Here is a 72,089-nt window from a genome sequence, read left to right as displayed (position 1 = left end):
CGGCTAGGGGCCTGTCTGCTCCTCACTGTTCTCATAGGGGAGTTCACAACTAGATTTGATTTATGCTCTGGCGGCCTCGTACGGTGTTGTCCGTAGCCTCGACCCCGCCACCGGCCTCGATGAGGCTCATCATGGGTATGGGCTACTATTCCCCCCCTTTGTCTCTGGACCCCCCCACCAGCGGGTGGTGTTGGTGTCCGAGGCGCAAACATAAAAGGTCGGACCCTATGTACGAGTTGTCAGCAGCCACATTATGAGAATGGCTGTAACCTTTCAACCAAATCTCCTGGTGTTTGTGCTTCAAAACGCTCAGTGGCTGTCGAGGCATGTCAGTCACCACCGTGTCCGCGTGTGGCAATCTCTTCAATACCTGCGAACTGAGACGAGGATATCGGTCTGTGATATCGCAGTGTTTCACCAGTGGGAGTCATCGGGTCAGTTGCTGGACTGACGCCATTAGTGTCATTGTAAGGGTTGACAGTCCCCCACAAAGCGGAAGGTGTATCGTCGGAAGCAGAGTATACTCTGCGCATCAATGTTTTTCTTGCCGAGACAGCCGCAGCGCCTGCGAAAGTGTCCGAAGGGCAAGAGGAGTTCATCTCAACTACCGTATTGCACGACTGCAAGGAGGAGGGAAGTTGCTCATTCACAGAGACAGCTGGCTCGAAATCATGACAAGAATGGTCAATCAAGTTGGCTGATGGAATGTGACGAAATATCGTAATAACTCCTTGGATCGGATTCTGCCCCAAGAGGTTTCTAAACGTCTTTTTCCCAAGGGGTGCTTTTGACAGATACCCCTCGTGAATGACTGCATTGCAGCTAGCGTTAGGGGGAGACCATGTGGTCAGTGGAGAAGGCACGGTGGCCTGTGACCATACCTGGTTGGTTTTCCAATCCATCAGTGGGAGAAACCGATCCATCAAGTCTGCTCCAAGTAGCAGAGTTGCAGTTTCGAGGCTGGTAACATACACAGGGTGAACGAGCGATAGGTCCTTGAAGTGTAGTTTCAGCATGACTCTCAATGTGAGAGGCGAGGTAGTCTGAGTGACCCCTCGAAGTGTAGTGTCGCATCGTTCCACTTTTAACCAACATTTAGTTGGCTTCAAAGCCATTTTGAGATCATCAAACAATGTTTGAGAGATGAGTGATATTGTCGCACCCGAATCAATTAGCACATGACAAGTTAAGCAGTCCTCCAGGACTGTTTCCAGGTATGGCCGTTTAGATTCGTGGTTAGTAGACATATTCCCCACAAAGTGGAGTGGTCGTTCGCAACGACGTGATGTGCCATTTCTGTTCAAGGTGGAAACAGATTGACTTTTCCAATTTTGAGTGGGCTTGGCTTTAACAAAGCATTTGACCTTTTTCCTTCGCAACCTTTGTATCAGAGTCTATAGACAAATCCCGGGGGCTTTGGATAGGGTCTTGAATGAGAGCGAGAGAAATTAGAACTTTAACGTCCTTGCTATGGGTGTTAATTCCTGCGGACCTGATGTCCGGTAATTCCTCTTCTAGTCCTTGTGACTTATCTTTTACCCTTTTATCAAATTGTTTTCGCTTTAGTTCTTCCTGTAGTGGAACTTCTGGAGAACATTGGTCTACGTTTTGATCGTCCTTCAACCCTTTGTTACCCTTGTGCTCTTACACTTTGTGGGTTGGGTGCAGGAACGTAGCGAACAGGTCGATTGTAGCCGTAGTCATGTTGATGGCGACCTCGGAGGTTATTGGAATCATGGTTTCGTGGTAGAAATTGTTGTTGTGCGTCATCTCTCAATGCTCCAATATCTGATAATGCACCCTCTAACTGGAGTGAGTGCTCCTGGTCAAACTTCAAAGCGAGTGGTCAGGGCTCTTAGCGTTGTGAACTTTTGATGCCTCAAAAGCTGTGCTTGCAAGCTCTGAGTTGTAAGATAGGCACGCCAACGTGGACGGCAGGGCCCAATTAGGTAATGACGGTTGGATACACGTTCGACAGGAACATTTGTTTAAAAGGTAACAGGTCTCCCATGCCTGTTTCAGTGAGTAGGCCATAGTAAGCTGAACGACGCCTACAATAGTAAGCTTGTGGGTGTTCATTCCGAGCTTGTTTGACGGTGTTAGCCAGTGAGCAATTGTGTTTGCGAGTCGCAGAACCACTGAATTCTACTTTAAAAGCTGTGGCAAGTTTAGCATAGACATTTAGCACGTGTTGCTGTTGTAGACGAATGAACCTTGTCACGTGTCTATTCGATGTTCGCTTCAACAGGAAAACCCTGTCAGAACCCGTAGCGTTCGGGTAGCCATCCAACGCGTCCTCTATGTCAGCTACGAACGTCTCAGTATCGTTTGGCTGACCTGGAACGGGGTCAAAGGTGGGGAAATTCTTGATGAGTTTGTCAAGGGGGCGGAGAGGGTTGGCTTCATCCTGTGGAGAGATTGGGGCCGAAAGGCCAAGAGGAGAAGCCAAGCCTGGTTGTTGTTGGCCAATAGGTGCCATATTACTCAGTGCCGAATGGCCAAGAGGAGAAGACTGAAGGACACATGAGGGAGGCAAGGTCTGAAACCTATCGTCTTTACTCCTGTGAGTACAGGGCTCTGGTTGCTTGGATTGGTAGTTACGCTGTAGAGCGTGACCATTATGGACTTCCTCCAGATGGTATTCTGCTGCATTGCAGAGTCCACTTGAGCGCTTAGAGTACTGATTTTGGACACGTGAGTGTCACACTTGCTCCAAACGTATCTGTCATGATTTGCAGATAGAGGTCTTGAGTACGGAGCAAGAGATTCAATGATGAGATTTCCTCCGCTTGCTTAGAAAGCAATATTTCACTTGAGTTCTCTCATCATTCATTTGGTCAGCAACTTCAATGAGTTCTGCTGATTTGTCATCCAACTTTGTCATTGTGTTCATTAACTGATAGTCTTTGGTCTGCAGCGTTTTGAGTAGAATCGTGTTACTTTGAGTAACTTTCTACAAAACTGCATGTATGTTATCGAGTTGAGCACTCCTATTTGTAGATAACTCTTCAGATATATCTAGTTTGACGTGGACATCATAGTATTTCGTTTTGGCTAAATCTAGTTGTTCCTGTAGCATATGATTTTGTTCCTGTAGAAGACGATTTTGTTGAAGAGCTTGTGCTTGTTCATCGTCATACGTTTTTGAAATTACATTTAATTGTTCAGCTTTCAAGCGCAGTTCCATAGCTAGCAGAATTTTTCCCTTTTCTGCATTTGTCATTGCTTTCCCGGTTCTCTCCCTCTGTCCCTTTATGTCTCCCATTACCTGCTCGTGCTTCAGCTGTGCAATGCGGTATTGGACAGATGCCAATCTTGGGTGGCAAGACATCAGGGCTAGACTGGAGAGAACCTTTACGAGACCTGTGCCCGATGGTTGATTTTGGAAAGCGGTGTTGTCTGCTTTTCCACTAATGACATAATTAGGGTTGGTATCGCTGCAGAGGTCAGAGATCAATCCATTTGCAGGTGGAGGTTCACTAATTAGCGGGCGAGTGGGGACTACCCCCTCTGATAGCTTGCACATTATTAGGACATTTGAAAGGAAATAAAATGTTTTTCCTAATTTTCCAAAGTTTGGTTTTGGAATATATTGGGAGCTGCAAAGACGATTTTAATCTATTTATAGACGTTAATGAACCATCAGTACTGGACAACACTGTGGAAGTTGGACGTGAATGAATTTGCAAAATCAAATGAATCAATTATAATGATTAATCATTAGGCTGGGAATTAAACTTTAAATTAACCTGGGAAGTTTGTTCATCTAGGTTACTATTGCAAAGCTTAAGGTGTCTCATTTAACTGGAAGAACCTAGAAAGGTATGTTTGACAATTTAAATAAATAAATTGAATGAGACGATAATACCCAAGCAATTGAGATTGCTGGATTATTTTAACGTGATCCACGTTTGGATTTCCAACACTTCTTTTTAGAGATGAACTTGCGATTCTTCACCTCCAGTGATGCAGAATGCGGAAATCAAACGGATGTGTGTCTGTGGCAGGCTTACAATGATGGCAACAAAAAAACATTTGAGAGTGCGCTGACCCTGGTGCTAAAGGGGTTACGCAACTGGAGATTGAATGTTTGAAGGAGAAGGGGACTATACAATGTTTGGGAACCACTGCTCTAGCACAAAAACATACAGGCAGACTGTCTCCAGGTTGCTTTGAAAAACCTATTTGATAGTACAATTACTTTTCATACATTTGCATACATCTGACCCCATGGTGACCTTGTGGGGATGTCTGATTGTCTGTCTCTTGGGGTTGGTAGTAGTTTTTAGAATCCTTTTCACACTATTGTACCAACCTGCACTGTACTGTGTTGGCCCTGGTATATCTTGACACATTGACATTTAACACAATTCCAGCAACTATGCTAAATGCCAATAGGAGAAACCTTTTTGATTGAGGGTACAAGCCTTTGGGGTTCAATGGAGAACCTTTTCCACAGATGGTTCTACCTGGAACCAAAAAGGATTCTCCTATGGCGACAGTCAAATAACCCTTTTTTCTAAAGGTGTAGGGACTACATAATGAGATCACATACAACAGTACCTTTGTTTACAATTACAGAGATCATACGTTTCCTGTAGTTCTTGACCAGGTTTGCACACACTGCAGTAGGGATTTTGGCCCACTCCTCCATACAGACCTTCTCCAGATCCTTCAGGTTTCAGGGCTGTCGCTGGGCAATACGGACATCCAGCTCCCTCCAAAGATGTTCTATTGGGTTCAGGTCTGGAGACTGGCTAGGCCACTCCAGGACCTTGAGATGCTTCTTACGGAGCCACTCCTTAGTTGCCCTGGCTGTGTGTTTCGGGTCGTTGTCGTGCTGAACCATTTCCCTTCTTGACCGCTAGGGAATTATGACACCTCCATTGTGGGGCTCTATGGTGTAGAGAATCATTGTACCACCTAAAGCTCTGAAATATATCTTGAAGCTGGTGTACAAAACTGAAAGTAAAAGTAAAAGATAAAGATGTAAAATATGTCAAAACTAAATGTAAGAATGGGAAGCATAAAAATAGCACACATAAAAACAGATCTACCGCTTCTTAGACTTGCTGTCAATGAGAATGACAGATCTATAACTCACATTTCTATGTGAATTTGGTTGGGTTGCCCAAACAGTTACATATAGCAGCTTTAAAGATATTGACATCTACACACTGGTGGTTCAGTCACTTTGTTCACTTGTCCTACCAGAATCAGTCAGGTGCTATTTCAAGGTTAAAAGGAATACCACCGTACCTTACATCCACAGACACAATCATTGATTTCTTGGTGCCGTTGCATTTCCCCAGCGTCTCTGTTGAGATGTTAAAAGCAGAGAAATCAGGAGGAGGGGGAATATTGTAGTGCATGGCGATCTGAAAAGAAAACAGACAATACCATTGAGATGCATGAATTCAACATCCACATTTCAATGTACAGTACACAGGCATTTCCATTAATGCTAACACTCTAGGGTTGAAACGTTAGTTTTTGTTCAACAGTGTGCCCTACTGAACACAAATCAGACACTCAGGACTGCATGTAAAGGCAGCAAAGGGCAAATGACTGGAGCCTGACCTGCACAATGATGAGTATGAGTACTAAATAATGTTAGCAATACAAATAAATTAAGTGTATGCATGCACAGTACCAGTCAAATCTTTTTACACCTACTCATTCAAAGGTTTTTCCTTTATTTTTTACTATTTTCTTCATATATTTGACATTCTTTAAAGTAGCCACCCTTCGTCTTGAAGACAGCTTTGCACAATATTAGCATTTTCTCAACCAGCTTCACCTGGAACTACTTGAAGGAGTTCCTACATATGCTGAGCACTTGTTGGCTGCCTTTCCTTCACTCTGCGGTCCAACTCATCCAAAAACATCTCAATTGGGTTGAGGTCATGTGATTCTGGAGGCCAGGTCATCTGATGCAGCACTCCGTCTCACTCCTTCTTGATCAAATAGCAGTTTCACAGCCTGGAGGTGTGTTGGGTCATTGTCCTGTTGAAAAACAAATGATCGTCCCACTAAGCGCAAACCAGATGGGATGGCGTATCACTGCAGAATGCTGTGGTAGCCATGCTGGTTAAGTGTGCCTTGAATTCTAAATAAATCACTGACAGTGTCACCAGCAGAGGATCCCCACACCTCCTCCTACATGCTTCACGGTGGGAACTACACATGCTGAGATCATCCGTTCACCTACTCCACATCTCACAAAGACACAGCGGTTGGAACCAAGAATTTCACATTTGGAATCAGACCAAAAGGACAGATTTCCACCAGTCATATGTCCATTGCTCATGTTTCTTGGCCCAAGCAAGTCTCTTCTTCTTAATGTTGTCCTTTAGTTGTGGTTTCACTGCAACAATTCCACCAATTCCACCAAAAAGTTGATATTGAGATGAGTCTGTTAAACTCTGAAGCCCTTATTTGTGCTGCAATTTCTGAGGCTGGTAACTAATGAACACAACTCTGGTTCTGCCTTTCCTGTGGTGGTCCTCATGAGCCAGTTTCATCATAGCGCTTGATGGTTTTTGCAACTGCACTTGAAGAAACTTACAAAGTTCTTGAATATTGGTTGAGAGAGTGCAAAGAGTGTGCAAAGCAGTCAAGGCAAAGGGTGGGCACTTTGAAGAATCTCAAATATATTACATCAAATCAAATTATTTGTCACATGCGCCGAATTACAACAGTGAAATGATTACTAACCAACAGTGCAAAAAAAAAAAAGGTATTATCGTACGTACATTTATTTTGTCCCCCTACACTAAACGTGATCCCGACACGCAGGTTAAAATATCAAAACAGCCTCTGAACCAATGACATTCATTTGGCGACAGGTTGAAAAGCATTAAACATGGCAATTTAGCTTGCACTTGCTAGCTAATTTGTCCTATTTAGCTAGCTTGCTGTTGCTAGCTAATTTGTCCTGGGATATAAACATTGAGTTGTTATTTTACCTGAAATGCACAAGGTCCAACAATTAATCCACACGTAAAACGGCCAACCGAATCGTCTTCTCTCCTCCTTCCAGGCTTTTTCATCTTTGAATTTATGTGGTGATTGTCGTGGTAATACTATGAAAGTGTAGATGCCAACAGGCAAAACATTTAGTCTTTCAATCACCCACGTGGGTATAACCAATGAGGAGATGGCAAGTGGGTACCTGCTTCTATAAACCAATGAGGAGATGGGAGAGGTAGAACTTGCAGCGCGATCTGCGTCAGAAATAGGAATGACTTCAATTTTAGCCCTTGGCAGCGCAGAAGCTCGCTGGTGTAATAATTAAATAACATGGATTTCTAAAATTATTTTGAAACGCTCGCGGACGTGACGTGTTCGGTCTGGTCAGCATGTTAGGTGAACAATAGGTAAGTAAAGATGTATTATTATTATTTTTAGAGACAGTAGCGAGGCTCTATACAGGCACCGGTTAGTCGGTCGGATTGAGGTAGTATATACAGGGAGATATGGTTAAGGTAGAGATATGGTTAAGTCTATGCATATATGATAAACAGAGAGTAGCAGTAATGTAAAAGAGGAGATGGCAGGTGGTGGGACACAATGCCGATAGCCCGGGTAGCCGATGTGCTGGGGCACCGGTTGGTCGGGCTAATTGAGGTAGTATGTACATGAATGTATGTATATTTAAAGTGGCTATGCATATATTATAAACAGAGTAGCAGCAGCGTAAAATATGTAGAGGGGGGGGGGCACACAATGCAATTAGTCCAGGTAGCTATTAGATTACCTGTTCAGGAGTCTTGAATTTACCACAGGTGCACTCCAATCAAGTTGTAGAAACAGCTCATGGATGATCAATGGAAACGGGATGACCTGAACTCAATTTCGAGTCTCATAGCAAAGGGTCTGAATACTTATGTAAATACGTTATTTCTGTTTCTATTTTTAATAAATTAGCAAACATTTCTAGAAACCAGCTTCAGCTTTGTCGTCATTTTGGGGTATTGTGTGTAGATTGATGACAACATTTAATTTAATCCATTTAAGAATAAGGCTGAGACGCAGGGCTGTCCAACCCTCTTTCTGGAGTTCTACGGTCCTGTGGGTTCAGTCCAACCCTAATTTAGCATATCTGATTCAGCTAGTTAAGGTCTTATTGAGCAGCTAATTAGTAGAATCAGGTGTGTTAAATTAGGGTTGGACTGAACCTCCAGGAAGAGGGTTGGGCAGCCCTGCTGTAACGTAACAAAATGTGGATTAGGTCAAGGGGTCTAATACTTTCCGAATGCACTGATGGATATGTATTTCTATCTATGAAATAGTGGGACGGCTAAGCAGAAATATCCCCTAGGGCTGTACATTTTTGATAAAAGCACCAAATGTGGTCTTGTCTTTTTATATCATATTGATAAACATGGATATGGAAAGAGAGAAAGGTCATAACTCACAGTAGTGTTGCCATCCAGCTCCAGCAGTGCAGCGGTAGTGTAGGCAGTGAGTGACACTTGATCCCCGACCCCTCCCTATAACACCAAAGGATGACAGTAAACGTCATCCAATATCATACAGTACTCTCAGGTGCTACAGAGTTTCAAAGTCACACTGATATCAGGAAAAAATCCTTGCAGTGTTTAAAACATTCGCATGGTATGGTGCACCAAGATAAAGAACAGGGTGGGAAAACCTGTTAAGCCCTTCAGATACAAGTCTACTGTTCTGGAGATACACAAAAGATGTCAGGACTAGTCAGACTCTGGTAACTTTGGGGAGGTGGTGTGTTCTCAGGGCAAGCTAAAACATGCTTGGGATTCTTGTTGTGCTCAGCATGTGCTTTTTTTGGGGCACACGTGGGGTCCTAAGGTCCTCCTGAACAGTACATTAACCCAGGTGTCAGTGCAGGATGAATAATGTAAAGTACATGTATTTGATTGTACGATATGTATTGTTATCAAGTATTTTGTGTTTAGTTATCTAGGATTTTATACAGACTCCACCATTGCACTAAATAGAATGGGACACTTTTGCACCAGAACCTCATGCTGAATCTCTGCCCTTTAACGTCACCTTTTCACATTAGGTGGCAGCAGTAAGATACTCCTCCTCTTACTTCCAGCTAAACCCTTTACCTTCATGCCGTTATGGAAGAGTTTCCCTACTGATGTGATGCAGCCATCATTCTGCTGGTGACTGGCCAACCAGGCCTTGGCCTGGGCAATGTGGGCGGGGTCCACAAAGACATAGGGCTTGGCCCCGCCAAAGGACTTCAGCACAAAGGAGGTGAGCCTGAGAGGACACAGGGAAGATGTTACTGGAGTTACTAAGACTAAACTAATTCGTAGAAATTGAAATAACTTCACAGATCTTCATTGTAAAGGGTTTAAACAACGTTTCCCATGCTTTTTCAATTAACCATAAACAATTCATGAACATGTACCTGTGGAACGGTCGTTAAGACTAACAGCTTACAGACGATAGGCAATTAAGGTCTCATCTGCGTGAACGTGGCCTAGGCATTCTGCAAGGAGGACTGCTAATGTGGCCAGGGCAATACATTTTAATGTCAGTACTGTGAGATGCCTAAGACAGTGCAACAGGGAGACAGGAAGGACAGCTGATCGTCTTCGCAGTGGCAGACCACGTAGAACACCCGCACAGGATCGGTACATCCAAACATCACACCTGTGGGACAGGTACAGGATGTCAAAAATAACTGCCTGAGTTATACCAGGAAAGCACAATCCCTCCATCAGTGCTCAGACTGTCCGCAATAGGCTGAGAGAGGCTGGACTGAGGGCTTGTACGCATATTGCAAGGCAGGTCCTTCCTGCAGGCTTATCCTGACATGACCCTCCAGCATGACAATTCCACCAGCCATACTGCTTGTTCTGTGCGTGATTTCCTGCAAGACAGGAATGTCAGTGTTCTGCCATGGCCAGAGAAGAGCCCGGATCTCAATCCAATTCAGCACATCTGGGACCTGTTGGATCAGAGGGTGAGAGCAAGGGCCATTCCCCCCAGAAATGTCCAGGAACGTGCAGGTGCCTTGGTGGAAGAGTGGGGTAACTTCTCACAGCAAGAACGGGCAAATCAGATGCAGTCCATGAGGAGATGCACTGCAGTACTTAACGCAGCTGGTGGCCACACCAGATACTGACTTAATTTTGATTTTCACCCCCCTTTGTTCAGGGACACATTATTCCATTTCTGTTAGTCACATGTCTGTCCAACTTGTTCAGTGTAGGTCTCAGTTGTTGAATCTTGTTATGTTCATACAAATATTTACACATGTTAAGTTTGCTGAAAATAAATGCAGTTGACATTGAGGACGTTTATTTTTTTGCTGAATTTAGATGGTGAGCCTTACCTAAACTATGGATCATAGAATCTAGATAACAGTGGCTAGTAGCCATACTGTATGTCCTGAAAGCCAACCCTAACTTTGCCACAATAACAATTGGCTTCATCACATCCTAATATGGATTTGAGACAATCACATTCTACCTTTATTACATATTGTTAACACCCTTAAATCAAATGTCATTTTCTAGAGGGACTTAAAAAAACATCTAAATTGTAGAATAATCTAAGAGACGGTATTATGACGGTGTGGACTTGCAATAAACTGACCAGGTGTTTCCAGACTCATCACTCTTCCCAAAGGCACTGTAGGAGCCATCATCATGCTTGTAGTTGAGCTCTCTCTGGTAGCCTGCAACACAAATGGCCAAATGAACAAACAGACTCTCCTTCTAGGGACAGGTACTGTATGTGGAAGGTGCAGTTAACTGGTTTTGTGCCAAATATAGGCAACATGTTGTTGCTAGTCAGAGGGGAGATGCACATAGAAATGATCAGACTACAAACTGTTAGAGACCGTGGTCATCTTTTCAGAGTCCTGTTCAATCAAGTCTTTTTTTAAAGCACAAGGCTTATTGCAAATTATTTTGTCATATCACATTATATTTATTAAATTAAGCATTTGTCTTCAGAATAGATAACAGCCTATTTACCAGGGTTGTGTCCAGTAGGGAGATTTTTTTTTTTTAAATGCTTTTGAGGAAAATAGGGAGTGTATGCTGTAACTGAACATGTCTGATAATAAATGCTTGCTTTTCGTTGCAACATATTTTAAAACAGTTTTGTTATGTTGTGCCAGACCCAGCTTCCTCACCACTCTCTAAGAAGCCTGTGGCCCTGGTCTGGATCTCCTTGGTGAGCTTCCTGGTGCTCTGCAGGTAGTTGAGGATGTAGATGTTGGGAGCAAACAGCACCATGTTCTGCTCTCCACAGCCATAGGGCATCTGCAACAGGCTGTCCAGGTTCTTCATGGCCCGGCCCATCAGGTCGCCTGGTGAAAGAGACCAACCATTGAGGCAAGCAATCAAACATTGGTCTCTAATTAATGGCAGTTATTTGACCTGCAGATCCCTTTCCTTACCCTAACATTAATCAATGCTTATCCCTGTCCTCACCCATAACCTTAAGGGAATCATAGATCTGCAGGTTGAATAGTTGAATATCCACTTGCCCCATCATGAATACATGGATGAAAAATCCTTGCCTACACTTCATCTGCACCAAAAGGAAAACATATCCTGAACATTTTATAAACCTTAGAATTAGATGTGAAACCTCAACAAAACAGGCGGAGTATTCTCACCTAGTACTGAGAGAGAAACCTTGGCAGAGCCCTCCACAAACACCTCAGGCAACTTCAGAGAGATGTCCTTCTCCACTGGGCCCTCTGGAGACAGATAAATGAGACAGACAGTGACTTGAAAACTGGTATAACCAATTAAAAAGTATTTCATCTAAACCAAAACAAATGCATGTCAACTTAATCATCAGGTTAATTATGAGAAAGTAAAATGACAGAGGTCAGGAGATCACCTGCAGGGCGTTGTGGCTAACCGTCTCCTGGGTTCCCTCGGCCTAATAGAGGGAAACTGACCATTTTCAGGAAAAACAGCACCAAAATAAAAGTCTAATGATGACAAATCGAGTTCATTTGATCCTAGAATTTATATGCTAATCACTTAAAGGTTAATTAAATGTTAGTTTTTCCCCCAAATTTCGTAGTATCCAATTGTTAGAAGTTACAGTCTTGTCTCATCGCTACAACTCCCGTACGGACTCGGGAGAGGCGAAGGTCAAGAGCCATGCGTCCTCCGAAACACAACCCAACCAAGCCACACTGCTTCTTAAGACAACACTCATCTAACCCAGAAGCACCAATGTGTCAGCGGAAACACAGTACTGTGCCTGGCCCGCTACAGGAGCCACTAGTGCGCGATGAGACAAGGGTATCCCTGCCGGCCAAACCCTCCCCTAACGACACTTAACCAATTGTGCGCCGCCCCATGGGCCTCCCGGTCGTGGCCGACTGCGACAGAGCCTGGGCTCAAACCCAGAGTCTCTGTTGGCACAGCTAGCACTGCGATGCAGTGCCTTAGACCACTGTGCCACCCGGGAGTCTACGCCCCAGGCCGTCTGTTGTGTCAGTCCAGCTATATGAAAATATATGCATTAATTAATTGACAGATTACATTTTTCTTCAAACTTGTAAAAAATATTTCCTTTTTTATTTATTATGCATGGGCTGGTGTCTAACTGTATTTAAGCTTAAAACACCAAACCATGTTGGTCTCCTTATCAAAATACCAAACATACAATAGCAGGGGATATAAAGTCTAATGTATTTACCCTCACCCTAGTGTTACTGAAAACATGTTATCACAGTGGGAGAAACAGTGGACTTGCTATACAGGACAGACACTCCTCTACCAGCAGTGTTTGCACAATGGTATCAATGCGTCCTTTCTCTGGCACCGTGGCCACTTCGTTGCCGCAGTGCTCCTCAGTCTTCAATGCCTCGGCGCTCACTTTCACCTCCCCTATAGTTCAGGACAGGGAGACATTAACATTCCAGTCTAGACCAGTCACCCATCAGCTTGCTTCCGGTCACCCTCTCATCCTAAAGTTAAATCTAGACTTGGTTTCTTCTATCGTAATCGCTCCTCTTTCACCCCAGCTGACAAACTAACCCTAATTCAGAAGACCTCCATAATCTAGCATGGGTAGGATATGTAATTTATAGATTGGCAGGTAAGGGTGCTCTCGAGCGGCTAGATGTTATTTTTCATTCAGCTATCAGACTTGCCACCAATGCTCCTTATAGGACACATCACTGCACTCTATACTCTTCTGTAAACTGGTGAGCTCTGTATAAACGTCGCAAGACCACTGGTTGTTGCTTATTTATTAAACCCTCTTAGGCCTCACTCCCCCCTATCTGAGATATCTACTGCAGCCGTCATCCTCCACAAACACCCGTTCTGCCAGTCACAATCTGTTAAAGGTCCCCAAAGCACACACATCCCTGGGTCACTCGTCTTTCCAGTTCGCTGCAGCTAGCGACTGGAACGAGATGCAACAAACACTCAAACTGGACATCTTTATTTCAATCTCAATCATGGAAACTCTTACTGACCGTTGTGGCTGCTTTGCGTGATGCATTGTTGTCTCTACCTTCTTGTCCTTTATGCTGTAGTCTGTGCCCAACAATGTTTGTACCCTATTTTGTGTTGCTACCATGTTGTGCTCCTGCCATGTGTTGCTGCTGTGTTGTCATTTTAGGTCTCTCTTTATGTAGTGTTGTCGTGATGTGTGTTGTGTCCTATATTTCTTTTATATAATTTATTTTTAATCCCAGCCCCCATCCCCGCAGGGTAGCCTAGTGGTTAGTGTTGGACTAGTAACCGAAAGGTTGCAAGTTCGAATCCCTGAGCTGACAAGGTACAAATCTGTCGTTCTGAACAGGCAGTTAACCCACTGTTCCTAGGCCGTCATTGAAAATAAGAATTTGTTCTTAACTGACTTGCCTAATTAAATAAAAACATTATTTAAAAAAAAAAGATTCCTCTAGCCACTCTTTAGTCACTCATGTACCTTGGCTCAACTGTTCCCTCCCTCTTTCCTTCCTTCCCATCCTCCCTCGTTCCTTCCTTCCCACCCACCCTCGTTCCTTCCTTCCATTTATTTGATACCCCAAGGGAGATCTTTCTGAGCACATCAGATATCCCTCTTGACTTGTTAGTACAAGCGATTGTCAACATTTCTTTACAGGGCTAGGATATATACAAGGAATTTATTTGAGCCATGTCTATTAGATACATAACTGAATATTCTTACATTTCAGTCTGACGAGAGCTGTGCAAAGTGAATAACGCTGTCCTTAGGCACCACAGTGGTACCACAGACGGCAAAATTCACATCCTACCCCCTCTTTGGCCCTAACCTGTCAACATTTACATTAATTAAGGGTCTGGATAGGTATAAGCAGTTTAGTGGAGTTACCACCATATTTATTACACCTCACAGAAGAATTAGTGGGAAGGACCAGGGAGTACATTTGGAGCCTTGTGATAGATTGCCAGAAAGTACTGTATGGCTCACCCAGAGCAGTTGGGGTGAGGATCCACTTGAAGGTGCTGCTCTCTTCAGCACACAGACACAGGGTGTACTGGCAGCCTTCACATGGCCTGGCTGTGAACTGGTCCGACTCAGCTAGAATTACCTTCACCTAGGAGAAAACACATGGGGTCAATCTCAAGTCTTTCCTAGATTCCACACGTCCTCTTCTCTCGTCCTTAGTGTCAGAGCGTCAGGTTGTCTACAGGGACTATCCAAATGAAGTGGGACTGGAGAGGTAAAAGAAATAGACAATACTGGGAGGGCTTACCATGATACACTTGGAGAGGTAGTTGAACACTGTGGCCTTGAGTGTGAACACCTCCCCCCGGATGACAGAGTAGGGCAGCGTCAAGCTCACAAAGGGTTGGAAGGCAGTGAGGCCAGTGTTGGGAGCCAGGCCAAAACCCACTGAGGAAGTACAGAACGCCCCTGCAGCCCACTTGGTGATGGTGTCAGGGACAGTCTTCTCAAAATCCACCTTTCCTGTATCTCTGGTGGTGAAAAGGGTGCAATAAAAACAAAATGTATGTTACCATTTGAACACATGGTTTATGGTCAATTTATGGTCAATTCAATAAAGGTTAAATACCACCACCACCGACCCTCGCCGCCGGCCTAGGAACCCTAACAAAGGGCCCCACTGGACTGAGGGGCAGCTCGGGACTGAGGTAGCTCAGGCCCGAAGGGTAGCTCAGGCCCGAGGGGTAGCTCAGGCCCGAGGGGTAGCTCAGGCCCGAGGGGTAGCTCAGGCCCGAGGGGTAGCTCAGGCCCGAGGGGTAGCTCAGGCCCGAGGGGTAGCTCAGGCCCGAAGGGTAGCTCAGGCCCGAAGGGTAGCTCAGGCCCGAAGGGTAGCTCAGGACCGAAGGGTAGCTCAGGCTGGTTGACGGCTCTGGCAGCTTCAGGCTGGTTGACGGCTCTGGCAGCTTCAGGCTGGTTGACGGCTCTGGCAGCTTCTGGCTGACTGACGGCTCTGGCAGCTCCTGGCTGACTGACGGCTCTGGCAGCTCCTGGCTGACATACGGCTCTGGCAGCTCCTGGCTGACTGGCGGATCCTGGCTGACTGGCGGCTCTGGCGGATCCTGGCTGACTGGCGGCTCTGGAGGATCCTGGCTGACTGGCGCCTCTGGACTGTGGGGCTCTGGCGCCTCTGGACTGTGGGGCTCTGGCGCCTCTGGACTGTGGGGCTCTGGCGCCTCTGGACTGTGGGGCTCTGGCGCCTCTGGACTGTGGGGCTCTGGCGCCTCTGGACTGTGGGGCTCTGGCGCCTCTGGACTGTGGGGCTCTGGCGCCTCTGGACTGTGGGGCTCTGGCGCCTCTGGACTGTGGGGCTCTGGCGCCTCTGGACTGTGGGGCTCTGGCGCCTCTGGACTGTGGGGCTCTGGCGCCTCTGGACTGTGGGGCTCTGGCGCCTCTGGACTGTGGGGCGGAAGCTCTGGCAGCGCTGGACAGGCGGGAGACTCCGGCTGCACTGGACAGGCGGGAGACTCCGGCTGAGCTGGAGAGGAGGAAAGCTCTGGCAGCGCTGGACAGAGGAGCTCTGGCGCCTCTAGACTGAGGGGTGGAAACTCTGGTAGCTCCGGACAGGCGGGAGCACCTGTATTGATGGGACGGAGAGACAGCCTGGTGCGGGGTGCCGGCACTGGTGCTACCTGGGCTGGGGACACGCACCTCAGGGCGAATGCCTTGCATACTACGCCAAATCAACTGCTCCCTCTCTTCACACTCCCCCAATTCTATTAACACCTCCTCGAGTGTCTCCTCATCTCCCATCCGTTCACTCTCCTCCATTCTGTCCAATAACTCCTCGACCCTCTCAGACTCTGCCCTCAGCTTCGCTGATAGCTCCGATAACATCCATGGCGCCTTACGGTAAACAGGGGGAGTTGGCTCAGGTCTGGCTCCTGACTCTGCCACACTCTCCATGTAGGGTTAAACATCTTTAATCAAGACGAATACCGAGAAAACACTACTACTACTATACAAAACAATACATGTGAAAACCGAAACAGTCCTGTGTGGTGAAACAAACACAGACACGGAAATAATCACCCACAAAACCCAACACCAAAACAGGCTAGCTAGATATGGTTCCCAATCAGAGACAATGACTAACACCTGCCTCTGATTGAGAACCATATCAGGCCAAACACAGAAACAGACAAACTAGACACACATCATATAATGCCCACCCAGCTCATGTCCTGACCAACACTAAAACAAGGAAAACACACAAGAACTATGGTCAGAACGTGACACCCTTCATCAGCTCCTCCCCCTGGATGATGTAGCGAGCAAGAACAATACCGTCCTTCTCACAGGAGAACTTCCCTTCGCCCTGCATTATGTTCACAAAGCTCTTGCTCTTGGAATAAAATTTCCTTGCGAAATGGTAAGCGGATGTATATTCTGGTCTACGCACACCGTGCATGTACTGATAATCCTCCCTAACCTTTTGATAACGAGCCTGGTTGAAGAAATACAGAAAATATATGAAAAAGAAACAATTGTAGTAACCTTAGGGAATACACCATGATACATTAATGATCTCATTCTGAACAAACATTTTCATATTTAAATAATATATCATTAAATATTTAGAGGAAAACATGAGTTAGTGACAACTGACCGACAGAGACACAGACTCAGAACTCCACAGAGAAGTGTCTAGAGAGAAAGAAGCAATGCCCTTGCTGTCTGTGGTGAGAGTCCAGTCCTCAGATGTGCCACTGTTTTGTAGGAAGAGGTACACAGGCTCATTGGGAATGGGAGTAGAGTCTGGACCGGTCACTTTGATCTGAAAACACAGGACAGGATGACTGCAGATGTCCAATATACTACATGTAAACTCCCATTAAACACAACACATCAAAATCATGGTTTAGATGCTCCAAATGATGCGTTAACATTTATCATAACATCTTTCATAGATTTTCCTAAGCAATCCGTTTCCCTGCAGTGTTATTAAAAAGGAATGTAATATATTTTGTCCTCACCTTCCCCTCATATGCAATCCCTGGTTTATATGCTTGGGGCACGTCCTCAAAACAAACAGTTACGATGACATCGGTAAAGCTTGCCTTGCCACTACCTTTAAGGATGACCCCTGGAGAGAACACAGGCAAGGGTCAGAGGTTAACAGTTGAGCATGTAAACACCTACGTTAAAGATGAAGTTCTCTCCTACCCGTTCCATATTCCTCCATCTCAGTCTCCACTTCAAAGTCATCAAACCTTGATTCATTTAGAGCGAATCGGGTCACGTCAATAATTTGGGTTGCACAACCAGTTTTGTCGGTCTAAGGAGAATGAGTACAGTTATTGTAGGTCAGCTTAGCTCCACTACGAAAGCATGCTTCCATAAACCTCACCACAGTGAGTTCTATTTGTCATCGAAGGATTTAGCGTAACAAGAATAAAAAAACACTTACTTTCCTAATATACAACTCGCAGATAGTACTAGAACCATATAACCAGTGATGTCGAATGGCATTTCTACAAACGTTCATCGTGACAGACCCCAGCACTGGTTTTCCATAAGTGTATCTAGAAACAAAGTCACCAGATGAATGACAATTCAATAATGGTATATACATACATGTGTTGTAAAAAAAAATAATAATAAACAGCTATGAACATGAGCAAGTATCAAACATGGGACAGTATCTATAAAGTATAGTCTATGCAACACACATATTAAGTCCTAATATACTGCCCATAAAATGTCCTTGTTTAGATGCTTGTTTGTCATTATCATTATCTTGCTGGTCATTATCATCTTATTGTCTGTCACGCGCCATCGTCTTATTCACTTACTTTCCACAAACTCTCAGTGTTGCTTGATTGTCCAGAATAGTTATTGTTTGGGGAAGATGGACTTTCACCTCATATTTGGGCAACACTGTAAAAGATACATGTTGATATTACGTCTTCAATGTCTGTTGAACTACACCAAAAACAAATCACAGACCACAATTTAATCACAATGTAAAAACAATAGAATCAGACAGAAGACATCACCATATTCTTTGATGTCAAAGTTTTGGGAGGTTTGTTCTCCCTTCTCATTCCATGCAGTGATGATGTAACTTCCTTGCGTTGCCTCTGCAGACATGGGGTGGGACAGGTCCAGAATTCCACTCACTGTTAACTGGTTCAACCACTGAGCAATGCGGTTGGAGTTGGGGTCCTGTATATAGTAGGTTTAAGGAAGGTGTTTTTGTTACAGAGGCAGGCATTGTATCAATTTATGCCGCAGTACATATTGGCAGGAAATATTTTCGAAGGGAGACATTATTATTGCTTATCTTATATATGCAGATTTAGTTTAGGTGCAATAGATTTGAATGAGTCTCACCTGAAGTTCCACTGTTTCATACTAGAAAAGAGAAACAAACATTCAGCATTTACATTGGGCCCCCAAAAAATGTTTAAATTGTATTTGTATTTCTTCCCAGAATTGTTTGGTGTCAGAAATGGGTTTAAAACATTAAATACATATCTTTCCAAAACAGTTTCCACAGTAGAGGCATCTACAGAGCGACAGTACAGAGCAGGCCTTTCGATTCTTTCCATTCAATCCTTTCGATGCTCTGATCAAACAGCCGGGCCAAATGAACTCTGACCACATGTTTGCTGATCCACCCACCCGCCCACACTGCCCCATAAAAAAATGGGACTGCAAGAGAATGGAATCATTGCTCCCTTCCTCACTCAACTATGGTAAACATCTCCCAAATGACACAGCACCTCCCTAAAATGTTCCATTTCTGACTAACACTGGGCTGTCCTGTAAAACCCAACTTAAAATTGCTTTCAAAGACTAACTTTATTTTTATTGAATAACACTGAGAGTAACTTACCATCTGATTGAATGACAAGAAACTAGCATCCAGCGAGACGATTCGGAACTTGACTGGGAAAGTGGTAGAAACATGTACAGTATATTCATCATCCATTTCAGTCATGACATTTCCTCAAGCTTATGGCCTCACAAAATGAGTATGTATAATCATTCAACATTATTAACAGTAGCCTAGACGAAAAGGGTCAGTTTAGTACATTTCAGTGTTGATCAAATAATGTATCTAACTACCTGTCTGTCCAGGTTTGTAGACTGGTTTGTCTGTCTGGAAAATGGTGAGGAATCTTTTGGGCTTGATCAAGATCTTGGTCTTTTTACTCATCTCATCCTTCCTCCCCTTGATGCTAACATGGACAGTGGCCACACTGTCAGTCTTCACTGTGGGTACCTGTACAACATGAAGAACAGGACAATGGATGTTTCTCTAGCTCCTAACCATAGCTTGGCTCTCCTAACAGTAGTTTGAGAAGAGCGCTTTTTGTTAAAATGGTGGATAGTCATACTTCGCTATGCTGAGGTTAAAATAACAGCCACTACATTTCATGGGTTGGATCATTTTGCATACAGCCTGGAAACCAAGTTGAGTTCCACACAACATGACTGAGTTACATCCAAACTATTCAGAATAAAAGACTGAAATGAATGTGTGTTGCTGAATGAATGCATATAGCTAGCATGAGTCTAAGATGACCAGAAAAAGAGTCAGGAGTTTCTATCAACTGTAATCTGATATACACAGAGTATACAAAACATTAAGGACACCTTCTCCTTCCATGACAGACTGACCAGGTGAATCCAGGTGAAAGCTATGATCCCTTATTGATGTCACTTGTTAAATCCACTTCAATCAGTGTAGATGAAGGGGAGGAGACAGGTTAAAGAATCATTTTTAAGCCTTGAGACATGGATTGTGTCTGTGCGCCATTCAGAGGGAGAATTGGCAAGACAAAATATTGAAGTGCCTTTGAACTGGGTATGGTAGGTGCCAGGTGCACCAGTTTGTATAAAGAACTGCATCACTGCTGGGTTTTTCACACTCAACAGTTTCCCGCGTGTATCAAGAATTGTCCACCACCCAAAGGACGTCAAGCCAACTTGGGCCAGCATCTATGTAGAACGCTTTCGACAACTTGTAGAGTCCATGGCCCGACAAATTAAGGCTGTTCTAAGGGCAAAACTCAATATTAGGAAGGTATTCTTAATGTTTGGTATACTCAGTGTATGTACAACTAGTGGGAGTTACTGTTCAACTAAAATCAATATGAAGTGAGGAACAGGTTGTGTAACACCCAACACTGATGGGAAAGAGACCCAATTCAAAGGGTCAGCTACCATTAAAGCTGATGCCTCCGATCAGTGTTAGTTAAGTAAACAAATGACGTCAACATTTAACAAATTGGCTTGTTGACTGTAGTCGAGATGCTTTTGCATGTGAGAAGATAGAATAGGGCCACATTCAGTAGATCACATTGTTGTGGAACTTAGCAGTTAGAATCTACATGTCAGACAGGCATGATGGTTCTACATAATATATTTCTGTCATGGCCTTATACAATGTTGTAGCCTGCCGAACGCAGCACAGCTGCAGCTGACCTGGAAGGAGGTGCAGCGATAGAAATCCTGTGTTACGGCTTCCTCCAGTAGAATGGTGCTGCTGCCACCCTCCATCTCCATTGACACCTTCAATGACAGAGGCTCTGTTGCTTGATGGACCTGAGCACAAAGTTTCTCTGTGGTCCCTCCTACCACTTCCGAGCTGACCGTCACCAAGTAAATCCTTAAAGGGGAAAGAGTCAGCATGAATGCAGCTGTGGTAATAATACTTAAGTGGCAGTGTGCTCAAATGGCTCTTTTGTTCCTACTGATGTTTTAAAGTTGGGGACAAAGTTATCTTAATCGTCTCTGGCTATGTGAGAGTCCAACCAATGAGAAATGGAGGGCACAATTGATTTTGTTTCGGACAGTGTTCAAGGGAACACCAATGAGCCGATTTGATGGTCTGTCAACCATGTCTTGGGTATCAGTGGTGTCATGCCCATCGAGGAATGTGCCCCCTCAGATTTGTCCTGTTTCAAATTAAAATGCAGTGCATCGGAAAGTATTCGGACCCATTGACTTTTTCCACATTGTTACGTTACAGCCTTTCTCTAAAATGGATCAAATTAATTTTCTCTTCATCAATCTACACACAATACCCCATAATGACAAAAGTTGACATTTCTGCAAATGTATTAAAAATGTATTTAAAAAAATTAAAAACAGAAATACCTTATTTACATAAGTTCCTTTGTGGATATGGGAGCACATTCCAGAAGGACAACCATCTTTGCAGCACTCCACCAAATCAGGCCTTTATGGTAGAGTGCCAGACGGAAGCCACTCCTCAGTAAAAGGCACCTGACAGCCCGCTTGGAGGAGTTTGCCAAAAGGCACCTAAAGGACTCTGACCATGAAAAACAAGATCCTCTGTTCTGATGAAACCAAGATTGAACTCTTTGGCCTGAATGCCAAGTCTAGAGGAAACCGGGCACCATCCCTACGGTGAAGAATGGTGGTGGCAGCATCATGCTGTGGGGATGTTTTTTAGCAGCAGGGACTGGGAAACTAGTCAGGATCAAGGGAAAGCTGAATGGAGCAAAGTACAGAGAGATCTTTGATGAAAACCTGCTCCAGAGTACTCAGGACCTCAGACTGGGGTAAAGGTTCAACTTCCAATAGGACAATGACCCTAAGTACACAGCCAAGACAACGCAGGAATGGCTTCGGGACAAGTCTCTGAATGTCCTTGAGTTGCCCAGCAAGAGCCGGACTTGAACCTGATCGAACATCTCTGGAGAGACCTGAAAAAAGCTGTGCAGCGACACTCAAATCAAACTTTATTTGTCACATGTGCCGAATACTACAAGTGCAGACCTTCCCTTGAAATGCTTACTTACAAGCACTTAGCCAACAGTGTAGTTCAAGAAATTCCCCATCCGACATGACAGAGCTTGAGAGGATCTGCAGAGAAGAATGGGAGAAACTCCCCAAATACAGGTGTGCCAAGCTTGTAGCATCATACCCAAGAAGACTTGATGCTGAAATCACTAACAAAAGGTGCTTTAACAAAAGTAATGGGTAAAGGGTGCGAATTCCAGTGTAAATGTGCAATCAGTTTTTTATACATTTAGCAAAAATGTTTAAAAACCTGCTTTTACTAGTGTCAATATGGGGTAATGAGTGTAGATTGATGAGGAGAAAAAAACAATTTCATCCATTTTAGAATAAGGTTGTAATGTAACAAAATGTGTGAAAAGTCAAGGGGTCTGAATCCGTTCTGAATGTACTGTATATACAATGAACAGAAATATAAAACACAACATGTAAAGGTGTTTTAGGAGCTAAAATAAAAGACCCCAGAAATGTTCCATAAGCAAAAAAAAACATTTCTCTCAAATTTTGTGCACATCCCTATTAGTGAGCATTTCTCCTTTGCCAAGATAATCCATCCACCTGACAGGTATATCAAGAAGATGAGTAAATTGTTACACAGGTGCACCTTGTGCTGGGGACAATAAAAAGCCCACTCTAAAACTTGCAGTTTTGTCACACAACGCCATGCAATTGGCATGCTGGTTGCAAGAATGTCCACCAGAGCTGTTGCCATATAATTTAATGTTAATTTCTCAACCAATTTGGCAGTACTTCTAACCAAGTCTCACAACAGCAGACAACTAGTAACCACACCAGCCAAGGAACTCCACATCCGGCTTCTTCACCTGCGGGATCATCTGAGACCAGCCACCCAGACAGCTGATGAAACTGAGGAGTATTTCTGTCTGTAATAAATCCCTTTTGTGGCGAAAAACTCATTCTGATTGGCTGGGCTTGGCTCCCCAGTGGGTGGGCCTGGCTCCCAAGTCAGTGGGCCTATGCCCTTCAAGGCTCACCCAAGGCTGTGCCCCTGTCATGTGAAATACATAGATTAGGGCCTAATGACAGATTTTCTTCTATGAACTGTAACTCAAATAAATCGTTGAAATTGTTGCATGTTGTGTTTATATCTTTGTTCAGTATATACACAGTACCAGTCAAAAAGGTTGGACACCTACTCATTTTTTAAAATAATTTTCTACATTGTAGAATAATAGTGCATACATCAAAACTATGAAATAACACGTATGGAATCACGTAGTAACTAAAGAATCAAAATATATTTTAGATTCTTCAAAGAAGCCTTGATGACAGCTTTGCACACTTTTGGCATTCTCTCCACCAGCTTCACCTGGAATGCTTTTCCAACCGTCTTGAAGGAGTTCCAACATATGCTGAGCACTTGTTGGTTGCTTTTCCTTTACTCTGCGGTCCAACTCATCCCAAACCATCCCAATTGGGTTGAGGTTGGGTGATTGTAGAGGCCAGGTCATCTGATGCAGCACTCAATCACTCTCCTTCTTGGTCAAATAGCCCTTATACAGCCTGGAAGTGTCCTGTTGTCCTGTTGAAAAACAAAATGATTGTCCCACTAAGTGCAAACCAGATGGGATGGCATATCGGTGCAGAATGCTGTGGTAACCATGCCAGTGTGTGCCATGAATTCTACATAAATCCCAGACAGTGTCACCTGCAAAGCATCCCCACACCTCCTCCTCCATGCTTCACGGTGGGAACCACATATGCAGAGATCATCCCTTCACCTACTCTGCGTCTCACAAAGACTCAGTGGTTGGAACCAAAAATCTCAAATTTGGTCTCATCAGACCAAAATGACAGTTTTCCACCGGTCTAATTTCCATTGCTCATTTTTCTTGGCCCAAGCACATCTCTTATTATTGGTGTCCTTTAGTATTGGTTCCTTTGCAGCAATTTGACCACGAAGGCCTGATTCACACAGTCACCTCTGAACAGTTGATATTGAGACGCTTCTGTTACTTGAACTCTGAAGCATTTATTTGGGTTGCAATTTCTGAGGTAGTTAACTCTAATGAACTTATCCTCTGCAGCAGAGGTAACTTTGAGTCTTCCTTTCCTGTGGCGGTCCTCATGAGAGACAGTTTCATCATAGTGCTTGATGTTTTTTGTGACTGCACTTGTCAAGAACTTTGAAAGTCTCTTCATTTTCCGAATTGACTGACCTTCATGTCTTAAAGTAATGACAGACTGTCGTTTGTCTTCGCTTACTTGAGCTGACATGCCATTATATGGACCTAGACTTTTACCAATAGGGCTATCTTCAGTATACCACCCCTACTTTGTCACAACACAAATGATTGGCTCAAATGCATTAAGGAAAGAAATTCCACAAATTGACAAGGCACACCTGTTAATTGAAATGCATTCCAGGTGACTACCTCATGAAGCTGGTTGAGAGAATGCCAAGAGTGTGTAAAGCTGACATCAAGGCAAAGGGTGGCTACTTTGAAGAATCTCAAGTATATTTAGATTTGTTTAACACTTTTTTGGTTATTACATGACTCCTGTTATTTCATAGTGGAAGCTGTAGCAAACTGGCTCAAATTAAGATCATACATCTGTATAAATGCCTCATGAGCTTAGTTCAACTGTCATAGCTCATCAGAATACCAAAAATAAGCAAATAAATTAAAATGTTCTGTCACATGCACCAAATACAACAGGTACAACCTTACAGTGAAATGCTTACTTAGGAGCCCATAACCAACAATGCAGTTTAAATATCAAATCAAATCAAATCAAATCAAATTTATTTATATAGCCCTTCGTACATCAGCTGATATCTCAAAGTGCTGTACAGAAACCCAGCCTAAAACCCCAAACAGCAAACAATGCAGGTGTAAAAGCACGGTGGCTAGGAAAAACTCCCTAGAAAGGCCAAAACCTAGGAAGAAACCTAGAGAGGAACCGGGCTATGTGGGGTGGCCAGTCCTCTTCTGGCTGTGCCGGGTAGAGATTATAACAGAACATGACCAAGATGTTCAAATGTTCATAAATGACCAGCATGGTCGAATAATAATAAGGCAGAACAGTTGAAACTGGAGCAGCAGCAGTCAGGTGGAATGGGGACAGCAAGGAGCCATCATGTCAGGTAGTCCTGGGGCACTGTCCTAGGGCTCAGGTCCTCCGAGAGAGAGAGAAAGAAAGAGAGAATTAGAGAGAGCATATGTGGGGTGGCCAGTCCTCTTTTGGCTGTGCCGGGTGGAGATTATAACAGAACGTGGCCAAGATGTTCAAATGTTCATAAATGACCCAGCATGGTTGAATAATAGTAAGGCAGAACAGTTGAAACTGGAGCAGGAGCATGGCCAGGTGGACTGGGGACAGCAAGGAGTCCTCATGTCAGGTAGTCCTGGGACATGGTCCTAGGGCCCAGGCCAGTTGAAACTGGAGCAGCAGCATGGCCAGGTGGACTGGGGACAGCAAGGAGTCATCATGTCAGGTAGTCCTGGGGCATGGTCCTAGGGCTCAGGTCCTCCGAGAGAGAGAAAGAAAGAGAGAAGGAGAGAATTAGAGAACGCACACTTAGATTCACACAGGACACCGAATAGGACAGGAGAAGTACTCCAGATATAACAAACTGACCCTAGCCCCCGACACATAAACTACTGCAGCATAAATACTGGAGGCTGAGACAGGAGGGGTCAGGAGACACTGTGGCCCCATCCGAGGACACCCCGGACAGGGCCAAACAGGAAGGATATAACCCCACCCACTTTGCCAAAGCACAGCCCCCACACCACTAGAGGGATATCTTCAACCACCAACTCACCATCCTGAGACAAGGCCGAGTATAGCCCACAAAGATCTCCGCCACGGTACAACCCAAGGGGGGCAACCCAGACAGGCCGACCACAACAGTGAATCAACCCACCCAGGTGACGCACCCCCCAGGGACGGCACGAGAGAGCCCCAGCAAGCCAGTGACTCAGCCCCGTAACAGGGTTAGAGGCAGAGAATCCCAGTGGAAAGAGGGGAACCGGCCAGGCAGAGACAGCAAGGGCGGTTCGTTGCTCCAGAGCCTTTCCGTTCACCTTCCCACTCCTGGGCCAGACTACACTCAATCATATGACCCACTGAAGAGATGAGTCTTCAGTAAAGACTTAAAGGTTGAGACCGAGTTTGCGTCTCTGACATGGGTAGGCAGACCGTTCCATAAAAATGGAGCTCTATAGGAGAAAGCCCTGCCTCCAGCTGTTTGCTTAGAAATTCTAGGGACAATTAGGAGGCCTGCGTCTTGTGACCGTAGCGTACGTGTAGGTATGTACGGCAGGACCAAATCAGAGAGGTAGGTAGGAGCAAGCCCATGTAATGCTTTGTAGGTTAGCAGTAAAACCTTGAAATCAGCCCTTGCTTTGACAGGAAGCCAGTGTAGAGAGGCTAGCACTGGAGTAATATGATCAAATTTTTTGGTTCTAGTCAGGATTCTAGCAGCCGTATTTAGCACTAACTGAAGTTTATTTAGTGCTTTATCCGGGTAGCCGGAAAATAGAGCATTGCAGTAGTCTAACCTAGAAGTGACAAAAGCATGGATTAATTTTTCTGCATCATTTTTGGACAGAAAGTTTCTGATTTTTGCAATGTTACGTAGATGGAAAAAAGCTGTCCTCGAAATGGTCTTGATATGTTCTTCAAAAGAGAGATCAGGGTCCAGAGTAACGCCGAGGTCCTTCACAGTTTTATTTGAGACGACTGTACAACCATTAAGATTAATTGTCAGATTCAACAGAAGATCTCTTTGTTTCTTGGGACCTAGAACAAGCATCTCTGTTTTGTCCGAGTTTAATAGTAGAAAGTTTGCAGCCATCCACTTCCTTATGTCTGAAACACATGCTTCTAGCGAGGGCAATTTTGGGGCTTCACCATGTTTCATTGAAATGTACAGCTGTGTGTCATCCGCATAGCAGTGAAAGTTTACATTATGTTTTCGAATAACATCCCCAAGAGGTAAAATATATAGTGAAAACAATAGTGGTCCTAAAACAGAACCTTGAGGAACACCGAAATGTACAGTTGATTTGTCAGAGGACAAACCATTCACAGAGACAAACTGATATCTTTCCGACAGATAAGACCTAAACCAGGCCAGAACATGTCCGTGTAGACCAATTTGGGTTTCCAATCTCTCCAAAAGAATGTGGTGATCGATGGTATCAAAAGCAGCACTAAGGTCTAGGAGCACGAGGACAGATGCAGAGCTCGGTCCGATGCCATTAAAATGTCATTTACCACCTTCACAAGTGCCGTCTCAGTGCTATGATGGGGTCTAAAACCAGACTGAAGCATTTCGTATACATTGTTTGTCTTCAGGAAGGCAGTGAGTTGCTGCGCAACAGCCTTCTCTAAAATCTTTGAGAGGAATGGAAGATTCGATATAGGCCGATAGTTTTTTATATTTTCTGGGTCAAGGTTTGGCTTTTTCAAGAGAGGCTTTATTACTGCCACTTTTAGTGAGTTTGGTACACATCCAGTGGATAGAGAGCCGTTTATTATGTTCAACATAGGAGGGCCAAGCACAGGAAGCAGCTCTTTCAGTAGTTTAGTTGGAATAGGGTCCAGTATACAGCTTGAAGGTTTAGAGGCCATGATTATTTTCATCATTGTGTCAAGAGATATAGTACTAAAACACTTGAGCGTCTCTCTTGATCCTAGGTCCTGGCAGAGTTGTGCAGACTCAGGACAACTGAGGTTTGGAGGAATACGCAGGTTTAAAGAGGAGTCCGTAATTTGCTTTCTAATAATCATAATCTTTTCCTCAAAGAAGTTCATGAATTTATCACTGCTAAAGTGAAAGTCATCCTCTCTTGGGGAATGCTGCTTTTTAGTTAGCTTTGCCACAGTATCAAAAAGGAATTTCGGATTGTTCTTATTTTCCTCAATTAAGTTAGAAAAATAGGACGATCGAGCAGCAGTAAGGGCTCTTCGGTACTGCAGGGTACCGTCCTTCCAAGCTAGTCGGAAGACTTCCAGTTTGGTGTGGCGCCATTTCCGTTCCAATTTTCTGGAAGCTTGCTTCAGAGCTCGGGTATTTTCTGTGTACCAGGGAGCTAGTTTCTTATGAGACATTTTTTAGTTTTTAGGGGTGCAACTGCATCTAGGGTATTGCGCAAGGTTAAATTGAGATCCTCAGTTAGGTGGTTAACGGATTTTTGTCCTCTGGCGTCCTTGGGTAGGCAGAGGGAGTCTGGAAGGGCATCAAGGAATCTTTGTGTTGTCTGTGAATTTATAGCACGACTTTTGATGTTCCTTGGTTGGGGTCTGATCAGATTATTTGTTGCAATTGCAAACGTAATAAAATGGTGGTCCGATAGTCCAGGATTATGAGGAAAAACATTAAGATCCACAACATTTATTCCATGGGACAAAACTAGGTCCAGCGTATGACTGTGACAGTGAGTGGGTCCAGAGACATGTTGGACAAAACCCACTGAGTCGATGATGGCTCCAAAAGCCTTTTGGAGTGGGTCTGTGGACTTTTCCATGTGAATATTAAAGTCACCAAAGATTAGAATATTATCTGCAATGACTACAAGGTCTGATAGGAATTCAGGGAACTCAGTGAGAAACGCTGTATATGGCCCAGGAGGCCTGTAAACAGTAGCTATAAAAAGTGATTGAGTAGGCTGCATAGATTTCATGACTAGAAGCTCAAAAGACGAAAACGTCATTTTTTTTTTTTGTAAATTGAAATTTGCTATCGTAAATGTTAGCAACACCTCCGCCTTTGCGGGATGCACGGGGATATGGTCACTAGTGTAGCCAGGAGGTGAGGCCTCATTTAACACAGTAAATTCATCAGGCTTAAGCCATGTTTCAGTCAGGCCAATCACATCAAGATTATGATCAGTGATTAGTTCATTGACTATAATTGCCTTTGAAGTAAGGGATCTAACATTAAGTAGCCCTATTTTGAGATGTGAGGTATCATGATCTCTTTCAGTAATGACAGGAATGGAGGTGGTCTTTATCCTAGTGAGATTGCTAAGGCGAACACCGCCATGTTTAGTTTTGCCCAACCTAGGTCGAGGCACAGACACGGTCTCAATGGTGATAGCTGAGCTGACTACACTGACTATGCTAGTGGCAGACTCCACTATGCTGGCAGGCTGGCTAATAGCCTGCTGCCTGGCCTGCACCCTATTTCATTGTGGAGCTAGAGGAGTTAGAGCCCTGTCTATGTTGGCAGATAAGATGAGAGCACCCCTCCAGCTAGGATGGAGTCCGTCACTCCTCAGCAGGTCAGGCTTGGTCCTGTTTGTGGGTGAGTCCCAGAAAGAGGGCCAATTATCTACAAATTCTATCTTTTGGGAGGGGCAGAAAACAGTTTTCAACCAGCGATTGAGTTGTGAGACTCTGCTGTAGAGCTCATCACTCCCCTAACTGGGAGGGGCCAGAGACAATTACTCGATGCCGACACATCTTTCTAGCTGATATGCACGCAGAAGCTATGTTGCGCTTGGTGATCTCTGACTGTTTCATCCTAACATCGTTGGTGCCGACGTGGATAACAATATCTCTATACTCTCTACACTCGCCAGTTTTAGCTTTAGCCAGCACCATCTTCAGATTAGCCTTAACGTCGGTAGCCCTGCCCCGGGTAAACAGTGTATGATCGCTGGATGATTCGCTTTAAGTCTAATACTGCGGGTAATGGAGTCGCCAATGACTAGAGTTTTCAATTTGTCAGAGCTAATGGTGGGAAGCTTCGGCGTCTCAGACCCCGTAACGGGAGGAGTAGAGACCAGAGAAGACTCGGCCTCTGACACCGACCCGCTGCTTAATGGGGAGAACCGGTTGAAAGTTTCTGTCTGCTGAATGAGCGACACCGGTTGAGCGTTCCTACAGCATTTCCTTCCAGAAACCGTGAGAAAGTTGTCCGGCTGCGGGGACTGTGCCAGGGGATTTATACTACTATCTGTACTTACTGGTGGCACAGACGCTGTTTCATCCTTTCCTACACTGAAATTACCCTTGCCTAACGATTGCGTCTGAAGCTGGGCTTGCAGTACAGCTATCCTCGCCGTAAGGCGAGCACAGCGGCTGCAATTAGAAGGCATCATGTTAATGTTACTACTTAGCTTCGGCTGTTGGAGGTCCTGACGAATCGTGTCCAGATAAAGCGTCCGGAGTGAAAAAGTTGAGGAAAAAATAAATAAATATATGAACGGTAATTAAAAAGTGAAACCCGTAAAGTTGTCAGGTAGCAAAATAGGTTGGCAACAAAACGCACAGCAATTCGAAAACAAGCCTGCAAGTTGTGACCGGAAATGACGTAGAAACAAAAGTAACAAGTAATTAAAGAGCAGCAGTAAAATAACAATAGCGAGAGTATATATACAGGGGGGTAGTGGTTAGTTGAGGTACTATGTACATGTAGGTAGAATTATTAAAGTGACTATGCATAGATGACAAGAGAGAGTAGCAGCGGAGCAAAAATGGGGAGCTGGGACAATGCAAATAGTCTGGGTAGCCATTTCAGTTCAGGAGTCTTATGGCTTGGGGGTAGAAGCTGTTTAGAAGCCTTTTGGACCTAGACTTGGTGCTCCGGTACCGCTTGCCATGCGGAGTCTGGAGTCTTTTCTTCTTCTTACACCGCCTGGTATTTTTTTTATTTAACTAGGCAAGTCTGTTAAGAACAAATTCTTATTTCCCATCACGGCCTAGGAACAGTGGTTTAACTGCCTTGTTCAGGGACAGAACGACAGATTTTTACCTTGTCAGTTCGAGAATTCGATCTAGCAACCTTTCGGTTATTGGCCCAATGATCTAACTACTAGACTACCTGCCGCCCCGGTATAGAGGTCCTGGATGACAGGGAGCTTTGCCCCAGTGATGTACTGGGCCGTACGCACTACCCTCTGTAGTGCCTTGCGGTCAGAGGCAGAGCAGTTGCCGTACCAGGCAGTGATGCAACCAGTCAGGATGCTCTCGATGGTGGAGCTGTAAAACCTTTTGAGGATCTGAGGACCCATGCCAAATCTTTTCAGTCTCCTGGGGGGGAATATGTTGTCGTGCCCTCTTCACGACTGTCTTGGTGTGCATTGGACCATGTTAGCTTCCTCCCTATAGGCTGTCTCGTCGTTGATCAGGCCTACCACTGTTGTGTCATCGACAAACCGTGCAGGACAGCAAACTGCAGTGCAGTCATGAGTGAACAGGGAGTACAGGAGGGGACTGAGCATGCACCCGAGGGGCCCCCAAGTTGAGGGTCAACGTGACAGATGTGTTGTTGCCTACCCTTACCACCTGGGGCGGCCCATCTGGAAGTCCAGGATCCAGTTACAGAGAGAGGTGTTTAATCCCAGAGTCCTTAGTGATGAGCTTTGAGGGCATGATGGGGTTGAATTCTGAGCTGTAGTCGACAACCAGCATTCTCAGGTATGTGTTCCTTTTGTTAAGGTGGGAAATGGCAGTGTGGAGTGGAGTGCAATAGAGATTGTGTCATCTGTTGGTTGATCTGTTGGGGCAGTATGCACATTTTAAATATATTTTTAAATGGTTATAGTTGAAAATCTATAGATGGAAAGTTTGATCGATTGATTGCTTGATAGGATTGGATAGCCTGAACATGTGACAGTTATTTTGGTGTCTAGCTAGAATGGTTAGAGAGTTACTATTACTTTTGGTGTGTTATTTTATGCAAATTTGTACAAATTTAAACAAACCATTTAGAACTTTCAAAAATGTTAAAGTTGTTTTAATGTTTGTAGCTGAAATGTTAAAAGAGCAGTAACATCCAAAATGTCTACAACTGTGTTCTTATGGCTGGAATTTAATCCATAAAATGTTCTGCTAATTTATGCAACACATTTTTAAAAATAATTTATAAAGGTTTTAGAGAATTTGAAGTTTGGTATTTGGTATTTTATTAGGATCCCCATTAGCTGTTGTACTCTTCCTGGGGTCCACACAAAACATGAAACATGACATAATACATAATAAACAAACATAATAAACATTACATTAATAGACAAGAACAGCTCAAGGACAGAACTACATAATTTTTAAAAAGGCACACATAGACTACATATATATAAATACACAAACTATCTAGGTCAAATAGGGGAGAGGGGTTGTGCCATGAGGTGTTGCTTTATCTGTTTATTGAAACTAGGTTTGCTGTTTATTTGAGCAATATGCGATTGAACAGAGTTCCATGCATCAATGGCTCTATATCATACTATACGCTTTCTTGAATTTGTTCTGGATTTGGGGACTGTGAAAAGACCCCTGGAGGCATGTCTGGTGGGGTAGGTGTTTGTGTCTGAGCTGTGCGTAAGTTGGCTATGCAAACGATTTTGGATTTTCAACACATTAATGTTCCTTATAAAAAGAAGAAGTGATGCAGTCAGTCTCTCCTCAACTCTTAGCCAAGAGAGACTGGCATGCATAGTATTTATATCAGCCCTCTGATTACAATTAAGAGCAAGACGTGCTGCTCTGTTTTGGGCCAGCTTCAGCTTAACTAGGTCTTTCCTTGCAGCACTCGACCACACGACTGGACAATAATCAACACAAGACAAAACTAGAGCCTGCAGAACTTGCTTTTTGGAGTGTGGTGTCAAAAAAGCGGAGCATCGCTTTATTACGGACAGACCTCTCCCCATCTTAACAACCACTGAATCTATATGTTTTGACCATGACCGTTTATAATCTAAGGTAAAGCCAAGTAATTTAGTCTCCTCAACTTGTTCAACAGCCACACAATTCATTACCAGATTCAGCTGAGGTCTAGAACTTAGGGAATGATTTGTACCAAATACAATGCTCTTAGTTTTAGAGATGTTCAGGACCAGTTTGTTACTGGCCACCCATTTGTTAAGGGTTTAAGTGACTTCATTAGCTGTGGGTGCTGATGCATATATGGTTGAATCATCAGCATACATGGACACACATTCTTTGTTTAATGCAAGTGCCAGGTCATTGGTATAAATAGAAAAGAGTAGAGGGCCTAGAGTGCTGCCCTGTGGTATACCACACGTTACATGTTTGACATTAGAGATGCTTCCATTAAAGAAAAAAACCTTTGAGTTCGATTAGATAGATAGCTCTGAATCCACAATATGGCATAGGTTGAAAAGCCATAACACACGTTTTTTCAACAACAGGTTATGGTCAATAATGTTTTTGTGGAAATTCTTACACATGGACACTCAAAGTCAATCTTAAATTAATCATTGTTTATTATCAGTTAACTGGAGAGGTTACACCAAACGTGATGCACCATGTTGGTTTATGTCAGGAGCTCTGACAGGGCAGTCATGTTAGTTCTCTTATATACTGCAGCCAATTATTTTTTACATAATTTAGCTTATTCATAATTAATTCATAATTAACGTTTGCTTCATTCATGTGACCAACCAATACTGGTTTATATATGTGACAGACCAATACCTCACGAGGCTTCTTCTCTAAGTTGAGACCTTGAAACTGAGATATACTTCGTTCTCAAAACAAGGGTCTGGACATACTGCCAAATTGCAGATACTGAACCAATCACTTGCATGAACAGTTATTAAAAAAGCACAAACATAGAATGCAGACTTGTCTAAATATAAAATCACCAACATAACATTTTCCATCACTATATCAAAGGTTGCACTGGAATCTATCAGTACAGCTCCCACAATCTTCTTATTATCAATTTCTTTCAACCAATCATCAGTACATGTTGAGTGCCCGTCTCTATAAGCATGCTGGACGTCTGTTGTTAATTTGTTTACAGAGAAATAGCATTGCATTTGGTTAAACACAATTATTTTCCAAAAGTTTGCTAAGAGCTGGCTGCACCAGTAAAAGCCTCTTTACCACTCTTGGGTGGTGGAATTACTTTGGCTTCCGTCCAGGCTTGAGAACAAAGAATTTCCTCTAGACTCAGATTAAAGATATGACAGATAGCAGTGGCTATGGAGTCAGCTACCATCGTCAGTAGCTTTCCATCTACGTTGTCAATGCCAGGAGGTTTGTCATTATTAATCAATAACAATAATTTTTCCACCTTTACAAAATTCAAACTTGCAATGCTTTTCTTTCATTATTTGTTTTTTTTATGTATGAATACGATGGCTCACTGTTCATTGTGGGCATTTCCTGCCTAAGTTTCCCCACTTTGCCAATTAAGTTATCATTAAAATAATTGGCAACGTTAAATGGTTTTGTGATGAATAAGCTATCTGATTCGATGAAAGAGAGTACAATTTGTCTTTATGCCTATAATTCCATTTAAAGTACTCCAAAGTTTTTTTCCATCATTCTTTAAATAATTGATCTTGGCTTCATGTTGAGTTTTGTCACATAATTTCTCAATTTGCAGTAAGTCAGTCAGTCAGATGTGTTGTAGCTTAGTTGGCCAAAGAGCAATTCCTGTGGTCTCCTTGTTATCTATCCCGATGCCTAGTCACTTTACCCTGCCTTCATGTACATACTGTACCTACCTCAAATACATTATCTTGCTCCTCTGCAAATTGATCTGGTATCATGTGTATATACCTCCATTCTTGTGTGTTTTATTTTATTCCTCTTGTGTTACTATTCCATTTGTATTTGACTCTGCATGGTTGGGTAGGGCTCGTAAGCAAGCGTTTCATGGTAAAGCAAGCATTTCACGGTAAAGTCTACACCAGAGCATGTATCAAATAAAATGTTATTTTATTTTATTTGGTTCTTATCAAACACATGTTAAAATAGTTAAATTTCAAAAAGTTGATATAGTACCAGAAAGATGTATAAAATCTAAACATTGGTTTGGAGTTGATAGCTTACACAGTTAAAGAGGAGATTAGAATTAGAATTAGAATTTCAGATTTTTTTTACCCTTGAACTCTATCAGAGCATTTACACTATAGAAGTGGCATTCTCCTAGCCACGCTAGCCTCGCCTTCATGTGGGTGCTAACAAGCTTGCAAGCAAGCTAGGTAGTGCTAATATTTAACAGCCTTTGTCAGCCGATCTCGTAGGGGTTGGAAGCGATCGTGAGCTTCGATCGGTCACTCGCATCGCCATATTGCGGAAGAAGTTCAGCTTTCCCCAACTTTAGTCCCACCCTGTTCAGCTCCTTCACTCATGCACTTGTATGACTCAGTTTATTGACATTCAAATGCATTGGAGATCATAAAAAAAGTTTGTTGTTGTTCAAAAAGTTGAAATGCTCTCAATAAAATATATATTTTTTTAAATCTAAGTTGGTGCCGTCGGTACGTTTTAAAGTTGGTTTCATATTCATAGCTTAAATTGTTTACGTTCTAGAGCGGGCTAAAGAAATCATATAATAATAATAATAAGACTACGTAAGAACTCTAGAGTGATATTGCCTTCAGAAAGCACATTGATAATACAACTATGTAAGAAATCTTGTGTGGTCTTGCCTTGAGCAAGCACATTAATGAGTATGTAAGAAATCTTGTGCGGTCTTGCCTTCAGCAAGCACACTAATAATATTAATATATAATACATCTAGAGTGGTCTTGTGGTTTGATAAGAGAGACAGAAGCAGAGACAGACACACTTAGTCAGACATTGGGAGGTTAACAGAGGAATTTACCAACGCATATTGAAAAGCGTCTTCTGAAGAGGCTGCATGCTCCTACATTCTCTTGGTCTGATAGGACAGGATATTACTACTCAGTTCTAGGGATATGAATGTTTCTCAAGACATCCTACTGTCTGTGTCAAATATGAACCAGTATACAAATGATTTTTCTTTCGGTGACAAGACATTTACCAATTGTGTTACAGATTTGTTCATATTTCCCTGTCCAGTAATAACCCTTGATGTGGCTGGAGAAGAGAACACTTTGAGACCCTTAGAGTTGTTGTTGGCTTGACACCCAGCTCCTACAGACTTGTGAAGCACAACACCACAATCTGAATTGAAGATGCACACGCAGGGACACACACGCACACACATACTGTACAGTGCATTCGGAAAGTATTCAGACCCCTTGACTTTTTTCACATTTTGTTACGTTACAGCCTTATTCTAAAATATATATATTTTTTAAATTCAATCTGCACACAATACCCCATAATGACAAAGCAAAAACAGGTTTTAAGACATTTTTGTCATGTTATGTCTTGTTCCTGTTCTTTCTCTTCTCTTCGTTTCCCCCTGCTGGTCGTTTTAGGTTACCTTCTCTCCCTCTATCTCTCTCTTTCTCTATGGTCCCTTTCCTTCTCCCAGCTGTCCCTCATTCTCCTCTAACGACCTCGTTTACTCTCTCACACCTGTTCCCTCTTTTCCCTCTGATTAGGTCTCTATTTGTCTCTCTGTTTCTGCTTCTGTCTTTGTCGGATTCTCGTTTGCTTCGCCCTTGTTCTGTCCTGTCGTAATCTGCCTCTGCATTAGATGCTGCGTTTGATCAGGTGCCTCTGTCCTCTACGGCCCGCGCCTACCCGGAGGGACCTGCAGTCAGTTGCCGCTAGCCCTGCTATTCTCCTCTACTGCTAGAAGGGGACTAGTCAACCGATACAGCTGAAGAGGATTTATGTTTTCCCTGTGTTTGAACATTAAAAGACTCTGTTTCTGTTAAACCGCTTTTGGGTCCTCACTCACATGCATAACAGAAGAATCCGACCAAGAATGGACCCAGCGACTTCGGATCCTCTCCACTCAGCCGTCGAGATCCAGGGAGCGATGCTAGGCAGACACGAGCAGGAATTGTCTGTTTCTCGACATGCCGTTGAGACCCTGGCTGCCCAAGTCTCCGACCTCTCGAAACATATTCACCATCTCCGCCTCGATCCACCGGCTACTTCCAGGGCTTCCGAGTCTCCGGAGCCCAAAATTAATAACCCGCCGTGTTACTCTGGGGAGCCCACTGAATGCCGCTCGTTTCTCACCCAGTGTGATATTGTGTTTTCTCTCCAGCCCAACACGTACTCCAGGGGCACAGCTCGTATCGCCTACGTCATATCTCTCCTTACTGGACGGGCTCGTGAGTGGGGCACGGCAATCTGGGAGGCGAGGGCTGAGTGTACTAACCAGTATCAGAACTTTAAGGAGGAGATGATACGGGTTTTTGATCGTTCTGTTTTTGGGGAAGAAGCTTCCAGGGCCCTGTCTTCCCTATGTCAAGGTAATCGATCCATAACTGATTACTCTATAGAGTTTCGCACTCTTGCTGCCTCCAGTGACTGGAACGAGCCGGCTTTGCTCGCTCGTTTTCTGGAGGGTCTCCGCGCGGAGGTAAAGGATGAGATTCTCTCCCGGGAGGTTCCTTCCAGCGTGGATTCCTTGATTGAACTCGCTATTCGCATAGAACGACGGGTTGATATTCGTCACCGAGCTCGTGGAAGGGAGCTTGCGTTATCCGTTGCCCCTCTCTCCGCATCACTACCATCTTCCCCCACTGGCTCAGGTGCTGAGCCTATGCAGCTGGGGGGTATTCGCATCTCGACTAAGGAGAGGGAACGGAGAATCACCAACCGCCTCTGTCTCTATTGCGGTTCCGCTGGTCATTTTGTCATTTCATGTCCAGTAAAAGGCCAGTGCTCATCAGTAAGCGGAGGGCGACTGGTGAGCGCAACTAGTCAGGTCTCTCCTTCTAGATCCTGTACTACCTTGTCAGTCCATCTACGCTGGACCAGTTCGGCAGCTTCCTGCAGTGCCTTGATAGACTCTGGGGCGGAGGGCTGTTTTATGGACGAAGCCTGGGCTCGGGAACATGACATTCCTCTCAGACAGTTAGGGGAGCCCACGGCCTTGTTCGCCTTGGATGGTAGTCCTCTCCCCAGGATTCAGTGTGAAACGCTACCTTTAACCCTCACTGTCTCTGGTAATCATAGCGAAACCATTTATTTTTTAATTTTTCGTTCACCTTTTACACCTGTTGTTTTGGGCCATCCCTGGCTAGTGTGTCATAATCCTTCTATTAATTGGTCTAGTAATTCTATCCTCTCCTGGAACGTCTCTTGTCATGTGAAGTGTTTAATGTCTGCTATCCCTCCTGTTTCCTCTGTCCCTTCTTCACAGGAGGAGCCTGGTGATTTGACAGGGGTGCCGGAGGAATATCACGATCTGCGCACGGTGTTCAGTCGGTCCAGGGCCACCTCCCTTCCTCCGCACCGGTCGTATGATTGTAGTATTGATCTCCTTCCGGGTACCACTCCCCCCCGGGGTAGACTATACTCTCTGTCGGCTCCCGAACGTAAGGCTCTCGAAGATTATTTGTCTGTAGCTCTCGACGCCGGTACCGTAGTCCCTTCCTCCTCTCCCGCCGGAGCGGGGTTTTTCTTTGTTAAGAAAAAAGACGGGACCCTGCGCCCCTGCGTGGATTATCGAGGGCTGAATGACATAACGGTTAAGAATCGTTATCCGCTTCCCCTTATGTCTTCAGCCTTCGAGATCCTGCAGGGAGCCAGGTTTTTCACTAAGTTGGACCTTCGTAACGCTTACCATCTCGTGCGCATCAGGGAGGGGGACGAGTGGAAAACGGCGTTTAACACTCCGTTAGGGCACTTTGAATACCGGGTTCTGCCGTTCGGCCTCGCTAACGCTCCAGCTGTCTTTCAGGCATTAGTGAATGATGTACTGAGAGACATGCTGAACATCTTTGTTTTCGTTTACCTTGACGATATCCTGATTTTTTTCACCGTCACTCCAGATTCATGTTCAGCACGTTCGACGTGTCCTCCAGCGCCTTTTAGAGAATTGTCTTTATGTGAAGGCTGAGAAGTGCGCTTTTCATGTCTCCTCCGTCACATTTCTCGGTTCTGTTATTTCCGCTGAAGGCATTAAGATGGATCCCGCTAAGGTCCAAGCTGTCAGCGATTGGCCCGTCCCTAAGTCACGTGTCGAGCTGCAGCGCTTTCTCGGCTTCGCGAATTTCTATCGTCGTTTCATCCGTAATTTCGGTCAGGTGGCAGCTCCTCTCACAGCCCTTACTTCTGTCAAGACGTGCTTTAAGTGGTCCGTTTCCGCCCAGGGAGCTTTTGATCTCCTCAAGAAGCGTTTTACATCCGCACCTATCCTTGTTACACCTGACGTCTCTAGACAGTTCATTGTCGAGGTTGACGCGTCAGAGGTGGGCGTGGGAGCCATCCTTTCCCAGCGCGCCCATTCTGACGACAAGGTCCACCCTTGCGCGTATTTTTCTCATCGCCTGTCGCCGTCGGAACGTAACTATGATGTGGGTAACCGCGAACTGCTCGCCATCCGCTTAGCCCTAGGCGAATGGCGACAGTGGTTGGAGGGGGCGACTGTTCCTTTTGTCGTTTGGACTGACCATTGGAGCCTTGAGTACATCCGTTCTGCCAAACGACTTAATGCGCGTCAGGCTCGTTGGGCGTTGTTTTTCGCTCGTTTCTAGTTCGTTATTTCTTATCGTCCGGGCTCTAAGAACACCAAGCCTGATGCTTTATCCCGTCTCTTCTGTTCTTCAGTAGCCTCCACCGACCCCGAGGGGATTTTCCCTGAGGGGCGTGTTGTCGGGTTGACTGTCTGGGGAATTGAGAGGCAGGTAAAGCAAGCACTCACTCACACTCCGTCGCCGCGCGCTTGTCCTAGGAACCTTCTTTTCGTTCCCGTTCCTACTCGTCTGGCCGTTCTTCAGTGGGCTCACTCTGCCAAGTTAGCCGGCCACCCCGGCGTTCGGGGTACGCTTGCTTCTATTCGCCAGCGTTTTTGGTGGCCCACTCAGGAGCGTGACACGCGTCGTTTCGTGGCTGCTTGTTCGGACTGCGCGCAGACTAAGTCCGGTAACTCTCCTCCTGCCGGCGGTCTCAGACCGCTTTCCATTCCCTCTCGACCGTGGTCTCACATCGCCTTAGACTTTATTACCGGTCTGCCTTCGTCAGCGGGGAAGACTGTTATTCTAACAGTTGTCGATAGGTTCTCTAAGGCGGCTCATTTTATTCCCCTCGCTAAGCTTCCTTCTGCTAAAGAGACGGCACAAATCATCATTGAGAATGTTTTCAGAATTCATGGCCTTCCGTCAGACGCCGTTTCGGACAGGGGTCCGCAATTCACGTCTCAATTTTGGAGGGAGTTTTGTCGTTTGATTGGGGCTTCCGTCAGTCTCTCTTCCGGTTTTCACCCCCAGTCTAACGGTCAAGCAGAACGGGCCAATCAGACTATTGGTCGCATCTTACGCAGTCTTTCCTTTCGTAACCCTGCGTCTTGGGCAGAACAGCTCCCCTGGGCAGAATACGCTCACAACTCGCTTCCTTCGTCTGTGACCGGGCTATCTCCTTTTCAGAGTAGCCTCGGGTACCAGTCTCCTCTGTTCTCGTCCCAGCTCGCCGAGTCCAGCGTTCCCTCCGCTCAGGCTTTTTTCCAACGTTGTGAGCGCACCTGAGGGTCAGGTCTGCACTTTGCCGTTATAGGGGGCAGACTGTGAGAGCCGCTAATAAGCGTAGGACTAAGAGTCCTAGATATTGTCGCGGTCAGAGAGTATGGCTCTCCACTCGTAACCTTCCCCTTATGACAGCTTCTCGCAAGTTGACCCCGCGGTTCATTGGTCCGTTCCGTATTTCTCAGGTCATTAATCCTGTCGCAGTGCGACTTCTTCTTCCGCGACATCTTCGTCGCGTCCACCCGGTCTTCCATGTCTCCTGTGTCAAGCCCTTTCTTCGCGCCCCCGTTCGTCTCCCCCATCCTTGTCGAGGGCGCACCTATCTACAGGGTCCGAAAGATTTTGGACATGCGTCCTCGGGGCCGTGGTCATCAGTACCTAGTGGATTGGGAGGGGTACGGTCCTGAGGAAAGGAGTTGGGTTCCATCTCGGGACGTGCTGGACCGTTCGCTGATCGATGATTTCCTCCGTTGCCGCCAGGTTTCCTCCTCGAGTGCGCCAGGAGGCGCTCGGTGACTGGGGGGGTACTGTCATGTATTGTCATGTTATGTCTTGTTCCTGTTCTTTCTCTTCTCTTCGTTTCCCCCTGCTGGTCGTTTTAGGTTACCTTCTCTCCCTCTATCTCTCTCTTTCTCTATGGTCCCTTTCCTTCTCCCAGCTGTCTCTCATTCTCCTCTAACGACCTTGTTTACTCTCTCACACCTGTTCCCTCTTTTCCCTCTGATTAGGTCTCTATTTCTCTCTCTGTTTCTGCTTCTGTCTTTGTCGGATTCTCGTTTGCTTCGCCCTTGTTCTGTCCTGTCGTAATCTGCCTCTGCATTAGATGCTGCGTTTGATCAGGTGCCTCTGTCCTCTGCGACCCGCGCCTACCCGGAGGGACCTGCAGTCAGTTGCCGCTAGCCCTGCTATTCTCCTCTACTGCTAGAAGGGGACTAGTCAACCGATACAGCTGAAGAGGATTTATGTTTTCCCTGTGTTTGAACATTAAAAGACTCTGTTTCTGTTAAACCGCTTTTGGGTCCTCACTCACATGCATAACAATTTTAGCAAATGTATAAAAAAAACAATTTAAATATCACATTTACATAAGTATTCAGACCCTTTACTCAGTACTTTGTTGAAGCACCTTTGGCAGTGATTATGGCCTCAAGTCTTCTTGGCATGACGCTACAAGCTTCGCAAAACTGTATTTGGAAAGGTTCTCCCATTATTATCTGCAGATCCTCTCAAGCTCTGTCAGGTTGGATGGGGAGTGTCGCTGCACAGCTATTTTCAGGTCTCTCCAGAGATATCCAATCAGGTTCAAGTCTGGGCTCCGGCTGGGCCACAAAAACATTCAGAGACTTGTCCCCAATCCTCTCCTCATTGTCTTGGCAGTGTGCTTAGGGTCAATGTTCTGTTGGAAGGTGAACCTTTGTCCCAGTCTGAGCTCCCGAGAGCTCTGGAGCAGGTTTTCATCAAGAATCTCTCTGTACTTTGCTCTGTTCATCTTTGCCTGAATCCTGACTAGTTTCCCAGTCCCTGCTGCTGAAAAACATCCCCACAGCATGATGCTGCCACCACCATGTGTCACCGTAGGGATGATATTGGCAGGGTGATGAGCGGTGTCTGGTTTCCACCAGATGTGACACTTGGCATTCAGGCCAAAGAGTTCAATCTTGGTTTCATCAGACCAGAGAATCTTGTTTCTCATGGCCTGAGAGTCTTTTGGAGCCTTTTGGCAAACTCCAAGCGGGCTGTCGTATGCCTTTTACTGAGGAGTGTCTTCCGTCTTGCCACTCTACCATAAAGGCCAGATTGGTGGAGTGCTGCAGATGGTTGTCCTTCTGGAAGGTTCTCCCATCTCCACAGAGGAACTCTAGAGCTCTGTCAGAATAACCATCGGGTTCTTGTTTTGGTTCCCTTCCCCAGATCTGTGCCTCAACACAATCCTGTCTCGGAGCTCGGACAATTCCTTCGACCTCATGGCTTGGTTTTTGCTCTGACATGCACTGTCAACTGTGGGACCTTATATAGACAGGTGTGTGCCTTTCCAAATCATGTCCAATCAAATGAATTTACCACAGGTGGACTCCAATCAAGTTGTAGAAACATCTGAAGGATGATCAATGGAAACAAGATGCACCTGGGCTCAATTTTTCACAGCAAAGGGTCTGAATACTTACGTAAATAAGGTATTTCTGTTTTTTATTTTTAATACATTCACAAACATTTCTAAAAACCTGTTTTCACTTTGTCATTATGGGGTATTGTGTGTAGATTGCTGACAATTTATTTTATTATATCCATTTTAGAATAAGGCTGTAACATAACAAAATGTGGAAAAAGTTAAGGGGTCTGAATACTTTCCGAATGCACTGTACACACACGCGCACACGCACACATGCACCACACAAACAAACACACGCACGTACACACACACACACACACACACACACACACACACACACACACACACACACACACACACACACACACACACACACACACACACAAGATTCAGCATGTGTGTGTTGTATGTGTGCTCTTAATTGTTGTTGCTGGACAATCATTTGTTCCTTCTCAACAGAACAAAAGTGAGAGAAGTGGTACTGGAGAATCTCCTGAATGTAAAGAAGTTGTTTCAGTTTCACAGTCATCTACAACAAGTAACAGAAGAGGGCAGCAGACTCAAGCACAGTAGCATATCAAGAACCCATGGCATTTTTGGGATGGGCTCATTTTGAGTAATCATTGCGTACTTGATAGATGAATATATTTAAATGATGTAATTCGGAATAATAGTTATTTCTGGTCAATATCTAATACTGATCAATATCTAATTCATGGGCATTGTATTGCAGTATCTGAATCACCTCATGAGGCCAAGACAAGTCTACTCTATATTTTTCTTGAGGCTCCTTCTGAAGTGATCCTGATCTTACAACTCAACTGTATTGAGTTGAATCTGCTACATCTTCATCAAAATGTTAAAGATCAGAGTAACAAAAACAAATGCCCATTGACGCATTTTGGCACCGAATGTTCTTCGGTGCACACATCATCTCATTTTAGTATACAGAAGCCATACGGAGGCACCTGTGTGAGGGTACACATTTGTCGTGTCTGGCCTGTTTATGAGGGACTGATTAAGCCTGTGGTTGTGGCTGACACAGGAGAGCAACTGGCTGCTGCTGCCTGTTAGTTCCCTATAGACTCAGACTGCTGCTGAGGTTCAAAAGGCCCCTGTTGTCATGGGAGGAGTGACTGATCATGGCAGTACTGCTGTTCGGGAGCGTCCCTGTTGCTGTGTCCTACCCACTCTGAGTTTCCTATCCAGTATCCAGTATCTATAATCCCTCAGGATAACCCCTGGTGGACTAGCACTCCACAAATATTCTCAGGGTGAGATTCACAATAGACTGTCGGGTGGGAGTAAGTAAGGTGCTGAGGGAGAGATAAGAACATTATTTGAACACTGTAAAACACTTGTTCCCTTTGGCTCTACGATCAAAGACCCGGCTTATTATTATTCTGTGTTCTGTGATAAAACTACAATGGCTTGAAATCACTGGATCGTTCTCTATTCCAACCCATATTGTTATGCAGCACTCAAATAAGATTCAGTAATCCAGTCACATTATCTGAACATATAACTGTAACCCTTATGTCCTCCCTTTGAAATACTACTGTCTAAGATTTGGGCGTTTCTTAGCTCTTCTTCAGTGATCTTCCCATAGTGACTGCTTTTAATAGGGATCCATAACAACGAAGCATTAATACTGTTGTCATCCCAGAGGCTGGTGTTGTGAAGGTAGAGGATAGTGTCTCCCTCCTCCCATCATCTTCCACCCAGGTCCTGTTGATGTATTAATTGTCTTGCCTCTCACAGACATGCTTGTCATTTTTTACGTGACAGACCATACAGAAGTTGCATCCCAAATTGTACCCTATTCACTAAATAATGCATGACTTTTGACCAGAGTCTATGGGCCCTGGAAAAAAAGGTTTAGATTTACATTTGACATTTTAGTAATTTAGGAGATGCTCTTATCCAGAGCAACTTACAGTTATTTTGTGGTCTGCTGCCTTAGCTCTCCTGGTCCTGGTCAGCTCACAGTCAGGGCTGTGGGGCATTGGATACTAGCTACCTCCCCAATCTGAGCCACGATCAGTTACTGACTGGAGGTGACATTGAGAGAGCTTAAGATGAAGGTGAACAAAATGTCACAGGTATGATTAATGAAATTAAATGACAACTGAAATGAAATGTAATGAGAACCTTAGAAGCCTTGCCTTAAAATACATGCTACAAAATTGTCTTTAGCCTCTAATTCACTCTTCCTGCTAAATTGTTAAATTGATATTCAGACTCATGGTCAATATGATTTAAAGTATTTTCGTATGAGCATTTGTATTAATTCAACACAGAGATGATTTATTCTTCTCAATGTCATACAGACTTACAAAAGTTGTTAGTTCCAGCTCGTGATTGAACCACATTTGACAATGCAGCACACCATCCGCATGATAAGATGACAGGATGACACTCCCTCTTTCTCCCTATTTCTACCAAGCTTCCTCAGGGATGATTTACGTTCAAGAAGAAGGTTTCATCAAATTAAAGGTCATATCTATGTATATTTGCCTCTGATTTTATTTTTCAGGATTATTCTATACAAATTCAATTTCGGTAAAGGATGATTTTGACACAATATACATGCAGAAAGTAAAGGAAGCAATTATGTTGATTATTATAGTACAGGTTTTAATCACTACAATGACATCTTAAACACAAGTAATGTGGGAGGGAGGGTGGATTAAATGTATCAAAAGTGTCCCTGCATTGGCAGTAACCTGTAGTGTTGCTTCCCATGTTACCAATCCCTGTGAAAAGTTAATGTAAGCAGGATTTGCAGGGAGCTGGTGATGAAACTATGCTGTAACTGTTACCAATGTGCCATACTTGCGAAGTGCAAGCCTTCCTTTGAAAGCGTTTCTCTATATGCTGCAGGGTCAGATCTCTCAGAGCTTCTTGTACAGTAGTTGCAGAATGATGGAAGGCAATAATGCTCAAAAAGGGGCAATGCTTTTGCAGCAGAAAATATGATTTGTATTCTTTTCAATAAATGAAATGTACATAGAAAATGAAGAAAATATAGCATCAAATTATATAGGTATGGCATACGAGATGATATGTGGCAAATTAACACATACAGTGCGTTTTGAAAGTATTCAGACCCCTTCACTTTTCCCACATTTTGTTTACGTTACAGCCGTATTCTAAAATGGATTCAATTGTTTTCTCCCTCATCAATCTACACATCTACACTCCATAATGACAAAGACATTTTTTTTCATTTTTTTTCAAATTTATAAAAAATAAAAAAAACTGAATATCACATCTGCATAAGTATTGAGACCCTTTACTCTGTACTTTGTTGATGCACCTTTGGCAGCGATTATGGCCACGAGTCCTCTTGAATATGACGCTACAAGCGTGGCACACCTGTATTTGGGGAGTTTCTCCCATTGTTCTCTGCAGATCCTCTCAAGCTCTGTCAGGTTGGATGCGTCGCTGTACAGCTATTTTCAGGTCTCTCCAGAGAGAGATCGGATTCAACTCCTGACTCTGCCTGGGTCACTGAAGGACATACAGAGACCTGTCCCGAAGCCACTCCTATGTTGTCTTGGCTGTGTGCTTAGGGTCGTTGTCCTGTTGGAAGGTAAACTTTGCCCCAGTCTGAGGTCCTGAATGCTCTGGAACAGGTTGTCATCAAGGATCTCTCTGTACTTTGCTCTGTTAATCTTTCCCTCGATCCTGACTAGTCTCCCAGTCCCTGCCACTGAAAAACATCCCCACAGCATGATGCTGCCAGCACCATTAGTCACTGTAGGGATGGTATTGGCCAGGTGATTAGCGGTGCCTTTATTCCTCCAGACAGGCCAAAGAGTTTAATATTGGTTTCACCAGACCAGAGAATCTTGTTTCTCATGGTCTGATAGTCCTTTAGGACACTACATGTGCCTTTTACTGAGGAGTGTATTCCGTCTTGCCACTCTACCATAAAGGCCTGATTGGTGGAGTGCTGCAGAGATGGTTGTGGAAGGTTCTCCCATCTCCACAAAGGAACTCTGGAGCTCTGTCAGAGGGACCATTGGGTTCTTGATCACCTCCCTGACCAAGGCCCTTCTCCCCCTGATTGCTCAGTTTGGCCTGGAGGCCAGCTCTAGGAAGAGTCTTGGTGGTTCCAAACTTCTTCTATATAAGAATGATCAAGGCCACTGGGTTCTTGGGGTCCTTCAATGCTGCAGAAATCTTTTGGTACCCTTCCCCAGATCTGTGCCCTTTCACAATCCTGTCTCGAAGCTCTACTGACTATTCTTTCGACCTCATGGCTTGATTTTTTGCTCTGACGTGCACTGTCAATTGTGGGACCTTATATAGACAGGTGTGCACCTTTCCAAATCATGTTAAATCAAATTAATTTACCACAGGTGGACCCCAATCAAGTTGTAGAAAGGATGATCAATGGAAACAGGATGCACCTAAGCAACAACAAAAAAATGCAATCAATTTGAATAACATTTCTAAAAACCTGTTTTCGCTTTGTCATTATGGGTTATTGTGTGCAGATTGATGAGGAAAACATTCATTTAATCCATTTTATAATAAGTCTGTAACATAACAAAATGTGTAAAAAGTCAATGGGTCTAAATACTTTCCGAATGCACTGCATATATTAGATTTATTTTAAATGCAACCTTTATTTAACTAGGCAAGTCAGTTAAGAACACATTCTTATTTACCATGAAGGCCTACCGGGCCTGTCCCTGAACATCTACCTTGTTCAGGGGCAGAACGACAGATTTTTACCTTGTCAGCTCTGGGATTCGATCCAGCAACCTTTCGGTAACTGGCCCTACGCTAGATGTAGAGAGGGTCAGACGACTGCAGGACATTTTCATGAACTTCATGACACGCGTATTACAAATGCAAAGAATTGAGAGGTTAAATATGCACAAAAGCTGCAACGAGTGCAATAACAAGAACATTGTAAGCACAGAGGTAAGGGGATTATTTTAAACCCTTGGCAACAGACATGCCGAAAAAAAAAACACATTTCAAAAGGGGGGCAGTGTTCCCTATTACTATAGCAACAGGAAGAAGACATGGCTGCTTCAATCAGCTTTGGGTTTCTCAGTGAGGAAAATGCATAGCAACTCCAGACAGGGAGTGGTGTAACTGTTGTACTAACGAGAGATAAAGTGTAAGCCGATTTGTCCTCCTGTGTGTCCTTTTGTCCTTCTAACCATATGGCCCTTTGGAATTATTATTATTATACTCATTTCTATTAACAGAATATGGAAATAATATATTTGTTTATACAAGTTTGACCATTTTAGCTGAGATTAAATTAATGGCTGGTAGCCTACTAAGTGTTTCTCTGGTTGAAGACACTAAAGTGCATTACATTTATAATAAAAGTTGCTCATTCGTTATAAGTTCTAAGGTTGCAACCTTCTTATTATAATTATTAAAGAGGTAATGTCTTATGTAGGAAATAATAAATACTAAAAGAGGCAGATGGCCTCTGTCTCCTTACTACTTGTACACACGTATACAAAGTAACATTGGATCTATGACAAATAAAAACATTGGACAATTCATAATAGACCAATAAGCGGTTCAGTCTAGATAAACCAATAGTGTGACCACAGTCTTACAGCATTCGGCGAATCCCCTGCGTATCTGATGCAACAAGGCTGCAACAAAAGTTACACCTTCCAACTGCAAGACTGTATCCTTCCTCCCGGGTGTGTGACCAAATAGTTCCTCATAAACCGTTGCCGTTATTACAGAAGGCTATAAGACATTCTCTGTGGGAGACATATTATTTACTAACAAGACATTAGCTCGGAAATATTATCCAGAAAAATACCATGATGCAGAAGTGAATTACGTTATTGCAACACAAGTGTGGGTGTAGAAATGTAGGTATATTCTTTTCAATTTAAATCATTAAAAGTTACATCGTTTTCTTTCCATTTTATTTCTATATGACCTTTGAAAATAACAGAAGGTGGAAAGTCCCTTGCATATGACGCGATAAAAAGGTGAAATGTAAACTGCGGATTGATTTGTATCTGTGTGATTCGGTCCTGCTTTAGGAGTTCCAGAAGAAGTAGCGGATCCCAAAACTTTCTGTTTGCAACTCGTCTTCATAACAGTCCATGTGAAGTCATTGTGTTCTTAGGAAGACATGGCTTATTAAATTGACCCCACTGTCACTCTAGTCGTTGTGCTCTGCATTTGCAAAGCACTTCCAAAAAACTATCCAGTAATAATGGGGTAAGTGAAATTGTTTGTTCTCTTTATACTACAGTAGTTGTGAAGTATAATGTGTTGAATATGTTAGCTTTGACATTGTAATTGTTTTATTAACTATTTCTGAAATTATGTTGGGGTATTGTAATAACCTTTTAGTCTAACAGATATTTTGAATCTACAGTTTTACAGTAGCCTACTGAGCTCAGAAGTGAGAATTGCCAGTGAAACATATTTGATCAGTGGACTACTATAGTAAAACTATAGTTTTCAAACGTAGAAATGTGCTGTATGTTAAAAACATTAACACATAACAATAGTTGGAATGAGAGGAAATTAATACTTTTTTTGGTATTTGGTCTATCATACACATGAAAGTTTTTTACCATGTTGCAGACACCGCTCTCCTGAACTGTGAAATGGATTAGAATAAATACAATTTGATATGTTGTTGAGATATTATAGTTGCATTTATGAGGGGAGTGAGGTTTCATAGAGACAGTGTTAAAGTATATAGCCCTGTAACATTTCCTAACTTATTTTCCTAAAGTTCAGTAGTTTCATAAAAATAAAACTTAGATGTTATTTTATGCATGTAACATGCAGTTATCAGGAATCTTTAACCAATTTTGGACTCTCTGATAATTGCACTATTTGTATAGGTGTTTTGAGACTGTGGTGCTTTTGGGGGTGTGGCAGTCGGGTGTAATGGGGTGTTTGGGTGTGGAAATTCAGTAGAGTTGTTGATTGTTTTCATTTGTATTTTTTGTCATTTACAGGTCTTCAAGTGTTCCCACCACTCTGCCCATAGTGACGCTTCTCTCAAACCCTTGCACACTTAGTGCATTTCACCGTTTGGACCGAAATAAAAGACATGATGGCTGCATCGATCCTTCGCAGGAAAATTCCTCTTGTTTGCATGGTCGACCTCATTATTCCCTCTCTCCAACAAGCTAACGACAGCCAATCCTGGGGAAGGAAGGGGGTGGAGTTATTGGAGAGACTGCACATAATTGGTGAGTTACTGCAATACGCTTTTTTATTTTTCCACATTCCAGGTGGAACCGCACTGCAGTACGAGCTAATGTCGTACAGTGAGTAAAGCTAAGTGGATATTTTCCCAATGAAGACGATGGCGTTCAATCATTTTCAAATGATCGGTTAGTTTTTCAAGGATATTTTTACCTTTCTACATTTATCGTCTTCATTTTCTGATTTTTCTACATTTATCATCAGATATTAAAGGACTGTTTTTAAAAAATCCTCATTTAATTTTTATGCTTGCAATATGGACATTCAAATAAAATATTTTTAACGAAAATTGTATTTTTCGTAGGTGATGGTCAGACGGACTGGATGACGGAAAAAGTTGATTTGTCTTCGTTCCAGTCGACTACTGAATCCTCTTCTAGCTCATCTTCTCCGCCCTCACCGTTGGAACATGATGTCAAGGTGCCCTCTGACTTGGAGGTCATGACCTCTCTTTTACAAGAGGAGCTTGCTCAGCTTGAGGATTACTTCCGGTCTGAATCGACTTCAACCAAATTGGACAAATCACCAAAATGTGACAAAGGCGCCCAAGCAATGGGTGCCCATTCTTACTACCAGTTGCCCTATGCTTCCTACAGTGGCAACCAATCAGAAACAAGCCCACTGGTTGTTACCCTGGCAACAGGGGAACTCGACCGGGTGAGCTTCAGTCGTGGTCCCGTTGGAAGATCCAAAATGGCGAGACCAGCCCCATACAACTATCATCATCATTCATACAATACTTGCCGAAGAATAGTTTCAGATGGTGTCAACAAAGTTGGTGAGGAACTTGAGCATGACACCTGGAGTGCCAAAGGAAGTTACTCAGGAAGCACAGAGGTGGCTGTTAACCACTGTTCTACATTGAAAACCGTGGGGAAGAGCATTAGCAGTGTTAAGAAAGTCAGAGAATGTGGTGTATCGTTGAAGGAAGAGGAAAGTTATTGTTTTACAGAGGACGTGTTTTCCAGTGAAGAGATGACCAGAGGTTTTTGTATGGGTGGGTCCTTCGATACCCACCCCAAGAGAGAAGGACAGTTGATGCATGGTATGAAGGTTAGTGGTTATGATGGTATGGGGCTGGAGGTCTTGCATTGCAACAAAGATGGTGGACTCTCTGGAACTATTCCTCAAGAGCCAGAGGCAAACAATGGGTATTACCACCACCACCCGAACGTTGCTCATACAGAGCCTTATCATAGCTTTATCGGTGAAATCGAAGAGCCTACACAAGCACAAGGTATAGAGCCCCAGCATGGCCACTACCTCTTCCCAGAATGCATCGGAGACCAAAGCTACGAATGTCTGTCAAGAGGAGAGAGCGAGGGGCCAATGGTGGACTCGCCCATTCACAGGCAAGCAGTACAGAGGCTAAAGGAAGATCCATGCTCCCTGAGTTGCCTCAAACCAGGCCTTGTCTCTGTCCCTCTGGAAGTACATACCGGAGAACGGAAGCAGAAGAAGAGAGACCAGAACAAAACAGCTGCTCACAGGTATTTTGTGAAAAATTTAGTGATTTTCTTTGTGTTATGAAGTTTAAATAAAAACTGAGAGTATAGAATGTTTGGTCATTTTTTTTTGTTTGACCAAAGAAACGTCTGTGTACATTTTCACTAATCTTTTAAAGTTGAAAAACTTAACTTTTTTGTAGACTCTAATATCTGGTTTGAATGGGATAACTTTGGCTTTTCACTGATGTGATATGCTACTAGAATTGCTTAGTTACAAAATGTGTTTTATAAAAGATGAAATCTGAACTCTTCTTCTAATAGGTCCCGCTATCTTGGATGTTCATAGATGCATATCTGGAAATCTAGTTCTTGAGGGATGAGGGTGGGAAAACATGTCCATGTTAAATTCATGATGTTAGCTTTCTCTATCATTAGAGAGAAGTGATATTGAACTGCCAGCCTACTGTAGCTCAGTGACCCAGACATGGTAGCTTCTACAAAGATACAGAAAGTCCTGTGGTAGGTTTTTTTTGGACAGATGGGATGTTGTGGGTGTAGGACAGGGTTGGCAACTGCCAGTTGCCATGGGGTGTGCGAGAAGGACAAAATAAGGGGAAAAGATGGAGGGGGGCTCCAATGGTAGATGCAAGCTGATCCTGGTATTTTGTAAACTAAAGGTATCGACTGCGTAAGAGGGCGGAGCTGGACATACTGGAGGAGGAGCTTCATGGGCTGGAGGGACAGAACCGGGAGCTCCAGGACAAGGCGGAGTCAGTGGAACGAGAGATTCAATATGTCAAAGATTTACTCATCGAGGTCTACAAAGCCCGTAGTCAACGCCTAAAGCAAGATGCCAGTGCCTAATCTCCCACCCACAACACCAGCACTCGCATCAAGAGCACTTGTTTGTTCAAAATGATAGTTGCATGATTTTGGTAGTTTTTCAAAAAAATATAATCGCTTTATTATTGTTACAGACAATATGCCACACAATGTATCTTTCCAAATGTTTCCCTGAATGACTTCAGGGCTTAGTTGGTGAATTTAGGAGGAAACTATAAACTGTCCGTGACCACTGTGACACTGACCTGCACTCACAGCCTTGTAATGTTGGAGTTTGAGCTTGCAATGATTGACCTTTTTACAGTCATTTTTTAACCGTAATAGAAACGATTGAATTATGCCTGTTTTTATTGACAGTCAATGTCAGCATAAAGGAAGGATGTTTCATGCTGTGATGATGTATGTTTTGTTTTATTTATTCATCACCTTTTGCTTTGTCCACTCATTTGGTATAAGGGATTGAAGAAGGAATGTTTAAAATGCTGTGGAAAAGTTCATAAATGCTGCAAACTACTAGAACATTTTATTGCTAAAAGGCTGATGTAGAACATGTAGGAAACCACCTAGACCTTGCTAAAGTACCCAATGCATGTTTGATTGTTAAAAAAGCATGATTGCTTGTTATTTGAAAATGACTATTCTTTTAACTGCATGGCTTCCTGATTTCATGGTTTCCATAGAGCATTTTCTCAAGTCATGCTTTAACTTTAAGTTTCATTAGCTGAGAAGTTCTACAGAGCTTTACTCTAAACTATTTATTTTATACTCAGGATGTTTGTCCACTTTTACATAATGAGGAAAATTGACATGGCTATCACTGTTTTATCATCTTGGTTTTTTCTTGGCTGTATTTTGCGAAAAAACAATCACCTGTTGACACAACAATAAATTGTTGTTGGGCATAATGTCTTCATGAGAATCTTGTTGAATTCAGGTCTACTTGTTTGATAGATGACTATATCAGGTAACTATCAGGTAAATTGCAGTCAAATAAACCAGTTCTGTTTGATCATTTATTCTTTGTGGACTGTTATTACAATACATTGTTGTTACACTGTTATAGAAGTCAGACAATTTACATCATTGTTGCTCAATCCATTCCTGTGGGACCCACAGAGGGAGTGCACTTTTCTGTTTTAGCCCAGCTAACTAACACACCTGATTCTCATCAAGGGCAGGATTTCCAAGCCTTGTTCATGTAGCTTAATGTATCTTCTGGAAGACTAGTTAAATGTAGACTCAATGTCTGTCAATGTCCAGCGAATAAACAACAATGTTGTCAAGGTAGATCAAGAGGGAGTCTCACCATCGGCCCAGACACCGCTGTGTCGGGCCTTACACAGGCCGAAAGACATAGAAACCCAATGGGGTGGTAAGGGTAAGAAAAATGACAGAGACGTTACACAGGCTGAAAGATTCCCAGTCAAACTCTTACAGACCCGACAGTGTGGTAAATATATAATCTGGATCTAGCCTGGCATGACCAACGTGATTGCTGCATTCACCATTCTATTTCACGTAACATATTACGGAATAATGAATGCAGCGATCAGGGTGGTTTCACCAGGCGAAGGTGGGGTCCATCTTGACCTGCCAGTATGTCGGTGTGTAGATCTGAAGGAATCAGATTGGTGTAGCAATATGGCGAAACCCTTAAACCCTTTATAGGTGTAGTACTGTATCACTATTTTGTAACACTTATTCAGTTCCTTCATATCCCAAAAGGCTATGCATTCTATTTGGCCTGTATTCTCAAAGTCATAGGCAAGAGTATGATGTGAGATGCCCCTTTCTTCTGTCTGTTTTGAACTGAGATTTCACACCCTCTGGTCTGGTTGACTGCGTTGCAGGGAGAGTAAGTACATGTATATTTTTACCACCAGAGGGAAGACAGTAAGGAATCATGACGCATATTATGATGAAAAATAGTAAATGTTCTGTTTACCATAAAATCTTGTGTTTTCCATAGAAATATGGGACATTTTACAAACACAATTTCTACAATGCTTGCAAAGTCACTACGGTTGTAGGAGATCACTCTCTAGTGTAAAGTCAGGGAGGAAAACATAGAAAGTATCAGGATAAAGGTAAGACCCAGATGCAGACCGTGTCGAAGTAACAATGTTTATTACAGCAACAGGGGTAAAGGTACAGGACGGCAGGCAGGCTCAGGCAGAGTGGTCAGGCACACGGGCTCAGAGTCAGAACAGGCAAGACCAGGAAGATGAGAAAAGAGAGACTGGGAAAACGCAGGAGCTGATACAAAAACCGCTGGTTGACTTGACAAAGAAGACGAAATGGCAACCAACAAACAGAGAACACAGGTATAAATACACAGGGGATAATGGAGAAGCTGGGTGACACCTGGAGGGGGATGGAGACAATCACACGGACAGGTGAAACAGATCAGGGCGTGACAGAAAGGGTCATTTATACATACAGTACCAGTCAAAAGTTTGGACACCTGCTTGTTCAAGGGTTTTTCTTTATTTTGACTATTTTCTACATTGTAGAATAATAGTGAAGACATCAACACTGAAATAACACATTGAATCATGTAGTAACCAAAAAAGTGTTAAACAAATCTAAATAGATTTTAGATTTTTCAAAGTAGCCACCCTTTGCCTTGATGACAGCTTTGCACACTCTTGGCATTCTCTCAACCAGCTTCACCTGGAATGCTTTTCCAAAAGTCTTCAAGGAGTTCTGCCATATGCTGAGCACTTGTTGACTGCTTTTCCTTCACTCTGCCGTCCAACTCATCCCAAACCATCTCAATTGGGTTGAGATCAGGTGATTGTGGAGGCCAGGTCATCTTAAGCTAAAGTAATAATCTGCTGCATACCCAGAGGCCAAAGGCACAATGAGGAAGGTTGGTATCTGTCTCTTGGAGTGACAACTGAAGTTCCTAATCTCATCCACCACTACTAGGAGGGTGTGTGAAACATCTCCATATCTATCCTACAGGGGCCTCTGAAAGTATGAGGCAATCTTATACAATTCTTGCAGATCAGAGAGAGAAAGAGGGTGTTGCTGGAAAGAATAAAAATGTATGCTTCGCTCTAGTGCTTCACTGTCTTCTCACAGGGTGGTTGGGTGATATACTCCTCTCATGTTTTGTGATTCAATTTGTATTGATAGTATAGCACATTTGGAGGTTCATTTAGTTATACTTGCAGTTAGTTCAGTAAACATTATATATTTTATTCGTGTGAAAAATAATACATTGCTCAATTGATCAGATGGACAGAAAGTTGAACAGAAAACAATGCCAGGGTAGTAGAGCATTGAGGGTTGGGGGTACTGCTCTGTACAGGCTACCATCCATTAGATCAGATATTAAGATAACATCCTGGTTCTCTATGAGGGTTGGGGGTACTGCTCTGTACAGGCTACCATCCATTAGATCAGATATTAAGATAACATCCTGGTTCTCTATGAGGGTTGGGGGTACTGCTCTGTACAGGCTACCATCCATTAGATCAGATATTAAGATAACATCCTGGTTCTCTATGAGGGTTGGGGGTACTGCTCTGTACAGGCTACCATCCATTAGATCAGATATTAAGATAACATCCTGGTTCTCTATGAGGGTTGGGGGTACTGCTCTGTACAGGCTACCATCCATTAGATCAGATATTAAGATAACATCCTGATTCTCTATGAGGGTTGGGGGTACTGCTCTGTACAGGCTACCATCCATTAGATCAGATATTAAGATAACATCCTGGTTCTCTATGAGGGTTGGGGGTACTGCTCTGTACAGGCTACCATCCATTAGATCAGATATTAAGATAACATCCTGATTCTCTATGGTCACCCAGGTGGGTCCTACACATTAGTAATGGAAGAGATGAGTTAAGCCCCATACAATGTAAAGTGCTTTGAACATCTTGAAAAGTGTTGTATAACTTAAACAATCCCTTATTAAATGTCTTCTCTGTAATGTTTCTGGAGGTGTCAATCACTGTTTCGATGAGCCAAACGGGTTTAGAAACATCAATCTTTCTAAGACCACAATCTGTATGCTTTGCACTAATCCTATAGTGACACTAATCCTATAGTGCGCCATTGTACAGTAAAAGTCACCCCTCCAATTATCCTATTATAGCTGTAGTTAACCAACCAGCACTGTACTGTAGACAGGGATACATTGCACAGTTTGTGGTAGACAGTGGTAGACAGAGGGTAGAAACTTTCAACTCTCTGAGAGTTGTTCATGTGGTTGCTTTGGGGCATTGCCTTTATAACTCATCTGATAGATCACTTTTTAGATTGTTGGATATTCACAGCTGCAGAGATGTAATAAAAGGCCTATCAGGTCCTGAGAAAGAGGTGACTAACATTGGCCGTATTGTAGCCTATCCCTGGAAGAGGGGATTTCACAAATCTGACTACAAACAAGCCATATTCCAGAGAATTTCAAATCAAACTTTATTTGTCACATGCGCCGAATACAACGTGTAGACTTTACCGTGAAATGCTTACTTACAAGCCCTTAACCAACAGTGCAGTTCAAGGAGAGTTAAGTAAATATTTACCAAATAAACTAAAGTAAAAAATAATAAAAAGTAACACAATAAAATAACAACAACGAGGCTATATACAGGGGGCATGGGTACCGAGTCAATGTGCGGGGGTACCGGCCAGTCGAGGCAACCTGCACATGTAGGTAGGGGGGAAGCGACTATGCATAGATAACAAACAGCGAGTAGCAGCAGTGTAAAAAATAAATGGGTGGGGGGTGTCAATGCAAATAATCCAGTGGCCATTTGGTTAATTTAATATATTTTCCAGATTTACGGTGTTAGATACATACACTGGAATTTTTTCTGATTCTCATTCTCAGATGACTACATTGAGTTTATACAGGTATTCTGGTACAGACATGCTCTGACAAATCTGACAGGAGATACTGGCACTGTTTAAGTGACTGACAGACATTGTGAATAATGTCAAGGCACCCAGGCCATAGATTTGTTTGTTAACTTAACATAGTAATTCCACTACAGTGTAATTTATGTGAAATGTCAAGTTAATGGAAATATGAAACTTGTTTTTCCTTAAAGCACTAACCTTTAAAGATTCATTTAAGGCAATCCCTAAATAACACCATACATGAAAACAGTAACATCATGTGTGGTATGTTTATGTAGCCGATGTGAAATGGCTAGCTAGTTAGCGGTGGTGCACGCTAGTGGCGTTTCAATCGGTGACGTCACTTGCTCTGAGACCTTGAAGTAGTGGTCTTTTAGCGGATTTTGTGGAGCGATGGGTAACGATGCTTAGAGGGTGACTGTTGACGTGTGCAGAGCGTCCCTGGTTCGCGCCCAGGTCGGGGCGAGGGGACTGACGTAAAGTCTATACTGTTACATTTACACTGGGTCAAAACTGAAGTCATCTGCTTCTTACAGCAGGATGATTTTAAAAAAGCTTTCTCCAAAAGGTAATTGAAAACGACTTCACTGTTCAACATACTGTATGTTATTGTATTCTAAGCCATTCTGCTTACATCAATTTCTGTAAGTAGATCATTAAAGGAATCAAAGCTGAACTCTAGTCTAAACTAGTATCAATTTTCAAAGTTACACAAAACTGTTGGAAAAGATCCTGAATTCTGTCGAAAATGTCCATCAAGATTAACATTGGTCATTTTTTTATAGGGAAGTTATATTGTCACACATGTTTATTCTACCACAAAGATTGATCTGATACAGCAATAATCTATTGAATGTTAACTTCAGTTTAGAGGCATCTGACTAACGGGGCTATAATATTAAAGTGAAATATGTGACATTATTAATTCACTGATCTATCATTCTATGTAAAAATGCAGCATGATCAACCCATGTTGGCTTTGAGCATAAGTGCATATTATTAATTTTACTTTAGGAAAAACAGAGATGAGTTATGGCTGATACTGAAGTCTATAGCAATCCTACCAAACCACTCTGAGACTTGGTGTTTGACCGGAGGCTTCCGTACACCCTATTTCATCTCGTTCCAAAAATTATATAAAGAATGCTTGTGAGAAGCAAGCAGGTTCTGACTTAAATGTTTTATTTATTTTTGTAACTTTTTTAATTGAATATTTGAAACATGTAATATACTTGCAGTGAAGCCGCTCAACAACTACATCATACCAGTCATCTAACAGACTCCCATTCAGAGCGACACACAGAAGCATCCAGGTTCAATGCCCTGCTCAAGGGCACATTGACAGATCTCCCACCAGGCCAACAAACGTGAACCCAAACCCTCCAAGATCCCCCCACAGTTCCCCAATAGCTGTCTCTCAATAATTCGAGACCCCTCCCACAGTGCCCCCCAATAATATATATATATTTTAAACAATTTATTTAATTTCCCACCCCGAAGAACCCCCCAATGCACCAACAATCAAGAGAATGAACTAAAGAGAAAAAATAAAAAGACAGAAGAAAGCAGCAAACAATGCACATTAAAAAATATATATAAATAAATAAACAAAAAACAAAAGGACACCAAGGAGAAGTAAAATCATAACAGCATTTCCAACTGTATATGTTTGTCTACATGTCTGGCGCTATTACATGTAAGTGTGTGTTCTTGTATGCATTTATTTGAATGAGAGTGTGTGTACTGTATATGCATGTGTACAAACACCTGCATGGCATCAGCCTCAGGCAAATCGGTATTAGTTGTAAAAACACTGCCCCTCAGTGTCATTCAAACATACTTTTTATTATGTTTTATTTGGACTTTAAAAAAAACTTTTATCTTTGACCATCATTCTATCTCCTGCACAGCAAATCCCCTCCCACTTGTCTCCAATTCCACAGCACATCCCATCTATCTCTGCTGGCCACCCTCTTCAGGTTTCTATGCAACACATATCTTTCAACTATGCTGTGATGTTTATTGTACAATTTCAATTTATCTAGTCAAATAGAATCCACAGATTGAGTTTTGAAGATAAATACTTTTACTAAGAGTATTAGTATATTAGTAATTGACTGACCCGGTCTCTCCAGATCTCCTAACAGTACTATTTCTAGGGTCAATTTTAGTTCAACATTTTCAGCCATTCCTGAACCGGAGACCAAAAGGGCAATACCAAAAGAAATGGTCTATTGATTCTGAATCTTCACAACAAAATCTGCAGAGCTTCGATGATTTTATGCCCGAAATATTCAACATTTTGATGGTGGCAAGAATTCTATATAATAATTTTTGTAGAAAAGCACGAAGTCTTGAATCTTGCGTTGTTGTATATATAAACTCATACACTCTGTACCATGGAATCGGTACATCAAAACTCTTCCCAACTATTTTGCAATCTGTATGGAACATCCTGGTCCTCAAATGAAACTGGTATACTTTCCTATTTATGCTATTTTATTCCTCCGCAAGTTTTGACCCTTTATATTGGGCAGACATACTAGTTCCCTACCTTCTCCCGCTGCCACCCACCTCCTTCATTTTTGGGGTAATGCTGTAACCAATTGGTTTAGTTTATTTTATTTTATTTTTACAGGGACAGTGCACATTAATCAACGTTTCAGTAAAAGTGCCGGTTTTAGCCAGCCGGCTAATTTTCAACCGCAGTCCCTTGTACGCAGTTGTACTCTTGGATTAAGCAGACCTTCCCATACAATACTGATAACGCCATGAAGGACATAACTCTACCATTCCAATTTACAATATAATTTAACATCAGAAGCCTCCTCCCTAAGTTTGTTTCATTCACTGCTTTAGCACACTCCGCCAACCCTGATGTCCTAGCCATGTCTGAATCTTGGCTTAGGAAGGCCACCAAAAATTCTGAAATGTCCATCTCCAATTACAACATTTTCCGTCAAGATATAACTGCTAAAGGGGGCAGAGTTGCAATCTACTGTACAGATAGCCTGCTGAGTTCTGTCCTACTATCCAGGTCTATGCCCAAACAGTTTGAGCTACTACTTTTAAAAATCCATCTCTCCAGAAATAAGTATCTCAAATCAAATCAAATTTTATTTGTCACATACACATGGTTAGCAGATGTTAATGCAAGTGTAGCGAAATGCTTGTGCTTCTAGTTCCGACAATGCAGTAATAACCAACAAGTAATCTAACTAACAATTCCAAAACTACTGTCTTATACACAGTGTAAGGGGATAAAGAATATGTACATAAGGATATATGAATGAGTGATGGTACAGAGCAGCATAGGCAAGATACAGTAGATGGTATCGAGGTCCTTCTGTAGCTCAGTTGGTAGAGCATGGCGCTTCAGACTTCAGTAACGCCAGGGTAGTGGGTTCGATCCCCGGGACCACCCATACGTAGAATGTATGCACACATGACTGTAAGTCGCTTTGGATAAAAGCGTCGGCTAAATGGCATATATTATTATTATTATATACATATGAGATGAGTATGTAAACAAAGTGGCATAGTTAAAGTGGCTAGTGATACATGTATTACATAAGGATGCAGTCGATGATATAGAGTACAGTATATACGTATGCATATGAGATGAATAATGTAGGGTAATTAACATTATATAAGGTAGCATTGTTTAAAGTGGCTAGTGATATATTTACAGTGGCTAGTGATATATTTACATCATTTCCCATCAATTCCCATTATTAAAGTGGGAATTGTTGCCGCTTGTTATGTACCCCCTTCAGCTCCCAGCTGTGCCCTGGACACCATATGTGAATTGATTGCCCCCCATCTATTGTCAGAGTTCGCACTGTTAGCTGATCTAAACTGGGATATGCTTAACACCCCGGCCATCCTACAATCTAAGCTAGAAGCCCTCAATCTCACACAAATGATCAAGGAACCCACCAGGTACAACCCTATATCCACTAGAAGTCCTTCTGTAGCTCAGTTGGTAGAGCATGGCGCTTGTAACGCCAGGGTAGTGGGTTCGATCCCCGGGACCACCCATACGTAGAATGTATGCACACATGACTGTAAGTCGCTTTGGATAAAAGCGTCTGCTAAATGGCATATATTATCTCACACAAATGATCAAGGAACCCACCAGGTACAACCCTACATCCATAAACATGGGCACCCTCATAGATATCATCCTGACCAACTTACCCTCTAAATACACCACCAGGATCTCAGCGATCACTGCCTCATTGCCTGCGTCCGTTATATCACTGTCAAACACTTCTGCAAGCAGGCCTTTCTAAACAACCTTGCCCGGGTATCCTGGAAGGATATTGACCTCATCCCGTCAGTAGAGGATGCCTGGTTGTTCTTCAAATGTGCCTTCCTCACCATCTTAAATAAACATGCCCCTGTTGAACTAAGAACAGATATAGCCCTTGGTTTACTCCAGACTTGACTGCCCTCTGACCAGCACAAAAACATCCTGTGGCGCACTGCACTAGCATCGAATAGTCCCTGCGATATTCAACTTTTCAGGGAAGTCAGGAACCAATATACACAATCAGTTAGGAAAGCAAAGGCTAGCTTTTTCAAACAGAAATTTGAATCCTGCAGCACTAATTCCAAAAAGTTTTGGGCAACTGTAAAGTCCATGGAGAATAAGAGCACCTCCCCCCAGCTGCCCACTGCACTGAGGCTAGGAAACACTGTTACCACCGATAAATACATGATCATCGAGAATTTCAATAAGCATTTATCTAGGGCTGGCCATGCTTTCCACCAGGCTACCAAAACCCTGGCCAACAGCTCTACACCCCCTGCAGCAACTGGTCCAAGACCTATGTCCATCCTGCCCTGCCTTTCTAAAGTCTTCGAAAGCCAAGTGAACAAACAGATCACCGACTATCTCGAATCCCCCGAACCTTCTCCGCTATGCAATCCGGTTTCCGAGCTGGTCACGGGTGCACCTCAGCCACGCTCAAGGTCCTAAACGTTATCATAACCACCATCAATAAAAAACAGTACTGTGCAGCCGTCTTCATCAACCTGGCCAAGGCTTTCAACTCTGTCAATCATCGTATTCTTATCGGCAGAGTCAACAGCCTTGGTTTCTCTAATGACTGCCTCACCTGGTTCACTAACTACATCTCAGACAGAGTTCAGTGTGTCAAATCGGAGGGCCTGTTGACCGGACCCAGACTGACACAGGGTTCAATCCTCGGGCCGACTCTTTTCTCTGTATATATCAATGATGTCGCTCTTGCTGCAGGTGATTCTTTGATCCACCTCTATGCAGACGACACCATTCTGTATGCGTCTGCACTTCTTTGGACACTGTGTTAACAAACCTCCAAATGAGCTTCAATGCCATACAACCCTCCTTCCGTGGCATTCAACTGCTATTAAACGCTAGTAAACTAAATGCATGCTCTTCAACCGAACGCTGCCCGCACCACCCACCCGACTAGCATCACTACTCTGGACGGTTCTGACTTAGAATATGTGGACAACTATAAATACCTTGGTGTCTGACTAGACTGTAAACTCTCCTTCCAGACTCATATTAAGCATCTCCAAACCAAAATTAAATCTAGAAACGGCATCCTATTTCGCAACAAAGCCTCCTTCACCCAAACATATCCTCGTATGATTGGCTATACTGCCAATCCTTGACTTCAGTGATGTCATTTACAAAATAGCCTCCAACCCTCTACTCAGCAAATTGGATGCAGTCTATCATAGTGCCATCCATTTTGTCACCAAAGCCCCATATACTACCGACCACTGCGACCTGTATGCTCTCGTTGGCTGGTCCTCACTACATATTCATTGCCAAACCCACTGGCTCCAGGTCATCTATAAGTCTTTGCTAGGTAAAGTGCCGCCTTATCTCAACTCACTGGTCACCATAGCAACACCCACCCGTAGCACGCGCTCCAGCAGGTATATTTCACTGGTCATCCCCAAAGCCAATACCTCCTTTGGCTGCCTTTCCTTCCAGTTCTCTGCTGCCAATGACTGGAACAAAAAGCAAAAATCACTGAATTTGGAGACTTATATCTCCCTCACTAACTTCAAGCATTGGCTCTCAGAGCAGTTTACCGATCGCTGCAGCTGTACACAGCCCATGTGTAAATAGCCCATCCAACCAACTACCTACCTCATCCCCATATTTTTTCTGCTCTTTTGCACACCAATATTTCTACTTGCACATCCTCATCTGCACATCTATCACTCCAGTGTTAATTGCTAAATTGTAATTACTTCGCCACTATGGCCTATTTATTGCCTTACCTCCTTACTTAATTTGCACACACTGTATACAGATTTTCTATTGTGTTATTGACTGTACGTTTGTTTATCCCATGTGTAACTCTGTGTTGTTATTTTTGTCGCACTGCTTTGCTTTATCTTGGCCAGGTCGCAGTTGTTAATGAGAACTTGTTCTCAACTGGCCTACCTGGTTAAATAAAGGTGAAATAAAAAAATTAAAGGATGACTTGTAATGAAATATTAAAGACATCAAATGAAACAAATATTTTATTAAAGTAATGTGAATATAAAATTATGGTTAATAGGTGATAAGCAGTAATGTCACTACCATCATGTGACTTTTATTAATTATTTTATTCTGTGTTGTTACAGCATTCAACCAACATAATGCCTAGTGCATTAAACAGAAATGTGATTATATACCGAAACTGAACCGACATCAAAAAGCACTAATCAATCAGCACTAGTACACAGTTGATTCAAAGTTATCAGAATGGCTGAATGAATCTGAACCACCAGAAAACAAATTAAGTCATACTGAACTGAACAAATATATAAACGCAATATGCAACAAATCCAAATATTTTGCTGAGTTACAGTTCTATAATCTATTGATTTCACATGACTGGGCAGGGGCTCAGAAGGAGTTTTTTTCCCCACAAAAGGGCTTTGTTACAGACAGAAATACCCCTCAGTGCCCACCCCGACAATCCTGCAGGTGAAGAAGCTGGATGTGGAGGTCCTGGGCTGGCGTGGTTACACGTAGTCTGTGGTTGTGAGGCCGGTTGGACACACTGCCAAATTCTCTAATACAACGTTGGAGGTGGCTTATGGTAGAGAAATTACCATTAAATTCTCTGGCAACAGCTCTGGTGGACATTCCTGCAGTCAGCATGCCAATTGCACTCTCCCTTGAGACATCTGTGGCATTGTGTTGTGTGACAAAACTGCAAATTTTAGAGTGGCCTTTTATTGTCCGCAGCACAAGGTGCACCTGTGTAATTATTATACTGTTTAATCAGCTTCTTGATATGCCATACTTGTCAGGTGGATGGATTATCTTTACAAAGGAGAAACTTCTCACTAACAGGGAGGTAAACAAATTTGTGCACAAAATTAGAGATAAATAAGCTTTTTGTGCATATGGAAAACTTCTGGGAACTTTTATTTCAGTTCATGAAATATGGGACCAGCACTTTACACGTTGCATTTATATTTTTGTTCAGTGTATTTTTTGAGTGATTCACCTTTCCCTCTGAGTCTTTGACATCCTGCCTGTTCAGAGCTGCCATCCTTTAGGCAATCACATATCCCAAGGCCTTGTTGCCTTGACTCACAACTGTGGAGAGCTCTAAAGAAAGAAGAAATAAACATATTTATAGTCAACCCACATAAATGTCACTGTGAGTTTGAATGGTTAACAACATGAATGCTTTAAAATGCAGTTTGACATTAATGTACTGGATGATACAATGGTTCCCCCTTTAAAAGTTGCATGGCAATCCTGCATCAACAATGTGGGAATTTTGTTTTGTACTGTGGCTGGCCAATGCTAATTTTTGTGAGCCTGATTCGAATCAGTGGTAGCTTGAAAGTAATAATACATTTTTTCATTATCAAGTATGTCAAGAACATGGAATTTCACAACAAAATAATACCCTCAATATGTCTCCGCATCATTTGTTGTTTGTGAATTATTGTAGGAAAATGAATATGTCTGTCACAGGTTAAGCGTCCATTCACCATACTGTCACAGTCTCTGTACACTGCTTTAAATGACAAACTGAATGATATCATCTCATATTTCTGTCTGAACATTTATAACGTTCCACCCATTATACTGCTATAGCATTCCGGGGGGAATACCATTTCAAATCAACAGGCTAAGTAAGATACAAAGTGTTTTCCCAGGAATGACAACACAATAATCCCTTGGTCATGTGGTGTGAAAATGCTATTGACAAGTATCATGAAGTTCTGAATAGTTGGTGTAGCTGTGGTGTACTAGCACTGTCTGCAAGCACAGTAGTAGTTTCCAGCACTGTTCCAACCTCTGGTGGATGTCTAACGAGACCAGGCTACAGCTCAGCAAGGCTCAGTAATATGAAAAGGGTCCAATAAAAATTGTGATTCCACCTTAAGACTTTACGTTCATGTCTGTAGCCACAATCTCGGTCAGAAACCCCCGTCAGTAAGCTCTCCTCCCTCTGGAGCTGGTTCTAGAAGTATGCCATGTCGTTCCAATCCTGGCACATGTAGCTGGGCTAACGCTATCCTGGCACTGGGGGCTAAAGCTGTCCTGGCACTGGGGGCTAATGCTATCCTGGCACTGGGGGCTAAAGCTATCCTGGCACTGGGGGCTAAAGCTATCCTGGCACTGGGGGCTAAAGCTATCCTGGCACTGGGGACTAAAGCTATCCTGGCACTGGGGGTTAAAGCTATCCTGGCACTGGGGACTAAAGTTGTCCTGGCACTGGGGACTAAAGCTATCCTGGCACTGGGGACTAAAGCTATCCTAGCACTGGGGGCTAAAGCTATCCTGGCACTGGGGACTAAAGTTGTCCTGGCACTAGGGGCTAAAGTTGTCCTGGCACTGGGGGTTAAAGCTATCCTGGCACTGGGGACTAAAGCTATCCTGGCACTGGGGACTAAAGCTATCCTGGCTTTGGGGGCTAAAGCTATCCTGACGGCTAAAGCTATCCTGGCACTGGGGACTAAAGCTACCCTGGATTTGGGGGCTAAAGCTATCCTGACGGCTAAAGCTATCCTGGTAGTCACTTTCTCCATTCTGACCTAACTCATAGCTGGAGGACTGGGGGCTAGCGAAGACCGAATCTTGGGGAGATGGCACTTGATATTCACTGGTGTTGCTGGGGGAGTAAGACATACAGTATATGAGTCTGGACTGGGCATCATATTGTCGGATTCGTCGTTGATATACCCTCCTTGGGAGTTCAACGGAGGAACACTAGTGTTGTGATTGTCTGCAGAGCGGGATAACTTGAGCTCTGACATATAGTAGTTTAGATGCTTTTTGTGGCATCTTGTTTTCCTGACTGAACTTCATTGAGTGGCTATGTTGGAGTGGCTCTGGAATATTCCATGGTTGCTTAGTGGGCTCTGGGCTGTAGTTGGGTGACTCAGACGTGTTAGACTGGCTGTATGGCTTGCTGGCTTTGAGATCCTGCTCCAATACCTCCACTATTATGGCAAGTAGGTTGTTTTCTCTGAAACACAGCGGGCACACATAATAAGTATGCAGTGTTGACTGCTGAGCCATTTTTAAGGAGGCTGACAGAAGTGTTCAACCTTTCAATGCCTTGCTGCGGTTGCCCTGTAGACAGACGTAAAGGATACATCATCAATATGTCAAAACGTCTGACTGGGGAATGTGGAAATTGTCTTCCAAGCAATTTAGTCACAGTGAATACCTGGATATTTTTGGGGTCCAGTCCCTTTGCTATGCAAATGTTATTAAGCATGTCTCTCACAGGCATTTTGACCCTGACTCCTAGGTACCTTTTCTCACTGTCATAGTTGGAGCGTTTTGGACCTAATTAATAAAACCATGTTGCAACAGAATGCAATTTATTTGTGAATTCAGACAGAAGTAATGTGATAACTGATGATCCGATTATCCTAAAATGTATCACTCATTCCAAATAGCAAGGCCTAAAATATTACTCACTGTTATTTTCAAAAATGAACAGTATGAGCCTTGCTTGTAAGACAATATAAAGGCTCATACATGCTTATAACAAGTTTTAAAAGCAGTATACCTGGATGTGCAGCCTGGTCTCATACACTACATAGTGTAACATAGTAATCGTATTTCCGGGACACTCAAATTAGTATGCTATGTTAGGCTTGGTATGGCATGGTTACATAAGACAGCGGGTTATTAAGGCCTAAACAAAAATACTTTAGCATTTTAGCTCATTTGCAACTTTTTAAAACTACTTACTACTTTTTAGCTACTTTGCAACTACTTAGCATGTTAGATAGCTCTTCCCCTAACCTTAACTCTTTAACCTAACTTCTAACTTTAATCCTAACCTTAACCCTAACCCCTGGCCTAGCTAACGTTAGCCAGCTAGCTAAAGTTAGCCACAACAAATTGGAATTCGTAACACATCATACCTCTTGCAAATTTGTAACATATTTTCAATTTTGCAAATTGGTAACATTGTACATTTTTGCAAATTTGTAACATAGGATACGAATTGTAAATCGTATCCTAAATAATGCGAAATGCTCTGAGACCGTATTGGGATGTAAAATGATACTAGAAATCTTGTGTATTGCACCTTTTGGCTAAATGTTGACTACTCGACACAAGTTGACACATTGAAGTGGTCATTCTCATTTTCAGTAAAGTTGTGAGTTAAAACATTTATGGACGTCAACCCCTTAAATTAATATATTTGGTTAGATAATGACATTTGATTAAACAAGGAAGGCAGTCACTAAATTGTGCTAATCTGTCAAAGAGTCCAGCGTTTTCGGCCCAGTCCCATGATAGTGGTCCAAACTTGTCAAAATACCTCCAGTAGGAGAATTTGGCCTCTCCGAGTAGCTGGCAGGTTCTCCTGGCATAGGTGATTCGTGTCTCTTAAACAGACTGTTTCCAATCGCCCGTTTCCCCTCAAAACTATGGATGCACTCACTGCCCGCGTTCTCCTTACTTTTATATCGCTCACGCATCTCGCTCCCCTTTACAGCAGCAGGGAAATGTAGTAAAGTTAGTTGGAAACTAAATCAAACGGAGCACTCTCAATATATTGAAACAGACGGACTGTTTACCTGGGAGTCCTTGCCTGTAAATATCAGCGTTCAAGGTCAGTTTTGTCTGAAATCCCTCAGTGGGGCAGTAGTTTGCCCTAAATGAAGAACCTGGTGGAGCGAATGCTAAATTGTTCTTACCACACCTGTTTTTCACGTCAGAAGTAGAAAAGAAGAGATAAATATTCAATACTGGCCTAGCTAGTCCCTCACTTTCGCATGTGCACTATTCCTACTATTCTTCAGTGTCTCTTCTTTATTGGCATTTTTGTCATTTTTATTTGAAAACTAATAGCCTATATCCCTATAGCCATATCTAGATATACATGTATTATCTATTATGCTGTAATCGCTGCCAAAGCTGCTTCAACAAAGTACTGAGTAAATATACTTATATAAATCTGATATTTCAGTTTTTAATTTGTAATAAATTAGCAAACATGACTAAAACAACTGTTATGGCATTGTCATTTTGGGGTTATGTGTCAGACTGATGAGGGGGGAAAACGATTTAATACATTTTAGAAATTGGCTGTAACGTAACAAATGTGGAAAAAGCCAAGGGGTCTGAATACTTTCCAAAGGCACTGTATATACAGTGGGATCCATAACTAAGCTATATTTTATGCAAAAACATTTTTTAAATTATATTATTTTTTAGCAATTCAATTACTCATAGAAGTATACACTACATGATCAAAAGTCAAACATCTAATTCCAAAATCATGGGCATTAATATGTAATTGGTCCCCCCTCTTCTGGGAAGGCTTTCTACAAGATGTTGGAACATTGCTACGGTTACTTGCTTCCATTCAGCCACAAGAGCATAAGTGAGGCCGGGCTGTGATGTTGGGCGTTTAGGCCTGGCTCGCAGTAGACGTTCCATTTCATCCCAAAGATATTCGATGGGATTGAGGTCAGGGCTCTGTGCAGGCCAGTCAAGTTCATCCACACCAATCGACAAACTATTGCTGTATGGACCTTGTTTTGTGCAAGGGGGCATTGTCATGCTGAAACAGGAAAGGGCCTTCCCCAAACGGTTGCCACAAAACTGGAAAAACAGAATCGTCTAGAATGTAATAGCGTTAAGATTTCCCTTCACTTGAACTAAGGGGCCTAGCCCGAGTCATTAACCTTATTCAGCCCCTTTACTTTCAGTGCAGCAAACTCTCTCCAGAAGTTCAGTGAGGATCTCTGAATGATCCAATGTTGACCTAAATGACTAATGATGATAAATACAATCCACCTGTGTGTAATCAAGTCTCCGTATAAATGCACCTGCACTGTGATAGTCTCAGAGGTCCGTTAAAAGCGCAGAGAGCATCATGAAGAACAAGGAACACACCAGGCAGGTCCGAGATACTGTTGTGAAGAAGTTTAAAGACACATTTGGATACAAAAAGATTTCCCAAGCTTTAAACATCCCAAGGTGCACCGTGCAAGCGATAATATTGAAATGGAAGGAGTATCAGACCACTGCAAATCTACCAAGACCTGGCCGTCCCTCTAAACTTTCAGCTCATACAAGGAGAAGACTGATCAGAGATGCAGAGAAGAGGCCCATGATCACTCTGGATGAACTGCAGAGATCTACAGCTGAGGTGGGACACTCTGTCCATAGGACAACAATCAGTCGTATATTGCACAAATCTGGCCTTTATGGAAGAGTGGCAAGAAGAAAGCCATTTCTTAAAGATACCCATAAAAAGTGTTGTTTAAAGTTTGAAGTTTGAATTGATGGGAAGATAGATGGAGCCAAATACAGGACCATTCTGGAAGAAAACCTGATGGAGTCTGCAAAAGACCTGAGACTGGGACGGAGATTTGTCTTCCAACAAGACAATGATCCAAAACATAAAGCAAAATCTACAATGGAATGGTTCAAAAATAAACATATCCAGGTGTTAGAATGGCCAAGTCAAAGTCCAGACCTGAATCCAATCGAGAATCTGTGGAAAGAACTGAAAACTGCTGTTCACAAATGCTCTCCATCCAACCTCACTGAGCTCGAGCTGTTTTGCAAGGAGGAATGGGAAAAAATTCAGTCTCTCGATGTGCAAAACTGATAGAGACATACCCCAAGCGACTTACAGCTGTAATCGCAGCAAAAGGTGGCGCTACAAAGTATTAACTTAAGGGGGCTGACTAATTTTGCACGCCCAATTTTTCAGTTTTTGATTTGTTAAAAAAGTTTGAAATATCCAATAAATGTCGTTCCACTTCATGATTGTGTCCCACTTGTTGTTGATTCTTCACAAAAAAATACAGTTTTATATCTTTATGTTTGAAGCCTGAAATGTGGCAAAAGGTCGCAAAGTTCAAGGGGGCCGAATACTTTCGCAAGGCACTGTAAATTGTGCCTAAACTGGAATAATATACTGTGGCCTTTCTCTTGCATTTCAAATATCATAAGAAGGGAGAAAAAAACACGTTTTTTTCTTTGTATTATCTTTTACCAGATCTAATGTGTTATGTTCTCCTACATTAATTTCACATTTCCACAAACTTCAAAGTGTTTCCTTTCAAATTGTATCAAGAATATGCATATCCTTGCTTCAGGTCCTGAGCTACAGGCAGTTAGATTTAGGTATGTCATTTTAGGCGAAAATTGAAAGAAAGGGTCATTGTTCATCCTCCACCAAACTTTACAGTTGGCACTATGCATTTGGGCAGGTAGCATTCTCCTGGCAAACTACGAACCCAGATTTGTCCGTTGGACTACCAGATAGTGAAGCGTGATTCATCTCTCCCGTCCAATGGCGACAAGCTTTACACCACTCCAGCCGATGCTTAGGCTTGAGTGTGGCTGCTCAGCCTAGGAAACCCATTTTATAAAGCTTCCGACGATCAGCTATTGTTCTGACGTTGCTTCTGTAACAGTATAACTTTACGTCCGTCCCCTCGCCCATACCCGGGCGCGAACCAGGGACCTTCTGCCCACATCAACAACAGTCACCCTCGAAGCATCGTTACCCATCGCTCCACAAAAGCCGCGGCCCTTGCAGAGCAAGGGGAACTACTACTTCAAGGTCTCAGAGCAAGTGACGTAACCGATTGAAACGCTATTTAGCGCACACCGCTAACTAAGCTAGCCGTTTCACATCCGTTACACTCACCCCCCTTTTGACCTTCCTCCTTTTTCCGCAGCAACCAGTAATCCGGGTCAACAGCATCAATGTAACAGTATAATTTTAAACCGTCCCCTCGCCCATACCCGGGCGCGAACCAGGGACCTTCTGCACACAACGACAACAGTCACCCTCGAAGCATCGTTACCCATCGCTCCACAAAAGCCGCGGCCCTTGCAGAGCAAGGGGAACTACTACTTCAAGGTCTCAGAGCAAGTGACGTAACCGATTGAAACGCTATTTAGCGCACACCGCTAACTAAGCTAGCCGTTTCACATCTGTTACACTTCCATAGTCAGTTTGGAACTCGGTAGTGAGTGTTGCAACTGAGGAAAGACAATTTGTACGTTCTCCGCTCTTTAGCACTCGGTGGTTCCGTTCTGTGTGCTTGTGTGGCCTACCACTTCTTGACTGAGCCGTTGTTGCTCCTAGACTTTTCCACTTCACCATTACAGAATTTACAGTTGACCGGGGCAGCTCTAGCAAGGCTGAAATTTGACAAACTGACTTGTTGGAAAGGTGGCATCCCATGATGGTGCCATGTTGAAAGTCACCAAGCTCCTCATTAAGGCCATTCTACTGCCAATGTTTGTCTATGGAGATTACATGGATGTGTGCTCGATGTTATACACCTGTCAGCAATGGGTGCATATGAAATTGCAGAACCCATTAATTTGAATGGATGTCCATATACTTTTGTATAAATAAGGTATTTTGTTGAATAAGTAATTAAAAGATAGGAGTCAAAATTATTGGCTCCCCTGTTTTCAATACTCTAGCACCCTCCCCTTGTGAGGATAAAGACACAGTTCAATGGGGCTCAGAAAGGAGAGGGTTGAGAAAAATCCTTGGTGCA

The 72,089-nt window shown here is 43.2% G+C and overlaps 2 protein-coding genes and 1 long non-coding RNA gene across 4 annotated transcripts; 1 reads left to right on the top strand and 2 right to left on the bottom strand.

The window, feature by feature from the left end:
- Positions 1–16,672: 16,672 nt before the first annotated feature.
- LOC118396839 (alpha-2-macroglobulin-like) lies at positions 16,673–21,055 on the bottom strand. Its single transcript, XM_035791250.2, has 11 exons — positions 20,899–21,055; positions 19,537–19,693; positions 19,304–19,356; positions 18,799–18,819; positions 18,462–18,630; positions 18,258–18,342; positions 17,873–17,987; positions 17,629–17,740; positions 17,439–17,548; positions 17,072–17,239; positions 16,673–16,909 (listed from the first exon to the last, which is right to left on the bottom strand). The coding sequence occupies exons 1-11, from the start codon at positions 20,977–20,979 to the stop codon at positions 16,688–16,690; spliced, it is 1,293 nt and encodes a 430-aa protein (XP_035647143.2). The 5' UTR covers positions 20,980–21,055; the 3' UTR covers positions 16,673–16,687.
- Positions 21,056–48,361: 27,306 nt separating this feature from the next.
- On the top strand, positions 48,362–53,194 carry atf5b (activating transcription factor 5b). The gene is made up of 5 exons (XM_035792001.2): positions 48,362–48,521; positions 48,699–48,879; positions 49,635–49,871; positions 50,192–51,377; positions 52,013–53,194. Exons 3-5 carry the CDS (start codon positions 49,730–49,732, stop codon positions 52,197–52,199), a joined length of 1,515 nt encoding a protein of 504 aa, XP_035647894.1. The 5' UTR covers positions 48,362–48,521; positions 48,699–48,879; positions 49,635–49,729; the 3' UTR covers positions 52,200–53,194.
- Positions 53,195–63,658: 10,464 nt separating this feature from the next.
- LOC118396948 (uncharacterized) lies at positions 63,659–68,302 on the bottom strand. Of its 2 annotated transcripts, XR_004828296.2 has the most exons (3): positions 68,127–68,300; positions 67,868–68,036; positions 63,659–64,674 (listed from the first exon to the last, which is right to left on the bottom strand). It is a non-coding gene; the product is annotated as an uncharacterized LOC118396948 (long non-coding RNA). The 2 variants fall into 2 exon arrangements; XR_008067881.1 differs by having other exon boundaries at positions 67,868–68,302.
- Positions 68,303–72,089: the final 3,787 nt, after the last annotated feature.

The sequence above is a fragment of the Oncorhynchus keta genome, chromosome 18 (genome assembly GCF_023373465.1).
Source record: "Oncorhynchus keta strain PuntledgeMale-10-30-2019 chromosome 18, Oket_V2, whole genome shotgun sequence".
Classification (NCBI taxonomy): domain Eukaryota; kingdom Metazoa; phylum Chordata; class Actinopteri; order Salmoniformes; family Salmonidae; genus Oncorhynchus; species Oncorhynchus keta.
This window is presented reverse-complemented; position numbering and strand designations above follow the sequence as displayed.

Coding starts and splice junctions, on each gene's coding strand:
- LOC118396839 (XM_035791250.2), bottom strand. CDS start 20,979: ATGGAGATGGAGGGTGGCAGCAGCACCATTCTACTGGAGGAAGCCGTA. Junction 19,694..20,898: donor ATCGCTGCACCTCCTTCCAG/GTCAGCTGCAGC, acceptor CATGTTGTACAG/GTACCCACAGTGAAGACTGA. Junction 18,820..19,303: donor TCTTGTCATTCAATCAGATG/GTAAGTTACTCT, acceptor TCTCTTTTCTAG/TATGAAACAGTGGAACTTCA.
- atf5b (XM_035792001.2), top strand. CDS start 49,730: ATGATGGCTGCATCGATCCTTCGCAGGAAAATTCCTCTTGTTTGCATG. Junction 49,872..50,191: donor GGAGAGACTGCACATAATTG/GTGAGTTACTGC, acceptor TATTTTTCGTAG/GTGATGGTCAGACGGACTGG. Junction 51,378..52,012: donor AACAAAACAGCTGCTCACAG/GTATTTTGTGAA, acceptor TGTAAACTAAAG/GTATCGACTGCGTAAGAGGG.